A 72,089-nucleotide genomic window follows, 5' to 3' on the forward strand; every position below is an offset into this window, starting at 1 on the left:
GAGAGGGGCCACTTATAGTGGTCACTCATGGTCAACGATACTCATTGGCTTTATATTAGGTGACTAAGGTTTTTCTACCTGTAAAGACACAAACTCAGTGGGGAACTCTAAATTCGATCTCCAAATCCAAGCAACACCACAAAACTAAGCAGACTTAAATGAGAAAAACAAGTTGGCAAACATTCAAATAGATGGACTTTATTGGTAAAATAAACTGTGAACACTACCTGGGGCATGGGTCCCAGTGCCAGCACCTTTGTAGCACATGTTAGATGCCCCAGGCAATGCTGACTAAATGAGGGATCTGCCAACTTAGAATATCAATAAACTGTTCTATAAGGATCATAGATACCTATGTGATAGAGGCTGTATATATGATCCTTATAGAACAGTTTATTGATATTCTAAGTTGAACAGTATGTGTGCTACAGAACACTATGCTTGCTAAATCTGCATGCATTTTGGTGGATGCTTTTGTTCCTTCTAATTTTAAGAATATCCCCACTTCATGTAGTGGATAGGTCCTTAGGTTTAAAAACCAAACCAAAGGCTTTTAATTCCAAATTACTTCTAATTCCAAATGTAAAGGTAAATGACAACTAATAATAATAGCAGCCATCATTTACTGAGTACTTATTTTGTGCCACACTAAGTTCTGTATATTATTTTAAGTAATTTCACAGCTCTGAAAGACAGAGAAATGCGACTATGATCCCCATTTTACATATGAGAAAACTGAGACCTAGCCTTATTAAGTTATTTGTTCAAGAGCATACAGCTAGAAAATTGTAGAGCCAGATTTGAGACAAGTATGTCTGACTCTAAACCTGTTCTCTTAACTGAGTACTTTACAACCTTCTCTTCTAACATGGAATTATTAGCAGTGAATGGTGGGTATTTTTGGAGGAGGTAAAAATGGAGTGTGAAAGCAAATGAGTGAAATGTAAATCTATACTGTGGGCTTTATTACTGGGATGTTGGTGTTTAATATATGCTGGGCACAAGAAGGCACTGCTTGTTGCCATGACTGAGAGTTATTTATATTCACAGCGCTGTCATCTAGCCCCCAAACTTAACAATGAATGGCTAGTGGCCTGAATTTTTACCATGAACATTCTTCTCTTTGCATCTTTCTGCAATTTTAGACTCTCATGTCCAAGCTACAAGATGTCATTTTCCTTTGTTGAATATAGTTACTAAATTATACAGGCCACAAATCTATACTTTTGTGTTCTCAAAAAAAAATGGTTTTGTGAGTTGAAAACTACATACCAGAAGCCAGGACCCACTGGCCCCAGATGTTCCCACATCCACAGTCCCTCTACACAGAACCCATAGAGACTTCTATAATAAAAACTTTAAAAGCCAATCTTGCACTCCTTGTTTAGGTTAAACATTTCAAAATCTAAAGGAGCAAATATTTGGCTAAAAACGAACCAAGGTATTTCTCACACATTTTCAAAGATTTCATTATTTGTAAACTACCAGAATACTTAGTTTTTAATGGAATTTTTTCCAGAAATATTATATCCTCTAGCAAGGCATAACATGTCCAACATCGACATACTTCAGCACGCTTCAAAGAATATTGCTTATCTATTACCCCAGATAAGGAAGATCCTTAAGGAATTTTATTTGTAACAGGATTATGTTCAGAAAACTAGGTTTGGAAGTGAATTCTTCACACCTTTAAGGGTCATCCTGATGTCAAGTAGGAGATGAGTAGTTAGTGAGTGATTATCGTCCTTTTGTGAAGATTCCTAATACGTTTTATCCAGATGAATCAAAATATAGGGAAGGATTCAATAAGGGTATACCTTGTCAGTCATAACAAAACAGTTTAGAACAAGCTTTGCTAGAAGCTCTGATCCTCGAAGATTCATTTACAAAATGCAAATCTCCAAACACCGAAGGGTCCTATTCATAATCTTTGCCTTCAAGATCGGCACACAATTAAAATAAAAGCAAGACGAGTGTCATGAAAGACTCATCTTTGAAGGAATGAACAAGACCTCCACTAGAGGCATCAGGAAAGGGTTTTTTTTGCAGAGGTTGCATTTGAAATGGGCCTTGAAAGACATGGTAAATTCATTGTTGAAAAGTAAACAAAATGGAACAGTATTAAAAAGGGGCTAAGCAGAAACTGCAGAACAGGGAGATGCATATAACTTGGTAAGAATGGGGTTGGAGATTGGGCTCAAAACTATGTTGGCTGGTGAGCCTTGAAGATGGATCCCCATTTCTTCCTCCTCCAAATATACCCGCTATTCACTACTACTAATTCCATGTTAGAAGAGAAGGTTGTAAAGTACTCAGTTAAGAGAACAGATTTAGAGTCAGACAGACTTGTCTCAAACCTGGCTCTACAATTTCTAGCTGTATGCTCTTAAACAAATAACTTAATATAGCTAGGTCTCAGTTTTCTCATATGTAAAATGAGGATAATAATCACATCTCTCTTTCAGAGCTACAAAATTACATAATATACAAAACTTAGTGTGACACAAAGTGAATACTCAATAAATGACAGCTGCCATTATTATTAGTTGTCATTTACCTTTACATTTGTAATTGTAACCAATTTGAAATTAAAAGTCTTTGGTTTGGTTTTTAAACCTAAGGACTTATTTACCAGATGAAGTGGGGATTGAGAATTATGTACACAAATCATTAGGCAGAGGGGAGCTATTGAGGTCTGTAAGATGAAGGTGTAGTCAGATCAGTCCCAAGCTTCCAGATAAATCTGACAGCAATGTCCAACATGAGATCCAAAGATGGCAGAAAAGAGCGACGGCTGTGGATCTGTTAGGGTGCTATTGCAGCAATACAGATATTAGGGCCTGGAAAATGATAAGTTTTAGTAAGCCTTAGAAGAAGGAAGCACAGAGGTAGAATCCATGTGGGGACTCACCAACTAATTGCTTGGACAGGGATGGTATGCTTAAGAAAAATGAGAGAGGGAAAAAACGTTTTGAATTGGTGACAGTAAAGTTGGTGGCTCCGTTATTAGAAATGAGAAAGCCAGAGGAGAGCAAGTTTTTCTATCAGTAGAAGTCACAGAGTTTAACTTGGGTCATAGGTGATCAACTGTCATTGGTACACTCATAGGCATTTTGAATGGGTCTAGAATTTGGCCCTGGGGTTATAAACTTGGAATCTCCTACTTCAACAATAGCAACAGAAGCCATGGAAGCTAGTCAATCTTCAGGAAACAGTGGATGGAGAAGTTGACCTTCTATGAGCAGGGAGGCAAAATGCTAGAGCATTGTAACAGAATATAGAAAAACAAAACATGATGCAGCCATAAAAAACGATGAGCTCGTGTCATTTGTAGGGACATGGATGAACCTGGAAACCATCATTCTCAACAAACTGACACAAGAACAGAAAATCAAACATCGCATGTTCTCACTCATAGGTGGGTGCTGAACAAGGAGAACACATGGACACAGAGGGGAGCATCACACACTGGGGTCTGTTGGGGGGACACAGGGGAGGGACAGCAGGGGATGGGGAGTTGGAGAGAGATAGCATGGGGAGAAATGCCAGATATAGGCGATGGGGAGGAAGGCAGCAAATCACACTGCTAGATGTGTACCTATGCAACAATCTTGCATGTTCTTCACATGTACCCCAAAACCTAAAATACAATTTAAAAAATGAAAAAAAACAACAAAGTAAATCATTCAATATCTATACCCTTAAAAAAAAAAAAAAGAAAGCAAAACAAAACATGTAGAGTAACAGAAGCCTGGATTCAAATCCAGATTCTGTCTCTTAAGAGCCATGTGGCCTGCAAGAGTCTTTTTATGAGAATTAAATAAGATAAATATATATAAAGCAACAGTAAAAGTTTTAACAACAGTAAAAGTTTTAAAAATCCAATTAAAAACTGAGTGAAAGACAAAGAGAATTTACAGATGGCAAATAAATACATGAAAAGATACTCAAGTTCTTTAGCCATTAGGGAAGTGTAAATTCAAACCACAATGAGCTGTCACTATGCACCTATCAGAATGGCTAAAACAAGAAATTGCAACACCATAAAAACAGGCAAACTGCATCACTTCTATGTTATTACTGGCAGAAATGGACAACGGTACAGCTACCCTAAAACACAGTTTGGTAGTTAATTTAAAAAATACATGCAACTACCATATAACCTTGCAATTGTACTCCTGGGCATTTATCCCAGAGAAATAAGCACTTGTGTTCACAAATATTCATAGCAGCTTTACTCACAATAGCCCAGAACTGGAAACAGCCCAGAATGCCCTTTAACAGGTAAATGGTAAGACAAACCATGGTACATCCATACCACGAAATACTCCTCAGCAATGAAAAGGAACAAACTAGTAATACATGAAACAATTTGAAAGAATACTTCAGAGAGTTATGTTGAGTGAACAAAGTCAATCTCAACAAGTTACATACTATATGATTCCATTTATATAATATGCATGAAATGACAAAATTATAGAAATCAATAAGTGATTGACAGTGATTTCCAGTGGTTAAGAAGAGAGTTGGAAAGGGAAGTTTGTGTTTGTAGCTACATAAAAGAGCAAAATAAGAGATGACTGTAGTGATGGAAATCTTCTGTATCTTGCCTGCATCAATGAGGTTGCCTGGTTGTGACACTGTGTGATAGTTTTGCAAGATGTTTCCACTGGAGAAACAGTAAAGTGTACATGGGATCTCCCTGTACATGGGATTCACCTCCTTGCAACTGCAGGTGAATTTGTAATTACATATAATTCAAAATAATTACATGTAATTCAAAATAAAACATTTAATTAAAATTAATCTCCATCATCATCTCATATTTAGATGAGATTCTGCAGAGAATCACTCACTATATGTTAAATGGCTCTTTGGAAGAGGGGAAGGAAACAAGAAAGAAGGAAGGGAGAAAAGAAGAGAGGCAGGAAAAAAGGTTTCCGATAGGGTTGCAATCTCCTCTAGGAGGTAAAATATGATATATTTGATATGGAGAAGAAACTGAACCCTTACCAACAAACAGCATAAACTTACTGAATGTGAACCAAGAATTCTTCTTGGCACGTAGTCCCTGGAGTGTCCAAAAAAAAATTGATGGCCCATGGGGTATAATTTTGCAAATTTAGAAGTTAAAATGAAATCTCCCTATCTGTTCTAGCACATATGTGTTCTTGCAACATGATATTTATGATATGAATTGGGCTGATTAAATCCATTTTAGGGTTCAGGGATTTGTACAACCTAAATATCCTGGTTCTCAGGGAATTAAAAAAAAGCTTCATATTTCCTTTGCATATTTAGTCTTAGTGACATCAATAGGAAGCTGTTAGTGATAAAGAGAACTTGGCACGGGGGAGTGGGGTATGGGAAATTCAGCTGTACACAGTCGAGTGTCAACCTGAATACAGGACTCCTCAGCCATGATTTCATGAAACCTCTTTTATGAGCCCCCACCTGGGACTTACATACACAGATGGTATATATGAGAAAGCTTGACATGAAAGGTTTCTCAGAGTTAGTAAACACAGAAGTGATGGATGCTAGAGATAGAGTAAACCTCACCATGGAGTCTGGAGGAAGGCAACATTCCTGCTAGAGACTAAAATGGAAATGGCAAATGAACCAGTGAAGTAGAGTCAATACTAGAACTAAAGATCATTACGTATGCCAAGCCCAAACTCATATCCAAACTTTACAAAGTAAAACACAATAGGAAAAATTATTATCCTCCTGCAAAGTCAGCTGTGGTAGACCTTGTATCACATAATGGCAGGAACTTAGTACCCCTACCCCCCAAAATAAACAGATCTGCTTTAAAAGGAGCCAAAGAAAGGTCCGGGCACTATATTATCTTCACTCTGGGCAACTCCCATCGGACAGGATTTTGAATATTGTACAGACCTAGCAAATCTTTGTGTGAGGAATCTCCCATGAAGCTGGACTTGTCAGACTGCTTGTTTCTCTTTATTAATTTCAGACTGGAATTACAGTAACAGGCCAAATAATGATGTAAAACCCAAAAGGAAGAATGCTGCTAATTGCCAGATTTGTTATGGAATTATCACATTTTGTTTCAGTGCTAAGTTCTGGGAGATGCATTGAATGAAAGCTTGAAAGGAACCATAGACCAATGTTAGCCATAAACGCTGAAGGAGAAAAAATTCAGAAGGCAAGCCTGTAGGCTTGGGCATTTGATACTTCAACATAGACACCTTTGTGGAGAACAATCAATAGAAACATATTTGCTGTTGAGCACAGTAATGAACAAAATTTCTGTATATAAACTCGAAAGTGTAATGGATGTATAGAGGGCAAAAATCTGGTTCTTCTTTAAAGATTTAGGCATGTCCTTTATTAAGATTCATTTCTGTCTTGACCTCCAACCTGTCACTGCTTCCTTTCTGCCTTTCATGTTCTCTCACCTTGATGCAAGTCAAAATACTGTCTTGCTATATTGCTGACATTTTATTTTAGGTAACTGTATAGTTTAACTTTGCTCACCACCATCCTTAACATATGGAAACAATTAATTCATTTTCTTTGCCATCATTAGGATTGCAATCTTAGGATATTCTACACGTAACCTCATCACAGACTTTCCTTAACTAATTACATAATATCTAACCCATTTTCTTAAAAGTAAAACTTGCTAGTTAAGGAATAAAGAAACGGCATTGCTTATAATAAACTCTGCATGTGACACTGTAATTTAAACTGTACTGTTATGTATGGTGAAGGACTGAAAGATTAGAGTTCCTCCCCTTGGCAAAGTTTTTTTTTTTTTTAAAGGATTGCTTAAATAAGCAGTACAGAAACCAGATGTCATTTGGTAAGAGTATCTGAATAACCAAAAATTTGCTGTCTGGGTATTTTTCCCTTTATAAAAACAAGAAAAATTCTTTGGATTTATATCATATTTAGCAGCTGTGAAACAGTGCAAACATCTGTTTGTACCTATGGGGAGCTGACCCGCAGGGCCCTCATCTCTTAATCACCAAGCATCAAGCCAGTCTCACATGCACAGTTTCTTGTTTTCTTTGCCGTTGCCTCCCACACTTCAAAGTTTTCATACACTCATGTTCTATTGGCAGAATGGAGGAACTAATCCATTCATTATAAGACCAGATGATTAGAATTTTTTGACACATGATCACAGCATTCTCTCCACCAAGCCCACGTCCAGAAACACATTCATATTTGCCTCTAAATTCATTTTGGAGTGTCTACACTTACTCCAAATAATGTAAGATTTATGAGCCTCAAGCAAGATTGTAGCAGCACATACACTAGACTGCACAGGCTTACAGTCACCATTTGGGGCCACAACCTTTAAAAGGCCATCTTAGAATAATTTCTCCTTTTTAAATATGAGTACGGACATTATAATAAGTCTTATTTTGGAGGTTTTCTATTATGATTTTGCTACAGGTTTTTTTTTTTAAGAGCAATAACAACAACAACAACAAAAACCTTATGACACTTGCACACCCTGGAATGTCACTTTCTAAAAGTCAACATTTTTACTGCATTTTATAAATAGGAAAAGTACGCTGGATTGGAATTGAAGCTTGCCAGATCAAATCAGCTGTTTTACTTATACCTTCTTAAAAAAAAAAAAAAAAAAAAAACTCTGCCAAATAAAGCATTCTTATTGCAAAAAAAAAAAAGTAACAATCAGCTTCATTTTCCGACATTTATAAAAACTAGTTAAAACAAGGTCTCATTATAATTACTTCCATTACAAAAAATATATTCTATATATCAATTTTATTTATGAAGATGAACCAATCATAAAAATACTCTATTCATAGGGTAATGTTATCTGGAACAATTAACTTTTGATCAATGAATGCCTTCAGCCACTCCTATTTCTGCAACAGACATTCTCTACGTGCTATTTGCATTGCACTTTGGAAACAAAGAGGAGGTCATGTTATAGCTGTACTCTCACCATGTAGAAACTATATTTTGTTGGTTTCTCTATTTTAAGCATTCTGACCACCCCCAGAGAATAGAGTAAGAGGGGAATGTACCCAACAAATTAAAGCCATAGGTATAGCTAGGAACTTGAAGAAAGATGCTAAGGTAAAAATCACATGCACAACACCTCCTTTATTATCCTGCTGAGTTCAAAGCACTTCTGTAACTTGATGAGACACTAAAGAAAGACTAGACCTTGGATTTGTCTCATCTTTATAAGCAGTATGGTCTAACGTACATTTTCTGAATCTGGGATTCATGAAACAAGATTAACACCCAAGATACCAATAGATGTTCCTGGGGGAAAAAATGGTTTCATGGTCAATTAAATTGGGAAACACTCATAGAATGCCCCTTTTTGGGATCAACACAAAGGCTATTAGTAAATTAAAGTCCCCAGGAACTACTGCAGTAAAGGCATCTTGCATTATTATTTCTAAAACATTAGGTAAACTTTTCAGACATAAGAAGGTGTAAAGAATGGTAGGATAAACCCCCTAGCAGCTTAAGAAAAAATATTACAAACACATTCGGCACCTCTGTGTGCCCCTCTCTCACCATACCTGTTCCCTCTCTCAGAGGTAACAAAATTCTGAATGTTGTATAGATTGTTTATGCAGTTACTAACATCTTTATTAGCTTTGCATATACACCTAAACAAAAGGTATATTGATTTTTGTGGTTTTCACTTTTACATAAATGGTATCATGCTGTAGGTATTATTTTGCTAATTCTTTTGAGGAGAGGAGCTCAACATTATATTTATGAGATTTTAATATATGTAGCTCAAGTTATTTATTTTCACTGTTGTGTAGTTCTTAGTTGTACATATATACCACAATTTATTTATCTAGTCTCCTGTTGAATATTTAGATTTTATTTTCAATTACAAATAGTACTGGTATTGGCGCATGTACAGACGTAATAACCAAATGTCACAGAATAGAGAGGCCAGATCAGATTACTAATGAGTAGAAATTTCACAGATGATGGAGGCAACTCCTGAAGGTCTGTGATCAAATGTTGCAGGGGCAATTATTTATCCATATGGGAAAAAAACTAAATTAGATCTTTACCTCACACCATAGCCCCACATCAGTTCCAGGTATATTATATTAGCATCAGTTTTAGGTATACTGTATATTGACTAAATGTAAAAAGCAAATCAGGCCAGGTGTGCTGGCTCACACCTGTAATCCCAGCATTTTGGAAGGCTGAGGAGGGTAGATCACAAGGTCAGGAGTTTGAGACTAGCCTGCCCAATGTGGTGAAACCCCGTCTCCACTAAAAATACAAAAAATTAGCTGGGTATAGTGGCGTGCACCTGTAATCCCAGCTACTCAGGAGGCTGAGGCAGGAGAATCACTTGAACCTAAGAGGCGGAGGTTGCAGTGAGCTGAGATCGCGCCACTGAACTTCAGCTTGGGCAACAAGGGCGAAACTCCATCTCAAAAAAAAAAAAAAAAAAGAGAGAGAAAAGCAAATATATGACACTATATGAGAGTATGGAGGAATTCCTAAAACAAGACACTAAAAGCTTATATCATGAAAAAACATTAGTAAGTTACTCAACAGTTTAATTTGTAACTTCTATTCATCAGAACATACTCTATAAAAGTAAAAAGACAAGGCTCAGAATGAGGAAAGATGTTTACAAAAGACATAACTAATGAGTTAAATCAAGAATATTTTTAAAAAATAATTTAAAACTTAAACCAGCATTGTCTAAATTACTTGACTTTTTAAAAGAATACTTGTTGACATCTCATCAAAAAAAAAAACATTAGGTGAGGCAAAATCTAGGAAAAATTTATATTACGGCAAAAGCAACAAACTTGGAAAAAACCTTGGTTTAGGTCTCCACCCAGCTCTTTATTCTTCAGCAATGTGACATTGGACAAACAATTTGCTAATCTGAGCCTTGATGTTTCATTTATAATATGGAAATTCGCTCTATCCTGGGTATACAAAATGAAATATCATGGAAATCTGGAAACTCTGCTAAGAGTCCAAAGCCACATTAAATTGACCTATAACTCCTTTCAGTGACCTCTTAGAAATCCTTTAACCTTACGAACAGTAGAAAGAGATACCTTAGGGGTTAAGTAGAAAAAGAACCAATTCTGGGCAAATTTTGTCTGATTTTGTATTCTTATGAAAATTTCTTCTTATGGTACTTAACTCGATTTCTCACTACCAAACATGACTATTGTAGATAGCAAAAAAGGAACAAAACACCCCTGAGGATGGAACTTAGTTAAACTTTCAAACTAAATATTGCTGTTTATTTCCTGACATCTACATTTAGGCCACACAGATATAGCCACAATGCCCATGAGAAATAAGTGAGAGTATGAAACATAAGTAAAAGAAGCAAAAACAATTTTAATAATATTTTCAATCCCAAAGTACTCCTAGTCAACTGTGCAAAAGCCACTTCAAATGAAAGACCAATACAGTTTTATTCTTGAAGATTAACCCTATTATATCCATGGAGATGCCATTCTTAAGGAGGGTCTACACAGACTTGCTCTTCTCTCTTGTCATGAAGAGAGAGACTGTCAATGCTTATGACAAAAGCTATTTTGTATGCAAAACAAGGGCAGAATGTTCATTTGCATATTGAATTAGTTCTAAAGTCTATATTTTATAGTATTAAAGCAAAACAGAGTGTGTAAAGGAATCGTCTGTAGTTCAGATATTGGGACCAATTAAAGAATTACAATAAGGACTGCCCCACCCAGGAGTGCAACTGAGCAGTGAATGGGAGCTCTCCCCCTCCAGGACTTCGGTTCGGATTCCGCACTTCACCCAAACCCTTCACAACCCACAGAAAAGGAGATCTTTGCCGGACTGAAAATCCCATGCAAGCTGCCTGAACAGGGCTGAGCAGCAACTCTGTAAGTGCCAAGGTTGTTGGCACAGATCTAGGCAGAAGCACTGGCTGATGCCGAGAAGGCTGTGGGATGAAGATACCCACCACCCAGAAAGAAAGGGAACTGAAAACAGGGAATCAGGCAATAGGGTTGGGAGGATCGCTCCCCAACAAAGCCCAGCAGGCTGAAGCCCTCTCATTTGAGAGTATCACAGCCAACACATCAGTTAGAGCATACGATCAAGCTCGGCAGGGGGAAGGGCAGCCGCCATTGCAGAGGTGGGCTTAATCTTCCTGAGTAAACAAAAGACACAGGAAATCTACACAGCAGTTCCACTGAATCTATGGCAGCCCAGCAGCGCCTCTGCAGGCAGACAAAGGAAAGGCCACCTTACCAAGCAGCTACCTGAAATCAAAGCTAAATAAACCCCAGAAATTGGGAAGAAACCAGTGCAAAAAGGATGAAACCATCAAAGACCAGAATGCCTTGCCCCTACCAAGGGAACACAACTCCTCACCAGCAAGGGAACAAAACAGGATGGAGAACGAATTTGACAAACTGACAGAAGCAGACTTCAGAAGGTAATAACAAACTTCTCTGAGCTAAAGGAACATGTTCTAACCCAATGCAAAGAAACTAAGAACCTTGAAAAAAGGTATGACGAAATGCTAACTAGAATAACAAGCTTACAGAAGGACATAAACACTTGAAGGAGCCGAAAAACACAGCACGAGAACTTCACGAAGCACACACAAGTTTCAATAGCTGAATCGATCAAACAGAAGAAAAGATATCAGAGACTGAAAATCAACTCAATGAAATAAAATGAGAAGGCAATAAAAGAGAAAAAAGAGTGAAAAGAACTGAGCAAAACCTCCAAGAAATATGGGATTATGTGAAAAGACCTAATCTATGCTTGATCAGTGTACCGGAAGATGATGGGGAGACTGAATCCAAGCTGGAAAACACTCTTCAGGATATATCCAGAACTTCCCCAACCTAGCAAGGCAGACCAACATTCAAATACAGGAAATACAGAGAACATGACAAAGATAATCCTCAAGAAGAGTAATCCCAAGGCACATAATCATCAGATTCACTAGGGTTGAAACCAAGGAAAAAATGCTAAGGGCAGCCAGAAAGAAAGATTGGGTCACCTACAAAGGGAAGCCCATCAGACTCACAGCAGATCTCTTGGCAGAAACTCTACAAGCCAGAAGAGAGTAGGAACCAATATGCAACATCCTTAAAGAAAATAACTTTCAACCTATAATTTCATATCCAGCCAAACTAAGCTTAGTAAGTGAAAGAGAAATAAAATCCTTTACAGACAAGCAATTGCTGAGAGATTTCGTCACCACCAGGCCTGCCTTACAAGAGCTCCTGAAGGAAGCACTAAACACAGAAAGAAACAACCAGTACCAGCCACTGCAAAAAAGAACCACATTGTAAAGACCAACGACACAATGAAGAAACTGCACCAACCAAAGGGTAAAACATCCAACCAGTAACAAAATGGCAGGATCAAATTCATACATAACAATATTAATGTTAAATGTAAATGACTAAACGGCCCAATCAAAAGACACAGACTGGCAAACTGGATAAAAAGTCAAGAACCATCAGTTTGTTTTATTCAGGAGACCCATCTCATGTGCAAAGACACACACAGACTCAAAATAAAGGGTTGGAAGATTTACCAAGCAAATGGAGAGCAAAAACAAAGCAGGGGCTGCAATCCTAGTCTCTGATAAAATGGACTTTAAACCAGCAAAGATAAAAGAGACAAAGAAGGGCATTACATAATGGTAAAAGGATCAATACAACAAGAAGAGCTAACTATCCTAAATATATATGCATCCAATACAGGAGCACCCAGATACATAAAGCAAGTTCTTAACCACCTACAAAGAGACTTGGACTCCCGCATGATAATAGTGGGAGACCTTAACACTCCACTGTCAATATTAGACAGATGAATGAGACAAAAAATCAACAAGGATATCCAGGACTTGAACACAGATCTGGACCAAGCAAACATAATAGACATCTACAGAACTCTTCACCCCAAATCCACAGAATATACATTCCTCTCAGCACTGCTTCATACTTACTCAAAAATCAACAACATAATTGGAAGTAAATCGCTCCACAGCAAATGCAAAAGAACGGAAATCATAACAAACAGTCTCTCAGACCACAACACAATCAAATTAGAACTCAGGATTAAGAAACTAACTCAAAACTGCACAACTTCATGGAAACGGAACAACTGGCTCCTAAATGTCGACTGAATAAACAATGAAATGAAGGCAGAAATAAAGATGTTCTTCAAAATCAACAAGAATGAAGACACAATGTACCAGAATCTCTGGGACACATTTAAAGCAGTGTCCAGAAGAAAATTTATAGCAATAAATGCCCACCAGAAAAGCAAAGAAAGATCTAAAATTGACACCCTATTGTCAAAATTGAAAGAGCCAGAGGAGCAAAATTAAAAAAAAAAAAAAAACTCAAAAGCTAGCAGAAGACAAGAAATAACTAAGACCAAAGCAGAACTAAAGGACATAGACACAAAAAACCCTTCAAAAAATCAATAAATCCAGGAGCTGGTTTTTTTAAAAGATCAACAAAATTGACCACTAACCAGACTAATAAAGAAAAAAACAGAGAAGAATCAAATAGATGCAATAAAAAACCATAAACGGGATATCACCACAGATTCCACAGAAATACAAACTACCATCAGAGATTACTACAGGCAACTCTAGGCAAATAAACCAGTAAACCTGGAAGAAATGGATAAATTCCTAGACATTTGCACTCTCCCAAGACTAAACCAGGAAAAAGTTGAAACCCTGAACAGACCAGTAACAAGGGCTGAAGTTGAGGCAGCAATTAATAGCCTACCAACCAAAAAAAATCCAGGTCCAGATGGGTTTACAGCTGAATTCTACCAAACGTACAAAGAGGAGCTGGTACCATTCCTTCTGAAACTATTCTAAACAATACAAAAGGATGGAATCCTCCCTAACTTATTTTATGAGACCAACATCATTCTGATACCAAAACCTGGCAGACACTCAACTAAAAAAGAAAACTTCAGGCCAGTATCCATGATGAACATTGACGCAAAAATCTTCAATAAAATACTGGCAAACTGAATGTAATAGCACATCAAAAAGCTTATTCATCATAACCAAGTAGGCTTCATCCCAGGGATGCAAGGCTGGTTCAACAAACACAAGTCTATAAATGTAATCTACCACATAAACAGAACCAAAGACAAAAACCACATGATTATCTCAATAGATGCAGAGATGGCCTTCAACAAAATTCAACAGCCCTTTATGCTAAAAACTCTCAAGAAACTAGGTATCGATTGATTGCATCTCAAAATAATAAAAGCTATTTATGACAAACCCACAGCCAATATCATACTCAATAGGCAAAAACTGGAAGCATTCCCTTTGAAATCTGGCACTAGACAAGGATGCCCTCTCTCACCACTCCTATTCAATATACTGTTGGAAGTTCTAGCCAGAGCAATCAGGCAAGAAAAAGAAATAAAGGCTATTCAATTAGGAAAGGAGGAAGTCAAATTGTCTCTATTTGCAGGTGACATGATTGGATATCTAGAAGACCCCATTGTCTCGGTCCAAAATCTCCTGAAACTGATAAGCAAATTCAGCAGTCTCAGGATACAAAATCAATGTGCAGAAATACAAGCATTCCTATACACCAATAACAGACTAAAAGACAGCCAAATCAAGAGCGAACTGCCATTCACAATTGCTACAAAGAGAATAAAATACCTAGGAATACAACTAACAAAGGATATAAAGGACCTCTTCAGGGAGAACTACAAACCACTGCTCAAGGAAGTAAGAGAGGACACAAACAGATGGAAAAACATTCCATGCTCATGGTTAGGAACAATCAATATTATGAAAATGGCCATACTGCCCAAAGTAATTTACAGATTCAATGTTATCCCCATCAAGCTACCAATGACCTTCTTCATGGAACTGGAAAAAACCACCTTAAACTTCATATGGAACCAAAAGAGAGCCCACATAGCCCAGACAATCCTAAGCAAAAAGAATAAAGCTGGAGGCATCATGCTGCCTGACTTCAAACTATACTACAAGGCTACAGTAATCAAAACAGCATGGTACTGGTTCCAAAACAGAGACATAGACCAAGGGAACAGAACAGAGGCCTCGGAGGCAACACCACACATCTACAACCATCTGATCTTTGACAAACCTGACAAAAACAAGCAATGGGGAAAGGATTCCCTGTTTAATAAATGGTGTTGGGAACACTGGCTAGCAATGTGCAGAAAACTGCACCCCTTCCTGACACCTTACACTAAAATTAACTCCAGATGGATTAAAGATTTAAACATAAGACCTAACACCATAAAAACCCTAGAAGAAAACCTAGGCAAAACCATTCAGGACATAGGCATAGGCAAGGACTTCATGACTAAAACACCAAAAGCATTGGCAACAAAAGCCAAAATAGACAAATGGGGTGTAATTAAACTTCAGAGCTTCTGTACAGCAAAATAAACTATTGTTAGAGTGAACTAACAACCAACAGAATGGGAAAAAATTTTTGCAATCCACCCATCTGACAAAGGGCTAATATCCAGAATCTACAAAGAACTAAAACACATTTACAAGAAAAAACAAACCCATTCAAAGCTGGCAAAGGATATGAACAGACACTTTTCAAAAGAAGACACATATGAGGCCAACAAACATATGAAAAAATGCTCATCATCCCTGGTCATTAGAAAAATACAAATAAAAACCACACTGAGATATAATCTCACGCCAGTTAGAAGGGTGATCATTAAAAAATCGGGACACCACAGATGCTGGAGAGGATGTGGAGAAACAGAAACACTTTTACACTGTTGGTGGGAGTGTAAATTAGTTCAACCATTTTGGAAGACAGTGTGGGGATTCCTCAAGGATCTAGAAATAGAAATTCCATTTGACCCAGCAATGCCATTACTGGGTATATACCCAAAGGATTATAAACTGTTCTATTATAAAGACACATGCACATTTATGTTCATCACAGCACTGTTTACAATAGCAAAGACCTAGAACCAACCCAAATGCCCATCGATAATAGACTAGACAAAGAAAATGTGGCACATATACACCATGGAATACTATGGAGCCATCAAAAATGATGAGTTTGTGTCCTTTGTAGGGACATGGATGAATGTGGAAACCATCATTCTCAGCAAACTGACACAAGAACAGAAAACCAAACACCATATGTTCTCACTCATAGGCGGGTGTTGAACAATGAGAACACATGGACACAGGGAGAGGAGCATCACACACTGGGGTCAGTTGGGGGCTAGAGGAGGGACAGTGGGGGGTGGGGAGGGACCGTGGTGGGTGGAGAGGGTGGGGAGGGATAACATGGGGAGAAATGCCAGATATAGATGATGGAGGGATGAAGGCAGCAAACCGCCTTGCCATGTGTGTACCTATGCAACAACCCTGCATGATCTGCACATGTACCCCAGAACCTAAAGTACAAAAAAAAATTACAGTAAGAAATAAGCTTAGGATAAGTATTATAGTTGGCTTATTTTAAGTCCACTAAAATTAACTTTGCAACTTCAATTTCCAGCAACATCTCAAACTAGAAATCTAGAAATACTTTTTTTTTTATAAGTGGTGAATAAAATGTACCAAATATTTTATTAGCAAGAAAGTAAGGAAGCCACAAAGGTTAAAATGAAGTAAGAATCCTCTAAAGTTATCTACTGTTTGTCTAATTCTAGAAATATAATAGGAAGAAACAACTTTCAAGGAGATTACAACTGAAACTTTCCCCGAATTGTTGAAATTTACCAATTATCAGATTCATAGAGCCCAACAAATCACAAGAAGAAAAGAATTATACTCCTATACGTAATGACAGTAATACTTAGAAATACAAATAACAAAAAGTTTTCTTCAAGCCAGAGAGAAGACATATTATATTAAAAGAAATAACAATTAGACTGATAGCTGTTACTTTCAACAACCACAATGTCACCAAACAACAGGATGATTCCTCCAATGAGCTTAAAGAAAATATAATTGGACCTCTGTATCTGCATCTTCTACATTGGCAGATTCAACCAACCCTGGATGGAAAATATGGTTAGGTCTACAATGATTGTGTCTGTACTGAACATGTATATGTATAGACTTCTCTTTCTTGTAACTATTTCCTAAACAATGCAGTATAACAACCACATAGCATTTACATTGTATTAGCTATTATAAGTAATTCTAGAGATGGCCTAAAGTGTATGGAAGGATGTGTGTAGGTTATATGCAAATACTATACCTTTTATATAAGGACTCAAGCATCTTCAGATTTGAATATTGGCAGGGAGTCATGGAACCAATGCCTATGAATATGGAGGTTCACTGTAACTCTCAATCCAGAACTCTAAAGCCAATAAATTATTTTAAAACAAAGGCAAAAATAGGGACTTTTCTCAGATTTACCAAAAACCAAACCAAACAAAAACAGATTTGTTACCTTTTGCCCTGTAGACCTCACTAAAGAAAATTCTAAATTATTTGTTTTAGGCAGAAGAAAAATGATGGAAGTTGTGATGTATGACAGAATTGGCAGATAATATTGGTTATCTGGCTATTGGTGAAAAAAGATACTTTTTAAATAAGTGGGTAGATCTAAATCAGCGATTCTGAACCAAGAGCAATTTTCCTCCTTGGAACATTTGACAATACAGGGAGACATTTCTGTTTGTGGCAACTCGGGGAGGCGGGTGCTGCGGACATCCAGTGTGGCAGCCAGTCCTGCTGCTGAACGTCTGCAGCCTATCAGGCAGCTCCACATAACAAACAATTATTGCCCAAAATGTCAGTAGTGCTGATGTTGAGAAGTGCTGATCTAAATTAATACTGTGTACACCAATAACAATAATTTGTCTTGTAGAGCTAGAACTAAAATACCATCCACTAAAACATAAAGTATAAGCATAAAGGATGGTGATTAAAGTGTTCTAAGGTCTTTGTCTAATTTGGGAAGAGGGAAAAGGCACTGATTAACTATATAGGCTTTGATAAGTTAAGGGACCATATTAAAATATCAAAGACAACTACCAAATAAATACACCTTAGAAGTTACATTCTCTAACCAAGTATAGGGTAATAGGGAATGAGAACAGATTGAAAAACAATAAAGGAGAAGCAAGAAAGGAGAAAGAAAACTAAAAAGGTGGAAAAAAATGTAAGGAATATGGCAGAAATAAATACAAATATCAGTAATCAAAATAACTACAGATACACTAAAACTCTCCAGTTCAAAGAAAAAACCTTCTGAGTCTAGAGTGAGGGTAGTGCCACACACTTTTAAACAACCGGATTGCATGAGAACTCATTCACTATCACAAGAACAGCACCAAGAGGTTCGTGTGAAACCATTCGTGAGAAACCACCCCTATGATCCAGTCACCTCCCACCAGGCCCCATCTCCAACACTGGGGATTACAATTTGAACAGGGACACAGATCCAAACCATATCACTCCCCAACTCACTGAGTAAGGCTAATACACCTGTAACATCAAAATAGTTAAGGATAGTACACAAAAGGAATATCACATGCTAATAGTTATATATAAAAAAGTAAAAACTCCAAGGAAAACATTAGGATACAAATCACTGGCATCCAAATCTGTCAAAGTATTAAAAAAAATACTTCATGAGTAAGTAGAGTTTATCCCAAATGTGCAAAGTTGGTTTAATATTACAAAATCTAACATAATTTACCACATTAATAGTTTAAAAGTAGAAAAACATATGACCAACTGCATAAATGCAGAAAATCTATTTAATAAAATTTATCATACATTTTTATTTTTATGATTCAAGAAAACAAGAATATAATAAGATGCTACTAAATGATAAGGACTTTTGCAAAAAATATGTACAAAGAATTATGTACTTAACGATAACATATTATGAGCTTCAAAACTAATACAAATACATCCATTCCCATCTCATCAATTCAGAGATGCACTGAAAAACCTAGACAAGAAAAAGAAAGAATAAAAAGATTGGAAAGAAAAAAAACTGGTATTCTTGGTAGATGATGTGATTGTCTAATTGAAAAATTCAAAAGAATTTCCATATAAATTATGAGAATCAATAAGAAAGTTTATTAGTTTAGTGGGTTTTCTGGATATTAAGTCAAAGTCAATTGCATTTCTATACACCAGCAAAAAACTATACAAAATATATATGTATGCATATGTATAGATATAATTTGTAAATATAAAATGTATATATAATTTCTAAAGTGTTGTTTACTACAGCAACAAAAATGATAATATACCTAGGAATAAATCTTCAAAATATATACAAGACTTTCATGAAGTAAATTATAAAGTGTTACTGAAATACATTAAATGAAACCTTTACAAATTAAAAGATATATCACATTTATGGAAAGAAAGACTCAGTAATGAAAAACATGTCAATTTTCCCCAGGTGACCTAGAGATTTTATATAATTTCAATCAAAATCCCATAGAATTTTTTATTGAGTTAGTCGAGATAATTTTAAAACAGAGAAGTGCAAAGAACCAAGAATCGCCAAAACACTCCTGAAGAAACAGTCTGGTAGACTTCATCTACCAGACAGCAAGACTTTTCGTATGGCTATAATAAACTAATATAATGTTAGTTAAAAGAGAGACAAAGGACAAATAGCACAGATTAGAGACCCAGACATAGAACCATAATAATGCAGAGAAATCTACTTTATGAGAGAGCAGGCAGGGGAAATCAGTGAGGATGAATTCTTTCAGATGTGGCACTGGGACAATTAGAGCTCTATATGGAAAATGATTAGTGAAACTGTATCTTCATCCTACACTGTTTACAAAAGTTAATTGCAAGTATTATACAAGGAAAATTATAAAACTTTAGGAAGACATTGTAGAAGAATAAATGTATGCCTTTGGTTAAGGAAGGATTTCTTAAACAGTATACAAAATGTGCAAGCCATAAGAAAAAAAGATTGAGAAATGAAATTACACAAAGACCTTTGTTCTTTAAAGGATGCTATGATGAAAGTGAAATTACCAGCTACAAGTTGGGATAATTTATTTGCCACCTATATAACCGACTGAGAATGGTAATCAAGATAATATAAAAACTCCTAAAAATTGATTTTTAAAAAATCGAACAACCCAGTAGAAAAATAAAGAACTTAGACACTTTGAGGAAAACACAATGATGACCATTAAATATATAAAAGTATGCCCAACCTCATTAATCACTAACTAGATGTGTTAGATTATGTTGTGTCAACTTAGTTAAGCTGGGAGCTCTTTTTCCTAGAGTCTCTGTCCTTATATCATATTCGGTTAGAGTTGATAAAAATTATTAATTTGCACTCGATTTGGAAGGTGGATGTGAAACAGTGGTTATAACTCTCTGAAGGTCTTAGTGATGAAGAGATGCAGAGGTACCCCACAGGTTACAGTTTAACCAAGAGCTGTGGCCAACTCTTCTTCACTATTGGCCCAATAGTCAATGGCCACATGTTTGGCTGCGGAGCCACCAGACAGTTTCTGCACAGAAGCAAGAGCTTCCTCTGCACCTCTTCACAAACTTCCTCTTTATGATCCTACTTTCTCAGCAGGATGTGCATGACTTATCAATCGCCCTGCAAGCTGTGTCTTGCCCCCCATGCCAGTGCTGCCAGAGGTGGTTAGGGACCAGCCATCTCTGACCTCTCAACCCCTTCTAGTCCTTCACCTCCCTGGTTCCTCCCACACTCATGTGAGGTCTAATTGCAATAATAAGTTCTTTATCTTATAACAGTTATCACCATGGCTTTACTTCCCTGACTGAACTCTGATTGATACATCAAACAAAACACAACAGTACTATCATTATGACTTCCTCCACCTCCTTCTGGTCTTTGTTCAAATGCCCACCTTCTCAAGAAGCTTTCCTGACCACTCTATGGAAGTTCAGTCCCCCTCCAGCACCAGCACTACCTAGTCCTGCTCTGTTTTAATTTTTTCTTTAGTAGTTACCAGTTATTAAAATACAAATAATGTTCATATGTATTTTATTTGCTGTGTGTATTCTCCACTAGAATGTAAGTTCTATGAGGGTAAGCGCTTTGGATTTTGTTTTGTTTTTGTTTATTTTGTCCATTTTATTCACTAACTCTGTTTTATGTCTCTAACATATTAGGCACTTAATGAATATTTGCTAGGTAAAAAAAATGGGATTTAATTTTACATTCATTTGATTGGCAAAATAACTAAAAAGTCAGAACATGCCAAAAATTGGCAAGGATGTAGAGCAAAGGGCATTTTTATATATTTATACTACAATCACTCTGAGAAAAACTTAGGATTACCTAGAAACTTAAATATGCATACATCCTACAAGCAGCGGTCCTCAACTGCCAGGGACCACAGACCTGTACTAGTCTGGGGCCTATTAGAAACCAGGTCGCATAGCAGGAGGTGACTGGCAGGCAAGTGAGTGAAGCTTCATCTGTATTTAGCTGCTCCCCATGGCTTGAATTACTGTCTGAGCTCCATCTTCTGTCAGGTGAGTGATTCTATTAGATTATCATAGAAGGGCAACCCTATGGTGAACTGCACATGTGAGGGATCTTGGTTGTGCTCTCCTTATGAGAATCTAACTAATGCCTAACGATCTGTCACTATTTCCCATCACCCCAAGATGAGACCATCTAGTTGCAACAAAATGAGTTCAGGGCTCCTACTGATTCTACATTACGATGAGTTGTATAATTATTACATATTACAATGTAATAATAATAGAAATAAAGTGCACAATAAATGTAATGTGCTTGAATCATCCCAAAATCATCCCCACCACCCCTGGTCCATGGAAAAATTGTCTTCCATGAAACCAGTCCCTGGTGCCAAAAAGGTTGGGGACCACTGCCACAACACAGAAATTCCACTTCTAACTCCTCACTGAAGGGAGGAAGGATAAGCTGTGCCATAGTTGTAAAACAGGAATCTACATAGCAGTGAAAATAGATGAATTAGATTTGTATACCTAAAATATAATTAATCTCTTAAGCATAAAGTTGAGCAAAAAAGGGATTCATAGCATAGAGCACTATTCTATTAATATAAAGTTCAAAAGTATGAAAAACTAAACATTTTATTTTTAGAGATACATAAAGATGTGGTAAAACTATTTAAAGAAAGGAAACAAATAATAGATATAAAATTCAGTCTAGTGGCTGTCTCTGGGGCAGGGAGAGGGGTCAAATTGAGGAGGAACACCTGGCATTTTTCAGGAGATTATTAATGTTCTATCTATTAAGCACAATGGTATTTTAATGAGTTTTATTTAGATATGTTTAATATTTTAACTAAATTATTGATTTTTTATTTTAATTTTTAAATTTCTTTATATTCATGGAGTACAAGTGTAGTTTTGCTACATCAATATATTACATTGCGGTGAAGGCAGAACCTTCGCTGCATCCATCACTAGAGCAACGCACATTGTACCCACCAAGTGACCACCCATCACTCAACCCCTTAACATTTTATTTTAAAACTTTTACCAGAGATGATATACTGTCCAGAAATATAAAAACTATGTCATGAATTTGTATAATAAAATTGAATCATAGTTTGCATGCCTTTTATCCATGCTTAAGATAGTACTTGAACTGACAAATACTTCTTAAATTCTTCCAAAATTGTATATTTGAAGTTTTGGCCTACGCTCCTGGATTGCAGGAAAAGAAATCCTCTCAAGCCAGCTTAAACAAAAGTAGAAATGAATTTTAAAGAATACACTGTATGTCTCACAGACCCCAAGGATAAGAACGTGGCCAAGCCTGGAACAGGGAATGGAAAGAGGTCATGGCAATTTCTCTGTTTCTGCTGCTTTCTTCAATTAGTCTCTTTCCTTCCTCTTTCCACAGTGGCTTTCCCTGCTATTCTATCCACACTGTAAAACCACACTCCCTGGCAGCTATGGTTTATTTGTTAGAGTTTCATCTTAAGACAGTGATTAATTAGTTCCAAACCCCAAATTTCAAATTTCAGAAAAGAGAATCTGATCACCCCAGCCTGAGTTGGGTGTATATTGGGCCAATCGGCTATAACAACAGGGTCTGGTTCACATAGCACAAACATGCTGTAACGAACTCTGCAACTCTAGTGAAAGTTTAAGGTAAAGAGAGTTATAGTGAGCTGAAAAGGCTGCTACTACAATTGGACAAAATGTAAGGCATAAATAATGGGATCATCACTTTATACATTTAAGTATTGCTGCCTTACTTATCAAGCAATCTTACTGGCATTTATAAAATCTGTTTCAAGGCCAGGTGCGGTAGCTGACACCTGTAATCTCAGCACTTTGAGAGACCGAGGCAGGCCGATCACAAGGTCAAGAGATCAAGACCATCCTGGTCAACAAGAGAAAACCCTGTCTCTACTAAAAATACAAAAATTAGCTGGGTCTGGTGGTGTGTGCCTATAGTCCCAGCTAGTCGGGAGGCTGAGGCAGAAGAATCACTTGAACCCAGGAGCCAGAGGTTGCAGTGAGCCAAGATGGTGCCACTGCACTCCAGCTTGGACAACAGAGTGAGACTCCATCTCAAAAAAAAAAAAAATCTGTTACAAAACAGTCTTGCATGTCTTGAGTAGTCATCACAGACTTTGAAAAATCACTTTGGGTAGTAAGCACAGTAGCTTACACCTATAATCCCAGCATTTTGGAAGGCTGAGGTGGGAGGACTACTTGAAGCCAGGAGTTTGTGACCAGCCTGGGCAGTATAGCAAGACCCTGTTTCTACAAAAAAAAATTAATAAAAATTAGCCTGGGTGTCACGGCATGAGCCTATTAGAACCCAGGAGCTTGAAGTTAAAGTGAGCTATGATCATACCCTTGTACTCTGGGCTGGGTGACAGAGCAGGAAATGGCCTCTAAAACAAAAGAAAAAGAAAAATCACTTTAATAAAGATGCAGAATTTCATTAAAGGTATTTTGAAAACTTACTTCTGATAAAAATGCAAACATCTACAGGTTCAATAATACTAGGGAAATCTTTCTTCACTCTCAATCCATATTTTGAATTAAAACTATCATCCTCCTATAAGAATTTACATTCTTGGCCATAGTGTTTGGTCCACAGATAGTCATATCACCCAAGCCAGGCTATAAAAATCCTTTTCGTGAGAGTTTTTTCAAATCAAAGCTGGGAATAAAGAGTTCTTTCCTTTCTAGTATAGTATCACAGAACGCATAGAACTGTGCCATATGTAATGTGACATTTGAAGTTTGACTATGATATGTTAAAAATGCACATTATAATGATTAGAGTGATCACTAAAATGGAAAAAGAGGTATGGCTAATAATCTTTTAGTGGACTAATAAGCCAATAGTGAACATAAAAATGGAACACTAACAAATAATTAATCCAAAAGCAGGAAGAAAAGAGAAAGAGGGAACAAAACCCACAAAACTAAAATAAGACAAATAGCTGCATGATAGATTTGAATCCAATCATATTAGTATTTCTATTAAATGTAGATGGTCCCTCCAAAATGAAACTGTGAGGATGGTTGGACAATCCTGTGAATATACTAGAACACATTGCAATGTACGCTTCAAATGGGTAGACTATATTGTATACCAATCATATCTAAATAAAACTGTTTTTAAAGTGTAAATAGTCTAAACAAACCTCATAAAAAAGGCAGCAATAAAAGAGCAATGTCCAACCTAAGTTTTTTTTCTTTTTTTTTAAATTCAGTCTCCGTAGAGACTGTCAAAAATTGCCAGTGTCGACTATATTGCAAGTCGTCACGGCGAGGTATTGGGAAAACTTTTCAATTAGCAATAATCGCGCCTTGTATAAACCTCATTGGCTACGATACCGCCACTGCGCAAAGCTCCAGCCTAATTTTTAAAAGCACTTACGATATCCTGTCTGTAAGAAATCTACGCTAGCTTTTCTGAAGATCCTGCAAGCCGGCAGAGGTACAGCAGAAGAAAAAGCGGACCTTTCGCAAGTTCACCTACCGCGGTATGGACTTGGACCAGCTGCTGGACGTGTCCTACCAACACACTTGATGCAGTTGTACAGTGCGCGCCAGGGGCGGCGGCTGAACCCGGGCCTGCGGCGGAAGCAGCACGCGCTGCTGAAGCGCCTGCGCAAGGAGGTGCCGCTCGTGGAGGTGCCGCTCGTGGAGAAGCCAGAAGTGGTGGAGACGCACCTGCGGAACATGATCATCTCGCCCGAGATGGTGGGCGTCTACAAGCGCAAGACCTTCAACCAGGTGGAGACCAAGCTGGAGATGATCAGCCACTACCTGGGCGAATTCTCCATCACCTACAGGCCAGTGAAGCATGGCCAGCTGGGCATCGGGACCACCCACTCCTCCCGATTCATCCCCTTCAAGTAGTGGCTCCACTAATAAAGGCACACAGATCTCCAAACAGAAAAAAAAAAAGAAAGAAAGAAATCTCTAAAAAAAAAAAAAAAAACAAAAAAAAAAAAACACTATATATATAAAGGTACAGATAGGACAAAAGTGACAGGTTTTTAAAAGGTATACCAGAAGAGCACTAACCATAAGAATACTAGAGAAGATGAACATCATATAAGATATTAATCAGAACAAGTAATTTTATGAAGAATAAAGGGCATTCAATTATGATAAAAGAATAAATTAAGAATACCTAACAAGTCTACATGTATATCCTCCTAATAATAGAACTTCAAAATACATTAAGCAAAAACTGACAGAACTGCCCAAAAGAAATAGAAAAATCACAATTATGCTTGAAAATTTTAATACCCTTCTCTTAATAACTGATAGAACAAGAAGACATAAAGTCAGTAATAATATAGAAAACTTGAACAGGGAAGGGGAGAAAGGTGGCAGATAGGAGACAGGGCTAACGGGCAGCTCCTGCTTGGATGTACAGAACAGTGTATGGAGACTCGCACTGTGAACGTTTTCTCCAAGAACCAGTCCAGGAACATACCAGGACAACCAAAAGAATTCACAGATCCTTTGAAAGAAGCAACACACCACTGCAAAATCTGTGATGTGTGAAAAACTGTGAGTTCCCAAAGTGTGAGGGGGAAAATCTGCCTCTGAACACACATCCCCACTGAGGACTCTGAAAATCCAGACCACAGAAGAAGGATTTAACCTTACCTAGAGCTGAAACAGATTTAGGGAGCCAGCAAAATATAAAAGTAGAAGCCGCAGTGGAAAGAGCCTTGTAGGCACTCCCAGTCCCCAGCTCAAGGCCAGGAAGCCATCCTGACTATATCTAACAGGGGCCCTCAGGGAAGGCAGCCAGTGGAATTAGGGAGGGGTCTTGGGGTGAAAGAAGCTTCCAACTGAATTTTGTAATAATTTCAACTGGGAACAAACTTTCTTGAGCAGAATCCAGGGGGCGAACAAGAACTGCTGCAGATACAAGCACAGGAGCTTCCACCAACATTGGGCAGACGGGGAGGGGCAAGGCCTGAAAACAGTGCTTGCTTTCGCAGAGGCGGCCTGGAGCAAGGTCTGAGCCCCATGTGCAGACTGACTGGATCTAAACTTGGTGCTGTTAATGGGGTACTGTGGGAATGAGACTGGTCTTACCAACTGTGTGGGAACTGGGTGAGGCCTTTCACTACCAGCTATCCCCCTCTTCCCTGGCAAACTATATGGCACAGCAGAGGTAGCCATAATCCCCTCTGGAACATAACCTTATTGGCCTGAGAACTATCCTCCCATCTCTCACAGTGGCCATGGCAAACCCTGCCCAAGGAGGGTGTGAGTTCACACCTGTCTAAACCTGGTGGCATTTCTCCACCTGCCCTGGTAGCTGAATACAAAAGACATAAGTTCTTTGGAGCTTTATGGTCCTGCTCTTCACCAGAGAAACCAGAATACCCACCCTGACCAACTTAGGGCAAACTTACATCTCCCTTCTCCTACTGCAGCTGGTGTTCTCTTGAAAGCATCACTACCTGGCAGGAGGCCAACCAACTGAGGCCATTACGGCAACTCATGAAAGAATAACCGTGTTTCCAGGAAAGAGAAGACAACAGCTAATACCACTACCCGGAACATCATGGCTAACCAGAGGTCCTTAGTCTGCCCAAGTGACAACTTCACTGCTAGCATAACCAACATTCGAGAAAGCCAGAACACTGAACAAAACTGCAACAAAGGACTCTCACAGAGTCTACTTCATTCCCCTGCCAACTCCACCAAACCCGGTGCTGTTATCCACAGGTGGGCAACCTGAAGAGGAATGATATCACAGGACTCTTTTCAGACATTCCCCAGCACCAGTCCAGAACCTGGTAGCCCCGCTGGATAGCTAGACCCAAAAGAGCAATAACCATCACTGCAGTCTGGTGCTCTGGAAGCCCCATCCCTAGGAGAATGGGGAAAGAACCACATCAAGGGATATTATGTCATAAGACCAAGAATCTGAACAGCAGCCCTTGAGTTCCAGATCTTTCCACTGAAATTGTCTACCCAAATGAGAAGGAACCAGAAAAGTAATTCTGGAAACAGGGTTCTATAACACCCCCAAAAGATCAACTATCTCCCCAGCAATGGATCCAAACAAGAAGAAAGCTCTGAATTGCCAGATAAAGAATTTAGAAGGTTGATTATCATGCTACTTAAGGAGAACCAGAGAAAGGTAAAAACCAACTTAAAGAAATTAAAAGATGAAAAATTCTCCATAGAAATAGATATCATAAAGAAAAATAATCACAACTTTAGGAAATCAAAGACAGACTTAGAGAAATACAAAATAGTCTGGAAAGTTTTAACAATAGACTAAAACAAGTAGAAGAAAGAACTTCAGAACCTGAAGACCTGGCTTTCAAATTCACCCAATCAGACAAAGACAAATGTATATAAATCAAAAAAAAAGAAGAAAGCCTCCAAGATATTTGGGATTCTATTAAATGGCCAAATCTAAGAATAACTGGTGTTCCTGAGGAAGAAGAGAAATATAAAAGTTTGAAAAACGTATTTGAAGGAATACTTGAGGAAAATTTCCTTGGCCTTGCTAGAGATTTAGACATCCAAATACCAGAAGCTCAAATACCACCTGGGAAATTCATCACAAAAAGATCATCACCTAGCCACTTAGTCATCAGGTTATCTAAAGTCAAGATGAAGAAAGAATCTTAAGAGCTGTGAGTCAAAAGTGTCAGGCAACCTATACAGGAAAACTTAAGAGATTAACAACAGATTTCTCAGCAGAAACCTTACAAGCCAGAACGGATTAGGGTCCTATCTTTAGCCTCCTTAAACAAAATGATAGTGAGCCAAGAATTTTGCATCCAGGAAAACTAAGATTCATAAATGAAGAAGATAAAGCCTTTTTCAGACAAGCAAATATGGAGAGAATTTATCACTACAAAGCCAGCACTACCAGAAATGCTAAAAGGAGTCCTAAATTGTGAAACAAATCCTCAAAGTACACCAAAATAGAACCTCCTTAACACATAAACCTCACAGGGACTGTAAAACAATAGCACAATGAAAATACACAAGTTATTTAGGCAATAACTAGCATGATGAATAGAACAGTACCTCACATCTCAATACCCACTTTGAATGTAAATAGCCTAAATGTTCCACTTAAAAGATACAGAATGGCAGAATGGATAAAAATTCACCAACTAAGTATCTGCTGGATTCAAGAGACTCACCTAACACACAAGGACTCACATAAACTTAAGGTAAAGGGGTGGAAAAAGATATTCTACATAAATGGAAACCAAAAGATAAAACAGACTTTAGGCCGGGCATGGTGGCGCACGCCTGTAATCCTAGCACTTTGGGAGGCCAAGGTGGGTGGATCATCTGAGGTCAGGAGTTCAAAACCAGCCTGGTCATCATGGTGAAACCCCCTCTTAAAAAAAATAAAAATAAAAATAAAAATTTTTAAAAAATTTAAAAAATAAACAGACTTTAAAGCAACAGCAGTTAAAAAAGACAAAGAGGGACATTATATAGTGATAAAAGGATCAATCCAGGTCAGACACAGTGGCTCACACCTATAATCTCAGCACTTTGGGAGGCCAAGGTGGGTGGGTCACAAGGTCAGGAGTTCAAGACTAGCCTGACCAACATGGAGAAACCCCATCTCTACTAAAAATACAAAATTAGCCAGACATGGTGGCGCATGCCTGTTACCCCAGCTACTCAGGAGGCTGAGGCAGAAGAATCACTTGAACCTGGGAGGTGGAGGTTGTGGTGAGCAGAAATCGCGCCATTGCACTCCAACCTGGGCAAGAAGAGCAAAACTATATATATATATAAAAAGATCAGTCCAACGGGAAAATATCACAATCCTAATATAAATGCACCTAATGCTGGAGCTCCCAGATTTATAAAACAATTAGTATTACTAGATCTAAGAAATGAGATAGATGGCAACGCAATAATAATGGGGAACTTAAATACTCCACTGACAGCACTAGAGAGGTCATCAAAACAGAAAGTCGACAAAGAAATAATGGACTTAAACTGTGCCCCAGAATAGATGGCCTTAATAGACATTTACAGAACATTCTACTCAACAACTGCAGAATATATTTTCTAGTCATCAGCACATGGAACATTCTCCAAGATAGACCATATGATAGGCCATAAAACAAGTCTCAATAAATTTAAGAAAATCAAAATTGTATCAAGTATCCTTTCAGACCAAGGTGGAATAAAACTGGAAATTAACTCCAAAAGGAACTCTCAAAACTGTACAAATACATGGAAATTAAATAATCTGCTCTTGAATGATCTTTGAGTCAACAATGAAATCAAGATGGAAATTTCAAAATTTTTTAAACTGAAAAATCATAGTGTTACCAAAACCTCTTGGATACAGCATAAGTGGTGCTAAGAGGAAAGTTCATAGCATTACATGCCTACATCAAAAAGTCTGAAAGAGCACACGTAAACAATCCAAGGTCACACCTTAAATAGAGGAACAAGAGCAATTCAAACCCAAACTCCGCAGAAGAAAAGAAATAACCAAGATCAGAGAAGAACTAACTGCAATTGAAACAGAAAAATACAAAATACCAAAAAAAGAAAAGAAAAGAAACAAACAGCTGGTTCATTAAAAAAAAATAAACAAAATTAATAGACCATTAGTGAAATTTTTTTTATTCCCAATAGTGGCTATAAGAAAATTAGTAAAATTAATCAAGAAGAGAGAAGATCCAAATAAGTTCAATTCAAAATGAAATGGGAAGTATTACAACCGATACCACAGAATCACAAAAGGCCATTCAAGGCTACTACGAATACCTTTATGTGCACAAAGTAGAAAATCCAGAGGAAATGGATAAATTTCTGGAAATATACAACTCTCCTAGATTAAATCAGGGAGAAAAAGAAACTTTGAACAGACCAGTAATAAGTAGCAAGATTGAAAGAGTAATTTTTTAAAAGCCAACCAAGAAAACATCCAAGACCATTTGGAGTCATAGCTGAATTCTATCAATATTCAAAGAAAAGTTGTTATCAATCTTACTGAAACTATTCCAAAAAATAAAGAGGGAATCATCTTTAAATCATTCTATGGAGCCAGTATCACCCTAACACCAAAACCAGGAAAGAACATAACATAAAAAGAAAACTACAGACCAAGATCCCTCATGAACATTAATAGAAAAATCCTCAACAAAGTACTAGCTAAACGAATCCAACAGCATATCAAACAGGTAATCCACCATGATCAAGTGGGTTTCATACCAGCAACGAAGGAATGATTTAACATATGCAAGTCAGTAAATGTGATACATCACATAAACATAATTAAAAACAAAAATCACATGATCATCTTAATAGACACAGAAAAGGCACTTGACAAAATCCGGCATCCCTTTATGATTAAAACCCTCAGCAAAATTGGCATAAAAGGGATATACCTTGAGGTATTAAAAGCCATCTCTGGCAAATCCACAGCCAACGTTATACTGAATGCGGAAAAGTTGAAAGCATTCCCTCTGAGAACTGGAACAAGACAAGGATGCCCACTTTAACAACTTCTAGTCAACATAGTACTGAAAGTCCTAGCCAGAGCAATCAGACAAGAAAAGGAAATACAGGGCAACCAAATCAATAAAGAGGAAGTAAAACTGTTGTAGTTCATCCATGATATGATCATATATCCAGCAAATCCTAAAGAATTACCCAAAAACCTCCTAGATCTGATAAATAATTTCGATAAAGTTTCAGGATACAAAATCGATGTACACAAATCAGTCGCACTGTTATACAGCAAAAATAACAAATCTGGAGGCATCACATTACCTGATTTCAACCCATACTACAAGACTATAATCACTAAAAGAGCATAATATGGAAAATATGCACATAGACCAACGGAACAGAATAGAGAACCCAGAAATAAAGCCAAACACTTATAATTAACTGATCTTCAACAAAGCAAACAAAAACATAAAATGGGAAAAGAACACTCTATTCAATAAATGGTTCTGGGATAATTGGCAAGCCACATGTAGGAGAATGAAACTGGATTCTCTCTCACCTTATGCAAAAAAAAAAAAAAAAAAAATCAATTCAAGATGCATCAAAAACTTAAATCTAAGACCTAAAACCATAAACATTCTAGAAGATAACATTGAAAAAACTCTTCCAGACATTGGCGTAGGCAAAGAGATATGACCAAGAACCCAAAAGCAAATGCAAAACAAAATTTAAAAAAATGAATAGATGGGACCTAATTAAACCAAAAAGCTTCTGCACAGCAAAAGAAATAATCAGCAGAGTAAACAGACAACCCAAAGAGTGAAAGAAAATATTCTCAACCTATGTATCCAACAAAGGACTAATATCCAGAATCTACGAGGAACTCAAATAAATCAGCAAGAAAAAAACAAATAATCCCATCAAAAAGTGGGCAAAGGAGATGAATAGACAATTCTCAAAAGAAAATATACAAATGGCCAACAATCATATTTTTAAAATGCTCAACATCACTAATTACCAGGGAAATGCAAATTAAAACCACAATGTGATACCACTTTACTCCAGCAAATATGGCCATAATTAAAAAATAAAAAATAAAAATAATAGATCAGTTGGTGTAGATGTGGTGAAAAGGGAACACCACCTTGAGGTGTGACCTTAGATTGTCATACACACACACACACACACACACACACACACAGAAATACATATAACAATCCTTTATGTATATAAATACACATAATACATACATATATATATATCTTTTGCCCACTTTTTGATGGGATTATCTGTGATATATATATTAAAATCTAAGGTCACACCTCAAGGAACTAGAGAAACAAGAACAATCCAAACCCAAACTCAACATATGTATTATGGAATACTACGCAGCTAAAAAAAGAAATGAAATAATGGCATTCACAGCAACTGGATGGAATTGGAGACCATTATTCTAAGTGAAGTAACTCAGGAATGAAAACCCAAATATCATATGTTCTTACTCTAAGTGGGAGCTAAGCTATGAATATGCAAAGGCATAAGAATGATAAAATACACTTTGGAGACTTGAGGGCAAGGGTTGGAGGTAGGTGAAGGATAAAAGACAACACATTGGATACAGCGTACACTGCTTGGGTGACAAGTGTACCAAAATCTCAGAAATCATTACTAAATAACTTACCTATGTAACCAAAAGCCACCTGTTCCCCCAAAACCATTGAAATAATTTTTTTAAGTTGAAAGATACTACTAAGCAAGTAGACTTAATTAAGATATTTAGAACACTTCGCCTAAATATAACAAAACACACATTCTTTTCAAGTGCACATGGAACATTTACCAAGATAAATCATAAGCTGTTCCATAAAACAAATAATTATAAATTTAAAAGAAATGAGATTATACAGAATACGTTCTCTGATGATCATAAAGTAATTATATTAGAAATCATTGGATCCAAGATGGCTGATGATTAGCAGCTCGGGCACGTACCTCCCAGTGAAAGCGCAAAGAACGAGAGGACGCCACACTTTCAGACGAATATTAGTTGCTCACGGACCAGGAGATTCCCAGTGGAGGAGCTCCACGGGTCGCCAGGGCAACTCTTGTGGCCGGCGTGGCGGTTTTGCTGGTGCCTTAGCACGCCAGTTCTTGGTGCAGAGTCCGGAGATTCCCGGGCAGAAACGCACCATCAATCTTAACACCGCTGTTTTGGCCGGCTCAGTGGATTGCTCAGATTTCGGCGCAGGGAATCAACAAGTTGGACGTCAGAGACCCAGTTAGAAAGTCAGTAATTATAAAGACGACAGACAGACAAATATATCATGAAGGGAAGAAACCAGCGTAAAAAGATAGAGAATACTCAAAATCAGAATGCCTCTCCCTCTACAGGGGATTGCAATTCCTCATCAGTAATGGAACAAGGCTTAATAGATTACACGTGTATTCCAATAACAGAAGCAGGTTTCAAAACGTGGGTGATAAGAAACTTCTGTGAATTAAAAGAACTTGTTCTAACCCAATGCAAAGAAACTAAGAACCTTGAAAAAAGGTTTGACGAAATGTTAACGAGAATGGACAATTTAGAGAAGAATATAAGTGAATTGATGGAGCTGAAAAACACAACACGAGAACTTCGCGAAGCATGCACAAGTTTAAACAGTCGAATTGATCAAGCAGAAGGAAGGATATCAGAAGTCGAGGACCAGCTCAGTGAAATGAAACGAGAAGACAAGAATGCAGAAAAAAGGATGAAAAGGAATGAGCAAAGTCTCCAGGAAATATGGGACTATGTGAAAAGACCTAATTTACGTTTGATAGGTGTACCTGAATATGATGAAGAGAATGAATCCAAGTCGGAAAATACTCTTCAGGATATCATTCAGGAAAATTTTCCCAACCTGGCAGGGCAGGGTAATATTCAACTCCAGGTAATACAGAGAACACCACAAAGATATTCTTCAAGAAGACCAACCCCGAGGCACATAATCGCCAGATTTATTAGGGTTGAAATGAAGGAGAAAATACTAAGGGCAGCCAGAGAGAAAGGTCAGGTTACCCATAAAGGGAAACCTATCAGACTTACAGCAGATCTCTCAGCAGAAACCCTACAAGCCAGAAAAGAGTGGGGACCAATATTTAACATCCTTAAAGAAAAGAACTTTCAACCCAGAATTTCCTATCCAGCCAAACTAACCTTTATGAGCAAAGGAAAAATTAAATCTTTTGCGAATAAACAAGTACTTAGAGAGTTCACCACCACCAGGCCTGCTTTACAAGAGCTTCTGAAAGAAGCACTATACATATAAAGGAACAACCAATATCAGCCTTTCCAAAAATATATCAAAAAGCAAAGAACTTTAACACAATAAAAAATTTACATCAACTAATGGGCAAAACAGCCAGCTAGCATCAAACGCCGGTATTAAACTTATATATATTTTAATTGGATAAAAAGCCAAAACCCATCGGTATGCTGCATCCGGGCCCATCTTACATGCAACGATACACAAAGACTCAGAGAGAAGGAGGAAGATTTACCAATCTAACAGAGAGTAAAAATAAACTAATAAACAAAAAGCAGGAGATGCAATTCTCGCCTCTGATAAAGTAGACTTTAAAGCAACAAAGATCAAAAGAGGCGAGGAATGACATTACATAATGGCAAAAGGATCAATGCAACAAGAAGAGCTAACGATTCTATAGATCAATGAGATAGAAAATTAACAAGGATATTCAGAACTTGAACTCAGACCCAGAACAAGTAAACTTAATAAACATTTATAGAACTCTCCACTTCAAATACACAAAACACACATTACCACCTCACACCTATTCCAAAGGTGACTATATAATTGGAAGTAAATCACTCCTCAGTAATCGCATAGCATTTCATAGGTTTAAATTAAATATTGGTTGGCTGTTTGTTTGTTATCTTCTTCCCTTATTCCTTCCTGACTACATCATTAAGTATAATTATCAGTATAAAAGAGGTTTTCAATACCCATTACTAAATTGCATTCTAGCCTGGGCAAGAAAGCAATACTCCCATTCTCTCTCCCTCTTTCTTTTCCTTCTCCCTCCTCCCCGTTCTCTCTCTCTCTTTCTCTTCCTTTTTCCTCCTTCCTATTCTCTCTCTCTCTTTTTCTTAAAAAAAAAAAAAAAAAGAAATCAGTAACAAAAATCTAGAAAATTCCCCCAAATATTTAGATAGTAAACAACATACTTCTAAAAAACTCACAGGGTAAAGAAAAATTACAAGAGAATTTGGGAAATACTTTGAACTGAATGGAAAGGAAAACATGGTATTTCAAAATTTATGGGATATACCTAAAGTATGCTTAGAGAGAAATTTATAACTTTAAATGTTTATGTTAGAAAAGAAAAAAGATCAACAATCACCTAAAGTTTCAGTTTGAAAGCAAATTAAACAAGAGTAAATGTAGTAAATAATATAATAAAGATAAATGTGGATATCGACGTAATAGACAACCAAAAATTAAGAAAATCAGTGAAGTCTAATTGTTCTCTGACAAAAATTAATAAAATTGATAAAATGCTTAGAAGACTGATTAAGACAAAAAAGAGATAAAATACCAATAGCTGAAAGTTAAGTAGAGATATGATTGGAGATTCTACAGACAGTAAGAGAATAAAAAGAGTGTACTATAATCAACTTCATGTAAATAAGGTCTAAATTTGTTAGATAACAAGGAACTCATCTAAATTATTAAATAAAAATGGACTTATTCCTCAAAAGATAAACTTACCAAAAGTGAACCAAAAAGAAATAGAGTATTTAAATGGTCCCATATGGGTTACAGAAATTGAATTTGTAAATATAAATCTTCCCACAGAAAAAACACTAGGCCCATATAGCTTCATTGATGAATTCTAAACATTTAAGGAAGAAAAAATATCAATTCTACACACTTTCAAAATATAGAGTTCAAATATATGAGGCAACCATGACCTTGATATTAAAACCTCACAAAAAAGGAAATAAAATTTATTGACCAATATCCAACATTTTTTATGAATGTAGATACAAAATATTAGCAAGGTGGTGAAACTGTCGAGTAACTGAAACTCTGTTACCTTGCTAGTGACAGTGCAAAGTGATACAACCACTTTGGAGAATTCTTTGGTAGTTTCTTTTAAAGTTAAGTATAGATTTAACCTATGATACAATAATTACATTCCTAGTTATAAACTCTAGACAAATGAAACTACATGCCCACAAAAATCTTTGTGCAAAAGTCTTTATAGCACTCATATTTATAATAGCCCCAAAATAGAAACAGCCCAAATATTCGTGAATAGAATAATGGATGAGCAAATTGTACATTTATATAATAAACTGTAGTTGTCAATTTAAAAAACACTATTCGTACACATGAAAGCATGGATGGATCTCAAAATCATTATGCTGAATGAAACAACCCAGACACAGAACAGAATATATACTTCATGATTTCATTTAAATTAAATTCAAGAACATTATCTATGATAATGGAAGTCAGAACAGTGGTTATATCTGGGGTGGAGGGAACTGGAGACATAAGGAAACCTGAGCTGTCAGAAATGCTTTATATCTTGATTAAGATGTTTATTGCAAGGATGTAAATATGTCTCAAAACTCTCATAGAACTACACACTTAAAATCTGTGCATTGACTGTTTATATAAATTATAAAGTATAATTTATATAAAGTATAAATTATACTTCATTGAAACGTAACATTAAGAAAAGAGCAAAAAGCACAAGGGACTTCCACTAATTAACAGTCCCTTCATTCTCGTCTCTTGACACAATTTTCATTAAACAGCAAATCTTTTCACAGCCTCTACTGCCACATCTATTCCCAAATGGACATCCCTGAACATCATTATTCATCTGCCAAGTACACCAACATTTTTCCTTTCTCTCAGGCTTGAAACTTTATACTCAAACATCTGCAGACCTAGAGATTGAGTGAAAAAAGACATCACAAGTCTTTCAAATCCTCCCCTATCCAATGTTCTTAGCATTTAACTTCTTTCCTTTCTCCTGTCATCTCTCTTGCTCAAGTCTACTCACCTCAAACTTGGTTCATTATAACAATTCCCTGACTCAATCTCTTTCTAATCTCTCAGAAACCCACTATCAGATTAATTTTCCTGATACAGTTTTTTAACTGTCTACCTACCTACTCAAAATCTTTAGTAGGTGCCCATTCCTTAGAATGGAACTCAAGACCTTCATAATTTGGCCAACTTAACGGTATCTACTGGTATGCTGATCGATGTTAAACAGCTGGGAAAAGGGTGAGAAGGAGCCACAATTTGTAGCATTTGCCTATTTCTCTGGTGTACATGTGCCCACTGTGACCAGTTTTGAGCTACAAATGGCTTAACACCTGACTCACACAATTTTTAAAAATTTAACAATCAGTTCGCACATGAGTCAGTGTGATCTGACTCCAGCATTCTACTCTGTCTACCTGTTGGAATCACAATATTATCTTCTTTTCTAGCTAAGCTGTTCTGCTGACAAGTTCACAAATATTGCATAAAACATACTCACACTAAAACAGAATTTATTGTTTATCTAATGTTAAATTTAATAAAATGTCCTATATTTTATCTGGCAATTCTAACCTGGATTGTCTTTTCCCCTCCCATAGTTTAAATATTTTCCCACTTGTCCCTAGAGCCACTCACACCCTTTATAGCATTCCTTAGCACATTAAAAATACCACTATTAAACTATCCAAGCTATATAAGAACCACAATGTATAAACACCCCCAAGAAAATGAAAATAACAGTCTCTTTGGAGTTATGTTATAAAGTGAAATGATGATGGATCCAATCCAATGATGGATTCCTACAAAGTTATAAAAAATCAAATTAAAGAAAGAGAGAGACTGAGGATATGTATTATCAAACAGACATCAACTCTTTTTATGGTCTATAAAGATATCTATGTCAATAATCCATAATATGAGTGAAATTTATCAAATTCCATTAAAGATTTTCATGCAACATAACAAATTTAAAATTTACACAAAACAATCAAATTGCAGAAATCGATCTATTTAATACCATTTAACATGAAGAACAATATGGGTGGGTGGCAGGTAATAAAAGGAAGAAAACAATATCTTTTCTTTCACCTTCCTTAGGCTTATGGCTGAGGCCCCTATAACAAAGTACAAAATAACAAGAGAGAAGCATACAAATTTATTTAATAAGTTTTATGTGACATGAAAGACTTCGTAAGAAAATGAACACCTGAAGAAATGGATAAATCTCTGTATTTTTTAAGCTAGGTTTGATGAAGAGTAGGGAAATGTGGAGAAAAACGGTAGGGCAAAAATGAGCTAATGGTAATGAACTGGGGGAAAGTTAGCAAGGCCTGTTTCTTCAGATTCTTCTTTGTGAACCCAAACAACCAAATCTTGCATGAACACAGAACAAGAACTCACTCATTATCTCAAAGACAGCACCAAGTCACTCAGGAGGTCACTCAGGAGGCATCTTTAGAGATAAGGATATTCCTTTCCTCCAAGTCTAAAGACGGTCTCAATGAGGGTCTTAGGACTTGCTTCAGGGAAAGTCAGATGATCCTATCCAGATTTCATGGCTGACTTTGGGGAAGAAGGGCTGGGAAAGATGAGCATAACCTTCTTATTTCAGTCATTCTCTCAATTTTTTCCAGCTTAAAGTATTCTGGGGTATTGTTTTATTGTTTTCCTGAATCCCATCAGAAGATTTTTTTAAATAAAATATCAAGATTTATTATAAACTTCTTAGAACTAAGAAAATATGTTACACATTTATTAAAATAGTTATAGACAAATAGGCCAATGGTACAGGATGCATAGCCCAGATACAGACCCACATTTATATAGAAACTTAATACTCACAGGTCTTACCTAGAGATCTGATTAAAATGCAGACTCTGATTCATTAGGTCTGGGATAAGTCTAGGATTCTGCATTTCTAAGAAGCCTTCACTTCTTCTGATGCCCTGTTCTGTCACCCTCACTTTGAGAGCTAGGTTAATCTGGAATATTAACCATGGTGGGCCGATATAAACAAATAAAGCAGTTCTAAATAGGCCAATCAGAATTTTATCAGCAAGGGGAAATGTTTCTCTTCACTGAGTTCCTTGGCCCATGAAATAGGAACTTCTGCCAATCATTCTGCCTTCTCAAAGAAGTAAAGGGTGATTCTTCCATGCTCTACACTCCTCATCCAACCCTCTCCATAGGACATAATAGTGACATATCTGGATGGAGATATTAGGCAATGGTCTCTGTCCATGAGTGGCCTGATGTCACCAACTGCCTTCACCCCCTCAGAGACACCTGTCCTTACACCTGAGCACCCTCCTTCTGCTTCCCTCCCCTGTGGAAGCACACCTCAATCACAGCCCAGGTTCTGCCTTTTAGAGATTAGTGCATGATAGAAATTGGCAAAAACAATGAGGCTACAGGCCCTATGCAAGTCTGAAATTTACCAGGGCAGTTATTAAATCTTAAAGGTCCAAAATAATCTCCTTTGACTCCATGTCTCACATCCAGGCCAAACTAACACAAGGGACAGCCTCCCAAGGCCTTAGGCAGCTCCATGCCTGTGGCTCTACAGGCTCTGGTTCCCATGGCTGCTTACATGGGCTGGCACTGAGTGTCTGAAGCTTTTCTAGGCACATGGTGCAAGCTGTTGATAAATCTATCATTCTGGGGTCTGGAGGATGGTGACCCTCTTCTCACAGTTCCACTAGGCAGTGCCCCAGTGGAGACTCTGTGTGGGGATTTCAATACCACATTTCCCCCTCTGCACTGCCCTACTATAGGTTTTCCATGAGGGCTCTGCCCCTGTAGCAGACATCTGCCTGGACATCCAGGTATTTCCATACATCCGCCAAAACCTAGGCAGAGGCTCCCAGTCCTCAACTCTTACCTTCTGTGTACCTGCAAGCCCAACACCATGTGGAAGACACTAAGGCTTGGGGTTTGCACACTCTGACGCAATGGCCCAAGCTGTACCTTGGCCCCTTTTAGCCACAGCTGGAGCTGGACTGGCTAGGATGCAGGGTGCCACATCCTAAGGCTGCAAAGAGCAGCAGGGCCCTCAGCCTGGCACACAAAACCATGTTTCCCTCTTAGGCCTTCAGGCCTGTGATGGAAGGGGCTACTGTGAAGGTCTCTGAAATGTCCTGAAGGCATTTCCTCATTGTCTGGGCTATTAACATTTGGCTCCTCTTTACTTATGCATATTTCTGCAGTCTTGAATTCCTGTAAAAAAAAAATGTGTTTTTTTTTTCTACCACATGGTCAGGCTGAAAATTTTGTAAGGTTTTATGCTCTGCTTCCCTTTTAAATGTAAGTTCCAGTTTCAGATCATCTCTTTGTACAAATATATAAGCATATGCTGTTAGAAGCAGACAGGCCACATTTTGAATGCTTAGCTTCTTAGAAATTTCTTCCACCAGATACACTAAATCATCTCACTCAAGTTCAAGGTTCCACAGATCCTTAGAGCAGGAGCACAATGCTGCCAGTTCCTTTGCTAAAGCATGGTAATGACTTTTGCTCCAGTTCCTAATAAGTTCCTCATCTCCATCTGAGACTTCCTCAGTCTGGACTTCACTGTCCTTATCACTATCAGCATTTTGGTCACAACCATTGAACAAGTCTCTAGGAAGTTCCAAACTTTACCTCATCTTTCTATCTTCTTCTGAGACCTCCAAACTGTTCCAAATCTGCCTATTCCCAGTTTTAAAGCTGTTTAAACATTTTCAGGTTTTTTTATAGCCATGCCCCACTTCTCTGGTACCAATTTTCTGTATTAGTCCATTCTCACACTGCTTTAAAGATGCACCTGAGACTGTATCATTTATTAAACAAAAAAAAAGGTTTAGTTGGCTTATGATTCCACAGACAGTATAGGAAGCTTGGATGGGGAGGCCTCAGGAAACTTACAATCATGACAGAGGCAAAGGTGAAGCCAGCACGTCCTACATGGTTGGAGCAGGAGGAAGAGAGACAAAATGAGGGAGGTGCTATGCACTTTTAAACAACCAGATCTGTAAGAACTCACTCACTATCATGAGAACAGCAAGGGGGAAATCCACCCCTACAATTCAATTACCTACCACCAGGTCTCATCTCAAATATGGGGAATTACTATTTGACAAGAAATTTGGCTAAGGATGCTCACCAAACTATGTCACCTATAGATAGAAAAGAGAACAAAATAGAGAAAGAAAGATACAGGTTTCTGAAAGGAATGACTTAGGCAATGACTGAGCTGCATTTCCCATGGGAGAAGGGAGCAGAATGAGGATGCTCAAGTGTGAGGACAGCATTTCTGAGCAGGTGAAGGCAGTGGGACGTCAGCCCTCTTACGGACAGAGATCATTGCCCAATCTCTCCTCTCAGATATGTCACTGCTGTATCCTATAGAAAGAGTTCAGTGAAGGGTACAGAGTATAGAAGAAACACCCTTTACTTCTTTGAGAGGACAGGAGGATTGACAGAGTTCCTACTTCATGGACCAAGGAACTCAGTGGGGAGAAACATTTCCCTCTACTGATAAAATTCTGATTGGCCTCCTTATTTGTTTATGTCTCTCTGCCATGACTGATCTCCTGGATTAACTTGGCTACTCAAAGTGTGGATGGCCCACCCAAAAAAAGCCCAGGTCCAAATGGGTTCACAGCCGAATTCTACCAGACATACAAAGAGGAGCTGGTACCATTCCTTCTGAAACGATTCCAAACAATCCAAAAGAGGGAATCCTTCCCAAATCATTTTATGAGTCCAACATCATCCTGATACCAAAACTCAGCAGAGACTCAGCAAGAAAAGAAAACTTCAGGCCAATATCCATGATGAACATAGATGCAAAAATCTTCAATAAAATACTGGCAAACTGATTGCAACAGCACATCAAAAAGCTTATCCACCATGATTAAGTAGGCTTCATCCCAGGGATGCAAGGCTGGTTCAACATATGCAAGTCTATAAACATAATTCATCACATAAACAGAATCAAAGACAAAAACCACATGATTATCTCAATTGATGCAGAGAAGGCTTTGACAAAATTCAACAGCCCTTTATGCTAAAAACGCTCAATAAACTAGGTATTGACGGAACTTATCTCAAAATAATAAAAGCTATTTATGACAAACCAACAGCCAATATCATACCGAATGGGCAAAAACTGGAAGCATTCCCTCTGAAATCTGGCACTAGACAAGGATGCCCTCTCTCACCACTCCTATTCAATATAGTATTGGAAGTTCTAGCCAAAGCAATTAGGCAAGGAAAAGAAATAAAGGGTATTCAAATATGAAAGGAGGAAGTCAAATTGTCTCTATTTACAGACAACATGATTGTATATCTAGAAGAGCCCATCGCCTCAGCCCAAAATCTCATGAAACTGATAAGCAAATTCAGCAAAGTCTCAGGATACAAAATCAATGTGCAAAAATCACAAGCATTCCTATACACCAATAAAAGACTTAAAGAGAGCCAAATCAAGAACAAACTGCCATTCACAATTGCCACAAAGAGAATAAAATACCTAGGAATACAACTAACAAGGAATGTAAAGGACCTCTTCAAGGAGAACTACAAACCACTCCTCAAGGAAATAACAGAGGACACAAACAGATGGAGAAACATTCCACGTTCATGGTTAGGAAGAATCAATATCGTGAAAATGGCCATACTGCCCAAAGCAATTTACAGATTCAACGCTATCCCCATCAAGCTACCAATGACCTTCTTCACAGAACTGGAAAAAACCACCTTAAACTTCATATGGAACCAAAAGAGAGCCCACATAGCCAAGTCAATTCTAAGCTAAAAGAACAAAGCGGGAGGCATCACACTACCAGACTTCAAACTATACTACAAGGCTACAGTAATCAAAACAGCATGGTACTAGTACCAAAACAAAGATATAGACCAATGGAACAGAACGGAGGCCTCGGAGGCAACACAACACATCTACCACCATCCAATCTTTGACAAACCTGACAAAAACAAGCAATGGGGAAAGGAGTCCCTGTTTAATAAATGGTGTTGGGAAAACTGGCTAGCCATTTGCAGAAAGCAGAAACTGACACCTTACACTAAAATTAACTCCAGACGGATTAAAGACTTAAACATAAGACCTAACACCATAAAAACCCTAGAAGAAAGTCTAGGCAAAACCATTCAGGACATAGGCGTAGGCAAGGACTTCATGACCAAAACACCAAAAGCATTGGCAACAAAAGCCAAAATAGACAAATGGGACCTAATCAAACTCCACAGCTTCTGCACAGCAAAAGAAACAGTCATTAGAGAGAATTGGTAACCAACAGAATGGGAAAAAAATTTTGCAATCTACCCATCTGACAAAGAACTAAAGCAGATTTACAAGAAAAAAACAAGCCCATTCAAAAGTGGGTGAAGGATATGAACAGACACTTTATGAAAGAAGACATACAGAGGCCAGCAAACATATGAAAAAATGCTCATCATCACTGGTCATTAGAGAAATGCAAATCAAAACTACATTGAGATACCATCTCATGCCAGTTAGAATGGCGATCATTAAAAAATCTAGAGACAACAGATGCTGGAGAGGATGTGGAGAAATAGGAACACTTTTATACTGTTGGTGGGAGTGTAAATTAGTTCAACCATTGTGGAAGACAGTGTGGCGATTCCTCAAGGACCTAGAAATAGAAATTCCATTTGACCCAGCAATCCCATTACTGGGTATATATCCAAAGGATTATAAATCATTCTACTATAAGGACACATGCACACGAATGTTCATTGCAGCACTGTTTACAATAGCAAAGACCTGGAACCAACCCAAATGCCCATCGATGATAGACTGAACAGGGATAATGTGGCACATATACACCATGGAGTATTATGCAGCCATCAAAAACTATGAGTTTGTGTCCTTTGTAGGGACATGGATGAACCTGGAAACCATCATTCTCAGCAAACTGACACAAGAACAGAAAATCAAACACCGCATGTTCTCACTCATAGGCGGATGTTGAACAATGAGAGAACATGGACACAGGGAGGAGAGCATCACACACTGGGGTCTGTTGGTGGGAAATAGGGGAGAGACATTGGAGGGTGGGGAGTTGGGGAGAGATAGCATGAGGAGAAATGCCAGATATAGGTGATGGGGAGGAAGGCAGCAAATCACACTGCCATGTGTGTACCTATGCAACAATCTTGCATGTTCTTCACATGTACCCCAAAACCTAAAATGCAATAATAAAAATAAAGTGTGGATGGCAGACCAGGGCATCAGCATCACTTGAAGCTTGTTAAAAACGCAGAATTCTAGACCTGTCTCAGACTCAGTGTTTTAGTTTGTTTTGTACTGTTATAATGGAATACCTGAAACTGGGTAATTTTTAAAGAATTAAGATTTATTCCTTACAGGTCTGGAGGCTGAGAAGACCAAGATTGAGGGCCAACATCTCTCAAGGGCATTTATGCTGCATCATTCCATGACAGAAGGCAGAAGGGCAACAGAAGGTGAGAGAAAAAACAAGAGATCATACTTGCAGCCTCAAACCCTTTTATAACTGGCATTAGTCAATTCATGAAGGTAGAGTCCTCATGACCTAAACACCTCCCATTAGTCCTTCCCTCCCAACACTGTTGCATTAAAGATTAAGTTTTCAACACGTGCTTTTGGGGGACACATTCAAACCATAACACCTAGGAAATCAGAATCTGCATTTTAGTCAGATCCCCAGCTAAGTTCTATGCATATGATAGTTTGAGCAGTGTTCTCGAGGAGATCCTCAGACCAAGTCAATTTGTTTGGCATTATACTACCTAATTTGTCCCATCAGTGAGATTCCTCTAGACAGCTGCTGTCCAACAGGAAAGCCACTAGCCACTTGTTGCTATTAAACATTTGAGATCTCCTGTTAGTGTAAAACATATACTAGATTTCAAAGACTTAATAAACAAAAGCAAATGTCAAATATACTATTTTTTATATTAACTACATGTTGAAATAACACTTTAGAGATATCGGGTTAAATAAAATATATTATTAAAACTAGTCATCTATTTCTTTTTACTTTTTTATCATGGCTTCTAGAAATTTTAAAATTATATATGTGGCCTCCATTTGTGACTCAAATTATATTTCTACTGGCCAGCACTGCTCTAGATCCTGGTCTCTGCCTCCTCATCTGAAATTGTATGACTCATATACCCATTTCCATTCAATTAACTTCCTGGCTGCAATCCCATGATGTTCATCCCTTGATATGACCAATAACCCTCTAGACTGACAGGCCTTATAGTCCTGGTCATCCCCATCAGGTTGTTAATGCTCTGCCAAAATGCAAACTTTTCTCTTAGTTTAGGTTTTGCTGTGGTCTGGATAGGCCCTGTTCTCTATAAATAAGAGAACAGGAACCAGGGCTCTAGTTCAAGCTATGCCTTTAACCTTTACATTCTCTATGACCTTGACCACAATATTTTACCACTCAGTATCTCTTCCTCTAACCTAACTCTGTTATCTGAAAAGTAAGAGGTTTGAACTAGATAATCTTCATGATTCTAGAAATTCCTAACATAATTATTTATTCTCAATCATGATTTATGCTCATTTACTGTCACTCCAGTTAGACTGTAAACTTCTTGAAGGCAAGCATTTTTATCTTATAATTCTACCTCTACTTATGCTATGACCAATCTTCAGGGTTCTCAACAACTGTCTTTGATGATGACTTTTGGGCTGAAGGACAAAGCACTTATTCAGCTACTCTAAGCTTTAGAAAAAATTTGAGGTTCTATAAACAGAAGTAGAGACATAACCCACAAGCAGTTGCATTTTGAGGTAAATCATGCCTGCCTACTTGTGTGTGCACATTTGTTTTTGAAAATCTGACCATCTGACTGTAACCTGAGGAATCTTGGTTAAACATTTCCTCATGCAAAACAAAGAATGTTGAGTAGTTAAATATTTTACCTCTGAGGCTAAAATTGGGTTATTTTTTGTTTCCTCCTCTCTGAATATTTAAGGTGGAAAACCAAGTATAAATGTTCAAATGATTTCCAGAGACAAAAATCCCATCATCTATGACAGAATAGTGGTTACCTTTGGATGATTAATTAATTCAACAAACATGGATTATACACCTTCTATTGTAACTGAATGAGTCAGCAATCTTTGCTGAGCATCTTCTAAATACGGAGAGCCCTTAAGTAATCCAGAGGAAATTGAAGACCAGTTCTTCTTCTCAAGCATCTTACAACCTAGTTGAGGAAAACCAAACATATAAATTGAAGAGAACTAAATGGATATTTACACAATACAATAGTAAAGAATGAATATTTGTTGAGTTTGTGCTTTAAGCAAAGTGCACAGCAGATACTAATAGGAACAAGGCTAATAAATGCGCTCTCAGCATGTGTTCAGGTGTTAAAGATTCAAAGGGAGCTCAGATTACCTGGATACTCAAAGGGTTAAAGAACTGTTTGGAAAAGTAGGAAGCCAGGAGAGGGCAACTGTGCTGCTGGCAGCAGGGCAGATGCAAGGGCCTCCAGGTAGCAGTGCAGTTCAATCCTTTGCCCAGAGAAACTAGAAAAGATAGGAAACCCCAGAAAGGCAGTTCAGTCATCTGAAGTCCACCTGTGGGCCTGCGGGTTGAGGACCACCTGTGGAGAATCACTTGGTAATCTTATTGTAAATGCAGACTTCTCTAGCCTACTCCAGGGCCGACATGTCAGAACTTTTGAGGGTGAGCTCCAAAAATCTCCACTTTGAATACACTGCAGGTGATTCTTATGCACACAGAAGTTCTCAAACCATGCATTCAATGAAAACAAGGGTATCAGATTGATTCTGACCCAAGCTCCAGGCCTGTCTTTTTTTTTTTTCTTCTCTTTCTTTTGAGACAGGGTCTTACTCTGTCACCCAGGATAGAGTGCAGCAGTGCCATCACCGCTCACTGAGCCTCAACCTCCTGGGTTCAAGTGATCCTCCTGCCTCAGCCTTCCAAAATGCTGGGATTACAGGCATGAGCCACCATGTCTGGCCAAAACCAAGCCTGTCTTCACAAATTTGTGATCAATTGTCCCCCTCCTTCCACACAACCTCTCTAAGTTTCAGTGTTCCTATCCACCAAATGGAAAAAATAAATACTACTTACCTATAGTCTTGTTGTGAGGATCAAATGATGAACAATCTAAGATGCTTAGATGTAGTATGCACTCAATAAGTGCAATAAAAACTATAATAAGCTCACAAAGAATTCACCAAACAGGTGAACAGGTAAAGGAGATGTGATGACAAAATGAGACAGAAGAAAATTCTGAAAGGGCAGTCACAGGTCCAAGCAGGAGGCTGGTGCTTTCAGACTGTGTTTCCAGTGAAAACCTCCAGTTACCCATCAATGTCTATGTGCAAGGTTACATTCACATTGACTCAAATGACCCTTAAAGCCACTCTGTGAAGTAGGAATTTAATTAATTAATTAATTTTTTGAGACAGAGTCTTGCTCTGTTGCCCAGACTGGAGTGCAGTGGCACAATCTCGGCTCACTGCAACCTCCACCTTCCTGGTTCAAGCAATTTCCCTGCCTCAGCCTCCTGAGTAGCTGGAGTTACAGGCACACACCACCATGCCTGGCTAATTTTTTTGTATTTTTAGTAGAGACAGGGTTTCACCATTGGCCAGACTGGTCTCGAACTGCTGACCTCAGGCAATCTGCCCACTTCAGCCTCCCAAAGTGCTGGGATTACAGGCGTGAGCCACCGCGCCTGGCCTTAAAGTAGGAATTTAATACGACGTTAGCTAAAGATTGGTAAGGTTAAGACTATTGAGCAAAGCAACCCAGCTAGTAAGACATACGACACACATTAGGGAATAATTTGTGTTACCGCCAAATGGCCAGAATCTAACTGTGAAGCACCCAGCATGCCTTTCTCTGGACAGAGGTGAGCCAGGCCAACATCAAGCAAGCCCTGGAATAGAGCCACATTCTGAGACTAAAGGGTACACAAAGTATGGGGGCTCAGGAATGTGGGGTCAACAGTAGAGCCGTATTACACAGTCGCCAAGAGTTTTCTTTATTGCCCAAACTGTTGTTAGTACTCATAGAGATGGGAAAATAGCAGACATTTATTTGCTGCCACATTTCTAAAAGTGATGACATTTAAAACACTGTCCTGTTACTCTTCAGTCATGATTTGCTCTTAAGTGAAAATACTATATTTTACAGTATTTTTGATACAGGTGGATAGGTTTCAAAATCCAAATACAGAAACAAGAGCTCTGAAAGGATCACAGTCTGCCTAGGAAGGAGATTATAACGGATACTTGAGTTTGCCTAGCCAGCATCCATTCCCCCATCTTCTGTACTAACACCCTTCTTTTCATTTGGTTACCACTTCTCCCACCTAAGTTCTCCTGGTTTTGGTTTGAACTGGTTCAATCAAGGGCTGATCAGAAAGATTGCATTGCAATATCAGGAAAGAAAATGTTTTCTTCTGCTGGGATTGGATTTGTCAAGGAATAGCCAGATTTGCCAGGCCCACCTCATGGAGGAAGTTGGAATTTTGCACCACTGGATCTATACATGCCAAAAGTTCCATCCCTGGACTTTGCAGGTCTGTGAGTCAATGATTTCTTTTCTCTAAGTATGATTAAATAAAAAGTTTTGTAACTTGGGAAAAATAATCCTGACATTGAGAGCCACACATAACTCAAAGGCTATCCATTTTGTCACCAATTTACACTTAAAGCTAACTGATTGTGGGAGTATAGTGTTCGGGTAGGAAGAGAAAGGTGTGAAAAAAGGAAGACTGGTCCTTAGTCCATGGTCTAGGATAATGACATTGAGGAGAGAAAGAACTCAAGCAAACAAACGAACAAAACGAAATGAAGCTACAAGCAATATGGGTGAGAGGCATCAAAAGAAAAAGAGTGGGGCACATGCACCCTCACTCTCTGAAAAATAGAAAAAAATTAAATATGGAAACAGAGTACACGTGTCCCTGCTCTAAGGTGCCGGGGAGAGAGTGTTAGAAGGGGCTAAATTTTTTAAAAGAGGCAAGGAGACTAGAATGGAATAAGAAAAAGACAAAGCATTTCTATGTGGGGCATATTCGGGACAACAATCCGCAGGAGGAGGCATTAAAGTCTAGGATTTTCCCTCAAATTTTAAGTTAAACAGTTAATTTAGTCTGTTGCTTAATGTACAAACTTAGAACAGTCTATCTGAATTCATCACCAGCAAATATCCTATTTTCACATGTAGTAGAGGAGAGTTGGGAAAATTGCCAGCACAAAATTCATAATGCTAGAATACGTTCATAACCAAGACACCATGCTGACAGACAGAAGTGAAAACAATTTCAGCATATAATTTCATTTAAACACACATAAAAAAAAACCTCCCTAAATAATCTCAGGCAAAGAAATAGTCCCTGTCCCCATAGATGGATTTTTTTTTAATTCCATGTGACTCAGTAGTATTTGCTTTTAATTTTTTTAATGAGCAGCAATTAATAGGGTGCATAATTCCATGTATCTCTTCAGGTGCCACACAATAAAAAAAAATAGATTAAATTGAGGAAAAGCAAGAGCTGAAAGCCCCTTATTTAGTAATTTGGGGTTGGGTGTGGTGGCTCATGCCTGTAATCTCAGCACTTTGGGAGGCCAAGAGGGGAGGCTCTCTTGAATCCAGGAGTTCAAGACCAGCCTGGGCAACATAGTGAGACCCTGACTCTATAAAAAACAAAATTAAAAATTGAAAAAAAAAATTTTAACAGTAATTCATTCCAACCAGAAATCTGATTTAAGCCCTAACTATAGCTAGATGGCATGAAATGCCTCATTTTGATCTCAAGGACAAGGACTTAATTAGAACAGAAAATACAAATGAAAAGATATTAAAATTAAAGAGACTATATAAATTTAAAAGTCAGATGACTAGGTTATGGAAAAACACATTAGTACTGTGGTGAAATTGTATTATATTCCTTTCAAATCCCTAAACTCCAGATATATTTGCTGTGTAAACTTCGGAGTGACTCCAAGATGCAGCAGAAGTTAATGTACTGTAATTCTAAGTAATTGTACTAATTACAACCCCGTGAAAATTAATAATTGGGCATCAATATGGCAGTGTCTGATGGCTAAAATTGGGTAGACTACAAATATTTTCTCCTCTGGTGATTTCTTCTGCTCATTGATTCTTTGCATTTTATCTGGGGCTCTTTGATCCCTGTACACATTGGATTATGGTTGGTTGTTTATGTGGCCAGATGTGTCCCTGGACTGTCAACTTTTTCAGAGCGAGAACTGCTTCTTGCTCATTATCCTACATCTGAGTTTTTTCCACAGGGACTTCCATCTTAGTAGAGTTAAAGTGAGAGACAGGGGCTGTCATAAAGGTTGGGACTGTCCTTGAATAGCAATAATATACACGCCTTAAAAATTCAGGGGTCATAAAAGTTATATCATCTTGGGTCCAACTTCTGGATTCTCCACTTATTGGTTAAGGTATCTTGGGTCCATCACTTAATTCCTCACATCGTATTGTTCTCTGTAAAATTGGGATGAAGGTGATACCCACACTTAAAAATTGTTAAAGAGACTTCATGAGATGATAAATTTGGAAGCACCCTATACACTATAAAGGGCTTACAATGTAGCATTATGATAATTTAGTATTATTCTATCCATAGGATAAGGACTAGAGTTTAAGTATATCACTCTTCAGTTAAACCAAAGTCTTCCTCTTGGTAAATGCATTTCACTCTAGTTTATTGTTACTTGGCTTAGCTGCAGTCCTGTGGGAACCAATGAAAAAGTACTTTAGGTGTGAAGACAGTTCCTAGGTACTGTGTTGCACAGCCCACAACCTAGACTCTGCTCCTCTAGACAGCTTAGTAAAAACAGTCATTTGGTATTACAATTGGAATGTGTTAGTATGATTTTGTTTTGTAAAATTTCCTCATACTTGACAGGAAGAAAAAAACTGCCCCAAGAAAAAGAGTGAAAGGAGGAGGAAAGCAAAAAACTAATATTTGAGACCCTACTGTGTGCCAAGCACCAAGGAAAAGAGACAGAATCAAGTCCAGCACAACTTTCACAGACCAAGGGTCAGTGGCAGAGGCATGGCAGAACCTTCCCAAGGTCAAGGCCAGGTTACAGAAACTTCGGCCTCTTTTAAATGTTTACATTTAACAAAGCAATGCCTTTAACAAGAAAACAAAATCCAATGCACTATGTGCTAGCCATAGATACTTTTTAAAATATCAATTCAAGTGCATCCCAGGCATGCCGTGTGGTAACAGGACACACATAGAAAGGTGTGTGATGAGTCACTTCTACTTTCCTGGTAACTGTAGTTACAAGCTCACTTGGAGATAAAGTCAAAGGCTTCCTTTGTGAGCGTGAGGTTTGATCCTGCAATGCCCGAGCCTCGCCCCTGGGATGGGTCTGGTTCAAAGCAGGGTGTTTTGATCTAACACCTGAATGCAGCCATTTGATGTCAAACCACCTTGTCAACATGTAAAATCTCCATGTTTTCAAAAACATGAAAATGATATCCCTTACTAGTGTTGGATTCAGGTCTCGTAGGACCTGAGTCTTACATCTGATTTTTTTTAAAGGATAAATTAGGTATGAAAATACGTATTTATTTAGAATGAGGAAAAAAAACAAATTTTTTAAAAGTTGCAAAAGCACAAACATCAACCAAAAAACCAGTTTTTAAATGAACTACCTAGCATATCTCTGAATAATTTTTTCTACATTTCTTGACAGTATACTTCCTGATAATCCCTTCATATGCCATTATGTTCATAAGATCAATCCTTAAAAGAGAAAGATAATCCTCTTTCTCTTTCTTCTAGGATCATTGATCAAAATTTATTTTTGATTACTAATAGTTTAGAAAAGTTGATTTTAGCATAATTTTAGGGGCAATACATATATTAATAAATTCTTAGGATGTTGTCAGATTCGAGGAAACTTCTATCGGGTTTTTCATATATGAACTGTAAGATTTCAGCACATTTCAAGTTTTCTTTATGCAGTGACTACTCTTAAATACTCTTTGAATGAACAAAACTGAATAACTAGTCAATGTACGTGTTATAAGTCTTATGTTATTGTTGCTGTCAGCATTTTAAGTCAGACTTGTAAATATTTTTCCAATACATCCATGTAATTGACATGTTGGGATAAATAAAACATGTAACTTCACAAAGATTGAGTGTTTGTAGTACTGCTACATATGTGTGTTCTACAAACATAATAATTCTGATAAATTTCCTCTTGAGAGATTTCCAAAATATCTGTAAATGTATCAAATACTTTTCTTTTTTTGAGATGGAGTCTCACTCTGCTGCCCAGCTGGAGTGCAGTGGCACAATCTCGGCTCACTGCAACCTCTGCCTCCCAGATTCAAGCAATTCTCCTGCCTCAGCCTCCCTAGTAGGTGGGATTACAGGCATGCACCACCACACCCAGCTAATTTTTTGTATTTTTAGTAGAGACAGAGTTTTACCATGTTGGCCAGACTGGTCTCAAACTCCTGACCTAAGGCAATTCACCTGCCTCAGCCTCCCTCAAGTGCTGGGATTACAGGTGTGAGCCACCATGCCTGGCCTATCAAATGTATTTTTAACCATCTTCCTGGAAGCAGATAACTTGTTTTGATGAGACTGGATGATTCTCTTAAAATTTTACATGCCTGATGATTGGAGGAAACTTCCACACACTAGCTTCTGGCTTTGTATATTTCAAACTGTATTTCTCCTCCATCACCCACAGTCTTTCAGTGCTGGGAGCCATTGCTCAAGCACATGCCACGTGTAAGCTCTGGCTCCACAACTTTGTTTCATAATGTTGGCAGGTCAGAGCAATGGATGGTAGGAGTGGACCTGTAGTAATTTCTACACCAAAACAGCTGGCTAAATAGCTCTACATGGATCTGACTGCAAACAGTAGACCCTCTAACCTAAACCTAAATGGATCCCCAACTCAGCTGTCCTGTTCCCGGCTCTCCAAAATGCCTGTGGCAACCCAGTGCCACTCCAGAGCAGGCGAGAGTAGAAGGAACTGCCTTCATTAGCTGAAGTTAAAATATTTTATTTTTACACATTTTACAGAAGCAAGTAACTATATGGACATATGACCCGTGCAAGTGAGCAGCCCTAAAGCTTGTGCATCAGCAATTCACAATCAGTTTGCTTTGGTCCCTGACTTTTATTCCATCCATAACCTCAGACTTGATCATGGAGAATGTTCCTCTTTTAAAATCTCACTTCTGGATTATTTGAATATAGAAAGTATGTTATTCTGTATGAACAAATTCTAATTTTAAAATAAAAAAAAAAACAACATAGCCGTTTAAAGTATATTAGAATTGATCAGGTTAGGCTGTAAGGCTGATCACCTGTTTCCCCCAAAAACTCCATTTTGAAGGAGTTTAACAATAAGCCAGATGCTTAAATATAAACGGCTACTGATAAAACTGTTAGAAATTGAACTGTTTGCTGTGAAATCTGGAGAATATGAGATCCTGTTGTGTAACAGACATCCTCTTCCTTCTACCACCTCCACCTTGCCCAGTGGATAATCTATAACCACTCAAATAGGGTATGGAATCAAGGAGTCAGCTTAAAACAGAGGTGTTCGTCCTACAGATTTTTCAAATGAAAAAACAGAACGAGTATCTCCATTAAATGAACACACCTCTGTATTAACTAAAAGCAAATGGCAATGACAATGACCATTTCAGTGATAGAAGTGAATTCACTGAAAACAAGCAGCCTCCTGACTGAGATGATGGATGGCTCCTTCTGAGATGTGCAAGTGTGGTAAGAATGTGACTCCTCTTTCCAAGTAGTGAGCCAGCCTTTGAGCCCTCATTTCCACACCACACCCCCCACCTGCCCCCGCCTTGTCACTGGCCCATCCCTGATTTCATCTCAGCCCTAATCCTTACCCTGAGGAGTATAGGTTGCAGATGGGGTGAAGTTCAAAGATGGGATAAATCTGAGTCACAATGTATTCATAATTAAAGTAGATACATTTTTAGGGTTTGTCTCTAAACTTTTTAGACTGTCAAAATATTTCCCACAAAAACCAAATGGCCACATCCAAACATCAAGAGCCCTAGTGAATTCATTATATTATGAAGCAAAAATCATAGAAGATTATATAAATTTTTGTTAAATTCTTAAGGAATAAATTTATCCCCAGATTGCATAATATTTTCTGGGTGAAACACAATAACACATTTCTATAACTCTATCATGTCTCTTATTACTCCTTAGCAGCTTATTTTATGCATGTGTCTCAACAGCTATTTTCAACAGAACTGCATTTTAAGGTACTTAAAAAGCATACTCTTTTTCCATTCTGATGTCAGATTACACAATAAAGCAGCCCACTGTGACTATCAGGATGTAACTTTTGCCTTTATAGGGAAAAAGAGTCTTGAAAAATGCCAGGGGAGTATCTCCTGGTGGAAGAAAGAAATCCCTGTTTGTTCCAAGACAGATGGCTAGGCATTCATATATCACACATACTTTCATTTGGGGACCGTTTTGCTGAGTCAGCACAGTGAAATCTAGTGAAACAGATCCACAAATCTTCCACTGGCATCCATTTCCTTCATTTAACCTTTATTGCAAGTTGATGTCTCCAAGACTAGGCATTCATTCATTCTTTCATTCATCCATCAGAAAATGATGACCCTCTATGTGTTAGGAAAAAGAAACTTCAGTGAACAAAACAGGAATGGCGGTTGTCTTCAAGGAACTAATAGTTGAGCAGAAAAGATGGACAATAAACAAAATATTACTCAAATAACTAATTAATCATAGAGGATGTCCCCCAGTTGCCAGGGGTACTGGGTTTGACCCTGTGAGGTGGGGGAGAAAGATGGTTGCCAAGAGCTTCAAATTCATACCCTTTCACCAAGGCTGCTTCTACTCTAGCCCCCAAAATTGTAAGGCAGGAGGACCTTTGATAACCTGGAAGGCTTGGATCACCATCTGCACCCTAAGAGACCTGAACATATGCCCATCCAGTGGGTTGGGGGTCAGGAAGATGTGTTCCAGAGATGAGGAACTTTGCTGATCAGACCAAAACAAACAAAAATAAAACTCTACCCCTATATTCATATATGTAAAGGCCATGAGTATCTGTGATTTATTTTAAAACCAAGCAAAAAGCCAGGGCAATGTTTAAGCAAGGAAGTGATGAATCAGATTTATTTAAATTGCCCTGGCTGCACTGTGGACAATGGTGTGGATATAAACTGAGAGGTAATGAGAACAGTTAGAAGATTATTTCAGGCCAGCAAAGATGGTACCTTGGTGATGGCTTTGATGACAAAAGCAGAGTCAAGTCAAGAGCTGTTTAGTCATTGAAACATCAACAGGGGGCTGACTATAAAAGGATAACGAAAAGGGAGAGATCAAGACAAATGGTTTTCCAAGTTGAGCAACACATTCAGCAATTCTTAACCTGCCTGTACATTAAACTCATGTGGAGACCTTCACAACAGAAATTCTGATTTAATCGGTTCAGCATGGGGTCCAGGCGCAGGTATGTTTCAAAGCCCCTCATATGTTTCAAATGTGTACTCAGGTTAGAGAGTCCCTCTAAATTGGACAATAGTTCCAAGGTAGATAATACTGGACAGGGAGGAAGTTTCAGAGAAAATGCCATACATTCCATCCTCTACAGATTTTTTTCAGAGAGGCTTGTAACTTTTCCAAGTGAGATATCAAGTTAAGAGTTGAATTACATATCCGGGTGTTAGAGGCAAGATCTAAATTGAAGACAGGTGAAAGTGATTGACATTTCTATTGTAACAGAAGTCATGGTAGAAGACTCAATGGCCAAGGAAGAGTATAGCGAGAAAATAAAAGGGCCCTGAAAAACCTCTACATTAAAGATAGAGGATAATGAGTCAGCAAAAGAGACTATGAAGGAATGTTGGTAAGTTAGGAGGAAACCAGGAAAATAGGCGTTGCCAAAGTCAATGCAAAAGAATGTTTCAAAAAGAGAGAGCATAAGTGGGCTGAAAGCTGTGTTTAATTTTGACAAGTCCTGGAACTCCACCCTCCTCCCAACTGTCAAATCTCTGGGTTGATTTTAGGTCCTCCCTGTGATAAAGCTCTACTTTGGCAAGATAACCATTAGCAGAGAATCATGATTTTAAAGTCAAATTGTAGGAAACGCCAAAGCCCATTTTTTGAAGATTTGGAAAATAATTACAGTCTCATTTCAGATACTAGACACAAAAGAAAACACTCTATGTTCACATGCACTCATGGCTTCTAGCACTTTCATATATTATGTTCGCCTGTTTGTGGGTTTGCAGTTGGCGAGGATTGCGACTCCTTTAGTGTTCAGTAGCATTCTTTCTGTTGCCAAGCCTACACAGGGCAGAACTAAGCAAGTGATCTTTCAGGACTTCTCTCCTCTTTGGGCTCTTACTGTAACATGTACAGATTTTTGTCACTGTCACGGTATCAATATCATTTTATTTCTTTGCATGTGTGTCTTCTTATGCTTTCCCTGATAGCAGGTAATATTCTTAGATGAGCTTGTATCTCTGGGGCCTATCATAGTGCCTAGCACTGTGGACTGAATTCACATTTGCTGAATGAATGGAAAGTTGCATAATTTTTCCATTATGCAACTCGTGAACAGCCAATCTGGAAATTCCATCTCTAAGTATTCTTTCATCGTAGACTGTAAAATATTGTTTAAATAAAGGATGTGGTTTATCTGTGTTTAAATGTTAGGTCCATTTTCTATGGAGTTAGTAAAATCTCGTTCCAATACAAATTGTTTAATCCCTTGGTGCTGGGGGTTTTCTGCCTATAAAATAATAATGGCAATGCTGATTTCCCTTGGCACTACAATGAAGACTGTAAAACTCAGAACTCTGCTTGTCTGTAAGAGGTACTTGGGTTTGACAGCCAGTTGATAATCATTTTTGTCTTATTCTCTCTCTGAGTATATGTTGGTTCAGACACTGTGAGGTGCAACAGATAAGTTCTCTGGATGTGTTTACAGCTGCTCCTGGAGCAGCTGCTGAAGGCTGGGTCTTGTTAATTGTGTCTTTTTTCTTTTTTTCTTGGTACAGGAGTGATTTTTCTGGAGGTCTCCAGGCCTTTCTGCACTGGACAATAGGAAGTAGGAAAATGGGAATAGGAATAGGAAAAAAGTAGCAAATATAGTCAATACTGCCTGTAAGGTCCATCAGATTTGGGTAAGTTTGTTCAGAGATAATCTCCCCTCCAGTTCAATTCTGCTATCCAGTTGATGTAAGGGTCTCTTGGTAGAAAACATATAAAAGAAGTGAGAGATTACCTTATCCAACGGCAATCTTTCTGACTTCAATTTAAGTAATAAAATGTATCAACTCACTGGATATATTGATTGATTGCCAGGCTCCTGAAGTTCCTTACCACATGGTCTCATTTTATATTCACACAGGTATTGTAGCTCTCTCCATTTTACACAAGCAAAGAGTGAGGCTCAGAGATGTTAAATAACCTGCCTAGCATCGCACAACTGGAAACAGGCAGAGACTAGACAGAAACTCAAATCTCCCTGACTCCCAACTCAGTCTCTTTACTGCTACTCAGTATTGCCCAGTACATGCTCGTTTTCTCTGTGTAGGCTTCTAATGTGCTTTTATCGTAAAGCTAAATTTTATTAACAGGTTGAATATATGCAATCTGACCTCAAAGGACAAACATAGGGGTTTTCTTCTCATTTAAAATTAGTTTGAGACAAAAGCAAAACATTAAATAAGATCAACTACAGTTGATCTTTGAACAGCACGGGTTTGAACGGTGGGGTCCACTGATACACTTACTTTCTTCTGCCTCTGCCACCCCTGAGATACCAAGACCAAACCCCTCCTCTTTCTCCTTCTCCTCAACCTACTCAACATGAAGACTACAAGGATAAAGACTTTTATGATGATCCACTTCTACTTAATACATGGGAAATATATTTTCTCTTATGTTTTTTTAAAAACATTTTCTTTTCTCTAGCTTACCTTAAGAATACAGGATATAATATATATAAAACACAAAAAAGATGTGTTAATTGACTGTTTATGTTATTGGTAAGGCTTCCGGTCAATAGTAGGCTATTCGTAGTTAGGTTTTGGAGGAGTCAAAGTCAGACATGGATTTTCTAGTGTACAGGGGTTGGTCCCCCTAACCCCCATGTTGTTTAAGAGTCAACTGTATAATATTTATTCTGATGAATGATCTTGTTAGATTTTAACTGAAATCTAGCTTTTCATTTCTTTCAGCAATTTTGATCATCTGCTTTTCAAAGAAATCCAATTATCTTACTTCTATAGCTTTTCCAATTCATTTGTCTAATTCTCATACCATTTGCACATCTCATTAGATTTATCAGTGGTTTAAGGCAAATAGATGGTGCATTGAATATTTTAATAGATACACTACTCATATATAGATGGTAGTAGCCCCTGCTCTTGAAACCTATAAGTAAGTCTGGATTTGGGTGCTTTTAACATTATATCCAGAAAGATCATTGCAGATTCTTAAATTTTCCTCTACAAGAACCTAACAGCTTCATGGAGCGAGATAAAAATTAATAAAGATCATGTTGTGGTCCCTGAGGAAAGACAGTTTCATTTTGTTCAAGAAGTACTAGGTAGACTACAGGGTCAGTGTAAGAAGCAGTTTAAATTAATCCTGGGGTAAATAGTAAATAGTTTTCTTCTTAGAGGTCCACTCCAAATGATTGGTAGTAGTTGCCTGAAATGCTGGAATGAGGAACATTCTGAAGCTATGTCCAGACTTAGTGACAAAGAATGCTGTGATCAGTTTGTGATGTCTTCCTTGGGTGATAAGGAGTTGTGGCAAGGCTGTACACATGTTAGAATTTGCCATCATAAGAGAGAGCAATGGCCCAAAAAAGACTAACCCCCAAATCAGGAGGTGTATCGCTTTTACAGTGGCAAGAGCCCCATTTCACAAGTTACCCAGAAGAAAACCTATGAATGAGACACTTTTGGTTATTCTTTTTTTAACTGAAGTACAAAGAAATGTAAAGACAGGCATATCCTTCAGGGAGGAAATAAACAGATCATGTTCCCATAATGTATCTTCATGTACAAGGACAAATGATCTATGCCCAGCGGGTAAGGAGGGACACCAGATCTGGCAAAGCTTTCCCTGCTGCAAACTTAGAGAACAGCCTAGTAGACCAGGTGAATGGGAAGCTCGCTCAATACATTCCAGTAGGGAAAGAGAGGAACTGTGCTGTCAGGGCAAACATTTGGGACATGAGCTGAGCAAAATAGATGTTCAAGTCTTCACGGATCCCTATATGGAAAGCTTCTCCCCCAAGGACCCTGAGCGTGACTCTTAATGGGACTCAGGGAACTACTAGGTGCTTTTAATTGCTAGGTTTTTTTTTTTTTTTTAATATGGACTGTTCTCTCTAAATACACTGTATCTGTCTGATTTGTTTCCCTACCTTGAAACATTCATGGTGTGGTAGAGAGAAACAGGCAGGTACAAAGCAGTGACTGTTATCCCAGAGACACCAATGAGGGGCAATTGGAGATAGAAGGGCCTGTCTCTGTCTGGAAGGGGCAGGGACAGCTTCTTAGAGAAGAAGATATTAGAGCCAGTTTCCTGGATGGAAAATTATAAGGTCGTTCGGTCCTAGAGAAAAGGATGGGCAGAGACATAGAAGCAACAGCACAATCAGCCAACTGCAAATAGTTCAGGGCTCTTGGAGAACAGAGTGAGATAAAGAAATGGGTGGAGGGTTCAGGTGATAAGGGGTCTGAAACTCACTGAAGGCTTTTGAACAGAAATGTGGCATGAGTATCTTTGTTGTTAGAACCATCACCCTGGAAGCACTGTAAAGATTCCATTGGAAGAGAGATAGAGACACCATTAGGAAATGATTGTAGTTGTCAGATACATCAGGCAGATTCAAGAAATACTAGGAACTAAAATCATCAAGACTTAAAGACTTATGAATGAGGGGAAGTGAGGAGAGAGACATAAAAGTGGTTAAAGTGACTCCCAGGTTTTTGGCTTGGGAAGATAATAGGGCCTTTAACAAACTAGAGAATATTGGAGGAGCCGTGGGCTTTGGCTTCCTAGCATGCTTAGCCCAACACCAGGAGCTATATCAAAAGTGACTCATCAAAAGCACGAGTTCTGGAGTCAGAGATTAGGATTCAAATTAGTAGCTCATCATCATCCCAAAAGACACAATCCCAAATGTTGAAATCCCAAAAAATCAAATTACCAAAATTTTGATTCTCGAAAAAAATAATTTTAAAATTATTTGAAAGGTATTTGTTTATATTTTTACAAGGGATTTCTTTGGGAAACAGAAAAACACAGCAGAACACTTTGTAGGCTACTTTACACAATAAAATAAGCAATAATGACACACATATTTTTGCAAGCATAAACATTCAGGTATACTAATAACAGTTGCATGAGTACAACAGTTATAAGCTGGCAAACTATTTACAAAGCAATAGGGCCAGGTACAGTGGTTCATGCCTGTAATCCCAGCACTTTGGGAGCCCAAGGCAGGTGGATCACTTGAGTCCAGGAGTTTGAGACCAGCCTGTGCAACACAGACCCTGTCTCTACCAAAAATACAAAAATTAGCCAGGCATGGTGGTGCATGCCTGTAGTCCCAGCTACTCCAGTGGCTGAGGTGGGAGGATCACTTGAACATCAGGAGGTCAAGGCTACAATATGCTGTAATCACACCACTGTGCTCCAGACTAGGTGACAGAGTGAGACCTTGCCAAAAGGAATAAAGGGGAGGAGAGGAGAGGAAAGAAAAGAGAGAGAAGTCAAAGAGGGAGATGTATAAATGCATATCACTATGTTTGGAACTGTGTGTACCCAGTTTTATAACTACAGTTATCTGAAATATCATGGTGAACAATCTAAGTCTTTTGATGTTACCACATCACGATGGGTTACCACAACGTGTGCACTTGCCCAGAGAGCCAAGATCTCAAGAAATTTTATCTTTCACAAATGTGTATGTACAAAAAGGACATCTCTTCATTTATTGGGGAAGTTTCAGCACTTTTACATATATACACTATGCTTACACACAAAGTCACCTTTGTAATAATGCACATCTGGGGAGTCAAATTTGCAAAAAACATGCACAACATGAATTAGAAATCTCTAAAAATCTCTACACAATTTATATGTTCAGTACTGGAAATTGTGTGAAGATGAAATACATAGCAAATTATAAAAATACTGCTGACAATTTAAAATCGTGAGAAAAACTAAGAGAAAAAGAAAAGAAAAAAACTAAAAAGAAAATTTAATCTATAAAAAAGTATATGACAGGGATAGATTATGGGAAATTGCACAGAGATAGTCTATAAGAGCTGGCCAACTTTCATAATTGTTAACTATATTTTAAAGTCTTGTATCCCAATGAACAGCTCCTTTTTTTTCTTTTAGGATGTGGCTCTCCTCAGGGAATACATCCACATTCATTTTCTATGTGGTGTTGCTCTTTTTGAAGTTCTTCTATGATTTGATATATACACCCAAAATAATGCTTTGCCAGGTTTCTAGGTATTCCTTAATCCAGTCAAGTTGTCACCTAGAATTAAATCCACAAGTCCAGCCCTTGCCTACTTGGCACCCATATGTGTCTCCTTAAACATACTTAATTTCCAAATAAAGACAATAACAGAGTAATAGTTCCACCTAACATGATGCAACTATCCTATGATTTTGATTTTCAGGATTTTAGATATTAAAGAGTTTAAGGATTTAGACTTGAAGGATTTTGATCTTTCAGGATTTCAACATTTGAGTTTATGGTGTTCAGGATTATGATCCAAACCCATTCAAAGCTACCCTCTCCCCACCCATTCAAAGGCTACACGATGTTGAACAAGGTAGTTAGCTTCTGTGTGCCTTAATTTCCTAATCTAAAACTATGATAATAATAGTATGCAGCTTACAGGGCTGATTTTGGAGGTCAAATGAGAGTGTGTATATAAGATGCTTAGTACAGCTCTTGGTACACTGTAAGGACTCAATAATGGTAGCTCCTTTTGAATCAATGGATACATTCTTTTTCTACAAAGTAAGTAATGGGATAAAAATGTTTTTTATTTTCCTAGTCACATAAAACTCACTGTTTTTATTTCACCAGCTTAACTGAATTTCTGCTAAGGCATTTATGATATAGCATATAAAAACTGCTCTTGAATTGTCCTCCAATCTGAGGATTTACCATTGGTTTCATGACCAAATGGTCTATAGTGCCTCCTGGGAGCCCACACATAATAGAAGATTAGACCATATTCCTTGGCTTGTGCCAGGATCCATCTCAATCCAATCAGTGCTAAGATTTGATTTCATATTTCCTTTCACATAGCTCTTGTGAGCTATCCCTAACAATTGCTAGCAGTGCACAAACTGTAAAGTCCATGGGGCAGACAGAGAGTGGTATCTGTAGTATCCAACACAGAGCTTGGTGCATAGCAGTTACTCAGTAAATTTTGGTGGAATAAATGCATGCACTCCCTGCATCTCCACTCCAATGACTACCCCCAGGAAGCATTTCTGCACCATGCTGATCCCTACACACTTCATCCTTCTACCTGACCCATTTGCCCTAAGCAGGAATAATTTTAGCATGAATTATTCTTTCTAGACCTTTCAAGGCATGTAACTGATGTGTTTAATCTGCCAATCATAAAATGAAGACTATAAAATAAATATGGATTAAGAGACCAGTGTTTACATGGATATATTTCCTCAAGTAGACACTGATAAACAAAAATGTTTTTGTCCTGTAGAGATTCAGTACGCTGACCAAGCTTCTCTGTTTGAATGTGAATGTATCCACCCAGACAACTCAACACAGTATGAATTAGCAGAGCTTACAGTGTTTGTATGTTTTTCAAACCCTGCTTTAAGGATCTGTGATTTAATGCTCCTTTCAAAGCTGAAAATATATCCCACGGAGATATAAAACAGAAAATAGATTTAAAATAGAACAAAATAAAACAAAGCTAGTTTTGTTTCAGGGGCACAGAAAGGTGCTAGAATTATTTACTACTTTCTGGACTTTGCATTATGACCAAATTGATATTTTGCAGGTTTTTCATTAACTTAAAGTGTTCTGAGGTAAACACATCATTTTCCATGATTAAATCCAAGCTGTTTCTGTAGCTTCCTTCTGAGCAGTTAAAAATTAGACTGAGAGGTAAGCATTCTCCTTTGTTGAGGTAGCACAACAGAAAATGCACAGATTTCACCCAGCAACTGGACTGAGATTCCAACAGATACAGCAAGCAGAGGTTCTAAAGCAGAATCACATGGCAAAATGTTCTAATCTAGAACTCTCACCTCCAGAACCAGAATTCATTGCACCTTATCTTAGAAATGTACAGAGTCATCAAATTATAAAAGAACTTGGAGTTGGCATACCTCATCCTCATACCTGCTACATCATCCCTCTGTAGAAGGGCTCTTCACGAACAAAGCTTCTACCACCTCTTCTGGAATGGTTCTAGCTAGGTCCAAGTTACTGGAAATATAGCTCTCAGAATCCATTAGGATCTGTGATTTAATGCTCCAGCAGGATTCTGAGAGCTATATTTCCTTCTCTTTCTGAACTAGATGTATTAAATTAGCTTTTGTTAATAGTCTTTGAAAAGAGATGCAAGATCGTAAGGATGAACAAAAAGCTGATTCGGTACAGCCCTTTTTTCCTCTTCCTTTACATTCGACTTTTTAGTCTTGGAGACGGAGACATCTCTAGGGTGAGACTTTGCTGGGTTTTGTAAAGCCCATCTTGTGGACAAACACAAGATGCTATAAAACTAGCCTTCACTTGCCATCAATTTTGGATGTCCAGCTGGTCACCCAGCATGGCCTTGAGTAAATTATCTGTAGGAGATGGTGAAGAACACTCAACACTGGAGTGCAGAACACTTTTTTAAAAAACCCTGTCCCTGATCCTGGCTACCTGATTTGGTATGCAGCCAAATTTTAAATGTTCATTTCTTGACCCTTCAGTAGGGTTTGAATCAAAAGCACAACCCCTATTCACTTATCTCATAACTGCATCCCTCATACCTTGCATTCACCCAAGACAAGGCAGACCTTTCTTTACAATGCTTGTCCAGAATGGATCCTTATTTTGGACATTCTAAGACATTAGTATATATCGACTAATTAAATTTCACAAACATTACCTGGTTCACACATATAGATAAAAATGTCTTAAGATTTCAGTGAATTAAAAAAAAATAACATTAATATAAGACAAAATGTAAGTAGGAAACATTTTAGGGGAAAGGAGTAAATTAAGATTATTTCATCTTATAATATACCTCACAAGAATAACCACTGCACAAATGGGCAATTTTAATTGTTAAACGGTTCTTTGTTTGTTTGTTTTTGAGACAGAGTCAAGCACTGTTGCCCGGGCTGGAGTGCACTGGCATGATCTTGGGTCACTGCAACCTCTGCCTCCCTAGTGCAAGCGATTCTTATGCCTCAGCCTCCTGAATAGCTGGGATTACATTAAACAGCTCTTAAAACTGAGATAAAATTACCTTTCCTAGGATGTTCAGCTTCTGCTCCTAATTCTGTTCTTTGGAACAAATCATGGTACCCTTTCTTATGTGGTAATATTTTTCTAAGAAAAATTTAATTCCTTGCTTGGCAATAGTGACTGATTCTTTCAAAGTAAAGCTGGAAATTTTAAATTAAGGCATTTGATGAACAACCAACCAATCAATCAAGAACACTGAATATGAATACATATTAAATGCCAGGCACTGCATTCAACACTAAGGATAATCAGCAGTAAAGCAAGTCCATTGTCAATAGGATGGAGACTTCTGCCTGCAGGAAGCCATGGCAAGGACTTGTAGTAGATAATACTATCTACCTAACTACCAAACACAATTAACCAGGCTCCCATTAGTATATATGAAGATTCTAATTTTCACTATCAGAAACAATTATGTATTGAACATAAAATGTGTGTGCATATTCTTGTATATAATGTATATTCATTAATTGTATATATTCATTCTATGAGATAAACTCCTAGAAGAAGGGCATCATCTAAATAAATATTTTTTATATAATTGCAAAAAATAATAATAATAATCAACCTATTCCTAAGGGATTGTTTCCCACTGGTTTTGTTGTTCCTGTTTTCTAACACCTACTATAAAGAGAATTAAAAACTAAATTAATTTGGGGATAAAAAGAAAAGTCACCAAAATAATATGGGATGTGCTGGTTGCAAACGTAACCCATAGGAAAAGTGGGCATACAGAAAGACTGCAAGACATATCCTGCGGCACCTAGTAACCTCAGGTGTGTTATACTCATTATTTTACTTAAGTCTTATCACAACTCTGTGTGATGAGTTTTACTCCCAGTTTACCAAAAAGGAAACTGAGGTTCTAAGAGGTTATATGAATTGCCAACAGTGATACACACCCAATCTAATTCCAAAGGAATTATAAAGCTAATTCCTTTAGCTTTATAACACTCATCACTTACAAATAAATCAGTATGAGAGCATTACCACGTATCACAGGATTAAATATTATATGTGAATGGCTAATACTATGCTGCTCTCTATTAGCTGTTTTATATACAGACAACCAAAAAACATAATTATTTCTTTTTTAGCTTTAAAACATTCTTAAGCCATTGACTTACAATATAATAATTGTGTATGATTTGCAATGCCATAAATATTATTTGATGTTTCCAACTTGGCACATCACTAAACGCTTATAGAACGGTAATTCATAATCAAAAATTTCAAAGAGAACATGCTGTGGCAGAGAACCTCTGAGAGAAAAATCATACGGCCATCTATTTTTCAGGAAATCTTAAGCCTATTAAAATCAATGAGTGTGGGGGAGGGTAAAAGTAAATTTAGGAGAAAGCAAGTTGCCTCTGCACACCCCTTTAGGGATGTGGGGGCTCTCCTACAGTAGAATTGCAACTTAGGGAGTCCTGGTTGGTCTCCTTTGGGTGGTTTCATTTAACTCTGAGCAGGATTTTGTGTAACCTTCCTGCTTCTTTGCTGACTGGCTGCCTCTTAGCAGGAGATGGCTTAGGTCAGGCCACTCCTCGGCCCCATTTTCCCATGGTATTTATTTCTGCTACATTCTAAAAACAACCACCTTACTAGTGTTCAAGACCCTCCTCGCATTTTCCAATGATGGGAGACAGATCCAGCTCTGCTCAGAGGCCAGGCACTTATGTCGCAATGCAAAAGAAGGGATGACAGAGAAATGTGGTTTTGCTCAACATGCCCTGCCATATGTGACATTTGCTATGCAGAACTGCACATTCCTCTTGGAGGGCAAGGTTGCTCACCATTTTTCTGACTCCAAAATTATTTCCGATATGGGTGCCTGCAGTTAACCTCATGCCTGACATTACACATAGGAGGTGTGGAGAAAGGCCCAGAGGTGTTGTTAACTGGATCTTCTGTCACTAACAAACAGCCAAGATGGGCACAGATGCATGTTTTCAACTTCCTTCCATGGTAGAACACTTGAATGGGTCCTTTGTGTTGGAATCTCTTTTAAAGACTTTAAAAGTTCAATGTGAAATTAAAGGAAAGGAGTTCAACTTATAGATCTTTGCATTCAGCCCGGCAGCAGATCTGTCTCATTTTTATCTTGGCTCTTAGAGGTCACATTATGAGGCAGCATAGGCAAAACCAAAATGGACCACATAAGAATGCTAAATATAAGGCACAGCCCTGCATCCCTGGGAGCTCTGGTCAGGAGTGGTTCTGAACGCATGCTGTGAAATAGTATCATCCAGCTCCACTGGTCTCTAGCCCCCCAGCACCAGCTCCCTCCCTCGATAACTGTTGGTCAGGAGGCTTTTTTTTTTTTTTTTGTCAAAACAGTCATTCTCACAGTCTGTGCATTCTTACTTACCTGACTCAATTTCAGCTTGCAACCACAAAAGGCCTAATTCCTTTCTTGCCAGCAGAACAGCTGTATCAGGTTGACGGAGTAAAATGGAAATGATATTTGTTGGCTATTCGTAACAAAACGTTCCTTGGTATGTGCTGGGGATAGATGTAGAGGTTAAGGTGTTCACTCACTTCAAAACCTTGGCACATTTCTACTATCATCCAGGGTCCGAGTGCAGAAAAAACTGTGGAACATGGTAAGAATTCATGCAATAAAAGTCAGCTACATCTGATTCACAAATCACTTGTGCAGAAAATGTATTTATTGGGGTGCTTTTGGCTGTGACAGAAACCAGTATATTATAAAACTAAAGCTAATAATAATAATAATAGATTATGCGGACAGCTAGTATCTCACTGACGTCAGAGCCGAGATGCAGCTGGGCTTTAAAAATAAGGAATTGCCATGCTCTGGTATAGGGAACCCTCAGCATCCTCTCTGTTGTCTTTTATTCTCTCACTGCAAAGCTGCGTTCTCTCTGATTTAACGGCAAGGTAGAAAAAAGCATCACCAACCAATACCTTCTGAGTTTACCCCCGCTCTGTTTAAAAGAACAGCCAGGTGAACCTAAAATTTCTTGGTCCCAATTCCAAGTGTTTAAGGGTCCTCCTTGGTCAGTCAGCCGTGGTTCAATTACAGGGGCAGGGAGGTCAGGTCACGTTGCTTAAATGTGGCTTGGAGGAGCCCAGCAATTGTAACCATGCAGATGGGAGTGGGCCAGGCAGCGGAAGGGGGAGTTACCCCAAAAGTAAAGGTGTAGGAGAGACAACCCAATGGATACTAATACATATATTCTTGGCTTGAATGTCTATCCCACCCACTAAATTTTTTTCAGCAGTAGGGTTCTCATTTGCAAATAAAGAAACTGAATTTCATAGGGATTCCACAGGGAGTAAAGGTAAAACCAAAAGTAGAATCAAGTTCTTCCCAGTTTCTTCATTATGAGTCTTACTTTAAGCACAAAGGAGTAAAATGGAAGACAAAGTTAACAAATAACAGCAACAACAATAAAAACCAAAATCAGAGCACCCACCCCATCTTAAAACATTTTAAATTTAATTGTGGACCCAAGACAAATGCTCAAGAAAATAGTTTAATAACATTTTGCAAGTAATGCGTAAATGGTACAAACTATTTAAAGAGGAAAATCGAGTCAAAAGAAAGTAAAGTTAATCAGAAGGAACAACTTTGGATTCTTTTTTAGAGGGAATTTGGGAGAGAGTTTGAAGAACATTTCAGAAATAAGAAATGAAAGAAGTTACAGGTTACCAGCAGCAATTCTTGTATCAATACTGCAGATCTGATTTACTCATCCCTCTAATATTTGCAAGAAGGCAAGATTTGTATTTTCAAAACAATAAAAAAGGATAAAAGTAGAACAGGAATAAATCTAGAATTCTGGATTTCCAGATTTCCAACCAAGTCCAGAGCACTACCTCCAGCCTACCAGCCTCCTTCTCAAAGACAGCCAGTTTCTTAGAATTACTGGGTTTTCTGAGGCAGATCACAAGGGTGTTATTTTAATCTCAAGTTCAATAGGATTAAAGCAGAAATCCTTCTCAGATCATCCTCTGAATAGGATTCCTTTTGTTTACACATCACTGCTCTCAAAACTAATTACTTCTACCAAAAATTAATTCTACATGAATATTCATGACTCATTTCTAATGCCATTTTGAGGACTCAGATTTGAGCAGGGCAAGTGCCCAATTACAGTGGAACTCACCTGAACAATCAGTAATTTGGTCTGTTATCACATAGACCCAGCCAAAACCCCAAGATGGAAAATCGTGGACTCTGGCTCCAGATTCAGGCTTTCAAGTCACCAAGTGACTTGAAGAAAGCTCTTTAACCTTCCAAGGCTTCTCCACTCAGTTATCATAACTTATCTTTGGAGTTACCACTGTTGTGCCAGGTTCTCTTCTGGGCTCAGGAGGTGTACTAGAAGTCAAGCAAAAAAAGTTCCCTCCCCATGTAGAATTTGCATTCTATTGGCAAAAGACAGAAAATAAATACAAGTAAGTAAATTACATAAAATATTAGAGAAACCAAGTACTATGAAAACAATTAAAACAAATAGAAATGTACAGTGGAAAGGGATGATTATAATTTAACATAACATGACAAGGGTAGGCCTCAATGACTCAGCGACAATTGAAGGATAGAGGCAAATTGAAGGATGCAGCCATGCAGACGTCTAGGAGAAGGACATTTCAGGCAGAGAGACAGCCAGTGCAAAGGTCCTGAGGTGAAGCATGCTTGGCATGATTGATTGAAAAACAGCAAAAATGCTGCTGGATAAAGAGTCAAGAGAGGCAAGTCATATTATAGAAAATATGGTTGCTAGGCAATGAAAGAGCAGATAGCACAGAACCTTGTGAGGATTTTGGCTTTTATGTTGGGTGAAACAAAGGGCCATTGAAGAGATTACAACCATGTGACATAATCTAAAGCTAGATTTGAACAGGGGCACTCTGGCTGATATGTTAGGATTCAGCTTCAAAGAGACAGAAAGATGAGTTAAGAGTGACCACACCTCCTGCTGGCCCAGAATAATTTTGGGCACTGTGTTTCAATGTAATTGCTAATGCCCTTCTTCCTTTAAGTCTTCATAATTATCATCCTGATTAAGAGGACACACTATTGGAATAATTCAGATGAGAAATGATGATGGTATGGGACAGGTTAATAATGATCAAGGAGGAGTGGTTTGATTCAAAACATATTTGGATGGGAGATCGCACAGGATTTCTTGGTGGATCTGATGCAGGCTGTAAGAGAAAAAGAAGAGTCAAGGATGACTAAGGTATTTGGGTCCTGGCAACTGGAAGGACAGGGTTGCCATTAAATACAATAGAGCAGGCTTTACAGAAGTCTCAGAGTTTCATTTGATGCGTGCGAATTCTGAGCAATTTCTTAGATTTCCAAGAAAGGTGTCAATTAGGCAGTTGGAAATATGACTGGAGTTCCAAAGGGAGGTCTGGCCTGGAGGTACAAGTTTGTGAATCAAGAGCACACAGATGGAATCAAGAGCTATGAGATTAGAAAGAATCATCAAACAGTGTGAGTGTGGAAAGAGGAGAGGTCTAAGGACAGAGTCCTAAGGAGCCCAGATGGTAGAAAAAGAGGCGAATCCAGCAAAGGAGATTGAGAAGAGCAGCCAGAGAGGCAGGAGGACAATCAGGCATTTCTTCATCTTTACAATAAACAGGTCGCGCTACACCACCAGTGATTCTCTCTTTTATATTTTGTAACTATAGTCCAATAAGTACATTAGGAATAGCCATATAAAAAGGTGGACTGCAAGAAGCAGAGAGACAAGGTGAATTCTAGTCCCCTCGCTTCATCCAGAGCCAGTCTGTATTTTCTTGCTCCAAATAATGGACTACTGCGTAAGATTTCATTTATGGAAAAATAGAGAAGAGGAGAGGAGGTAGATTCCTGCTGCCTAAAAACATGAAGCCCACTGCCCTGGATAGTCTTTAATGCCTACGGTTCTTTCCAGCTCTAAAGTGTTTTTGATTCTATCTGATTCTCACACAGAAAGAATTTTCTAATATCAAAAGCTACTTGCTGCAGTCACCTGGGAAAGTCAAGGTAGAGATGGGGCAGTTGTATTGTTTCTCTTGCCTGAGATTATTCACTTGTTTTAGAAATTAAGTCATGTGAAAATAGGAAGAAAAAATAACAATTGGCCTTGAAGAGTGGGAAGTCAGTTATGTTTTAAATATGAATCCAGGAAATGTTTTATTAAACAGCTAAGGCATTTACCGGCTTAAACCAGAGAATAATCCTACTCTAAATCCCACTAACCTCATGAGTATTCCATTTATCTAAGAAAGCCACAGAAGCACATTCCAAGAAAGCTTCTTGCTGTATTACACTAACAGTACAAAAGTAATACATGCTTTTACCCACAATTGTTAATAATAATAATAGTCACTGTTTACCATGCATTAAATATGCACCAGAAACAGTGCCAAACTGTTTGTCACTCAGCTTTCGCAATCCCAAGGTAGTTGCTCTTAGGTACTCAATGAATATTTGTTGAAAGAATATCGTGACTGAGACTGAGAACAGTTAACTTGCCCAGAGTTACCTAGTTGGATAAGGATTAAATCCCAGGGCTCTCTTAGCGTCAATGTGTGTTCTTAATCACAGTACTTTGATTAATTCACCGGATTTTAATATTCAATGTGATTGATGCTGGGGTATGCTCCATGTCGCTCCTCTGAATTCCCCCAGCTGGCAGTAACGTAGGCTACTGATGGCTTATGGCTGAGCCTCTCTTTGGATGGTCCTGTCCGCCAAAAGGATCTGCCCCATCAGAGATTACTTCCCCTCCTCAGAGAGACCTATAACCCATAATTGATAGATGCAAGACTGCCAAGGCCCAGTCGCTTGCTTCAATTATAGACCCCTCTGAAGGGCCAAGCCAGCTCCAAAACTCACAGATCAATTCTCACCCTGCCCAACCCTGGTTTTCTTCATCCTCCACAAATCCGCTCCTCAGTAAACGTCTCACACACAAATCTCTGTCTCAGGGTCTGTGTCCCGGGGCATCTAACAAAGACACTGACATTTGAGATCTGCTTCAGCTATTCTTTCTAATCATTTAATAATCAGCAAATGTTTCCTGAGCTCCAAGTATATGTATGATTTCTTCTTTTGAGTATTGCCTGTTCATAACATTTGTGTATTTTCTATCAGTCTTGTTTCAAAAGTTATAGTTCTTCAATGAAAACACTTGAATACATGGCGGGGGGGTGGGGGTGGGTAGCAACACACACTGGAGCCTATCGGGGTGGTGGGGGAGGGAGAGCATCAGGAAGAACAGTTAATGGGTGCTGGGCTTAATTCCTAGTTGATGGGTTGATCTGTGCAGCAAACCGCCATGGCACATGTTTACCTATGCAACAAACCCGCACATCCTGCACATATACCCTGTAATTTAAAATAAAAGTTGATTTTTTAAAAATGTATAGTTTTTTTACACATTCTGAATGCTATCCTTCTATTATGTGCATTGTGTAACTATGTCTCTGTTTCTTGTCTTTTAACGTTATTGCATCTTTTGTTATATAAAAGTCTTTATTTTGGGATTGC

The 72,089-nt window shown here is 38.1% G+C and overlaps 1 non-coding gene and 1 pseudogene across 1 annotated transcript; one reads left to right on the forward strand and one right to left on the reverse strand.

Moving 5' to 3' along the window:
- The first annotated feature begins 10,946 nt into the window (after positions 1 to 10,946).
- Positions 10,947 to 25,342, forward strand: LOC135270392 (small ribosomal subunit protein uS19-like; annotated as a pseudogene).
- LOC135270506 (U4 spliceosomal RNA) lies at positions 24,691 to 24,831 on the reverse strand. Its single transcript, XR_010338668.1, has one exon. It is a non-coding gene; the product is annotated as a U4 spliceosomal RNA (small nuclear RNA).
- Positions 25,343 to 72,089: the final 46,747 nt, after the last annotated feature.

This window comes from Aotus nancymaae, unplaced genomic scaffold, assembly GCF_030222135.1.
Source record: "Aotus nancymaae isolate 86718 unplaced genomic scaffold, 86718_ANA_hifiasm-v0.15.2.pri h1tg000062l, whole genome shotgun sequence".
Lineage (NCBI taxonomy): Eukaryota > Metazoa > Chordata > Mammalia > Primates > Aotidae > Aotus > Aotus nancymaae.